Source organism: Ictalurus furcatus, chromosome 8, assembly GCF_023375685.1.
Source record: "Ictalurus furcatus strain D&B chromosome 8, Billie_1.0, whole genome shotgun sequence".
Lineage (NCBI taxonomy): Eukaryota > Metazoa > Chordata > Actinopteri > Siluriformes > Ictaluridae > Ictalurus > Ictalurus furcatus.
This window is the reverse complement of record NC_071262.1, coordinates 2,715,125-2,776,072: the sequence shown is the minus strand read 5'-3', so window position 1 is coordinate 2,776,072 and position 60,948 is coordinate 2,715,125. Positions and strand designations below refer to the sequence as shown.

The 60,948-nt window shown below is 39.5% G+C and overlaps 3 protein-coding genes across 3 annotated transcripts in view; 2 read left to right on the top strand and 1 right to left on the bottom strand.

The window, feature by feature from the left end:
* The first annotated feature begins 6,559 nt into the window (after positions 1–6,559).
* tbx22 (T-box transcription factor 22) lies at positions 6,560–11,747 on the top strand. The gene is made up of 8 exons (XM_053630621.1): positions 6,560–6,865; positions 7,187–7,340; positions 7,672–7,773; positions 8,432–8,606; positions 9,277–9,441; positions 10,268–10,332; positions 10,451–10,536; positions 10,998–11,747. Exons 1-8 carry the CDS (start codon positions 6,595–6,597, stop codon positions 11,630–11,632), a joined length of 1,653 nt encoding a protein of 550 aa, XP_053486596.1. The 5' UTR covers positions 6,560–6,594; the 3' UTR covers positions 11,633–11,747.
* A 17,470-nt stretch (positions 11,748–29,217) lies between these two features.
* On the top strand, positions 29,218–35,793 carry LOC128611822 (terminal nucleotidyltransferase 5C). Its single transcript, XM_053631632.1, has 3 exons — positions 29,218–29,487; positions 32,539–33,179; positions 35,133–35,793. The coding sequence occupies exons 2-3, from the start codon at positions 32,550–32,552 to the stop codon at positions 35,709–35,711; spliced, it is 1,209 nt and encodes a 402-aa protein (XP_053487607.1). The 5' UTR covers positions 29,218–29,487; positions 32,539–32,549; the 3' UTR covers positions 35,712–35,793.
* A 22,954-nt stretch (positions 35,794–58,747) lies between these two features.
* Positions 58,748–60,948, bottom strand: part of hmgn6 (high mobility group nucleosome binding domain 6) — a 6,360-nt gene continuing 4,159 nt past the window's right edge. Inside the window, exon 6 of the mRNA XM_053631567.1 lies at positions 58,748–59,610. Coding sequence (XP_053487542.1) covers positions 59,563–59,610 — 48 coding nt within the window. The 3' untranslated portion in view covers positions 58,748–59,562. The remainder of the gene's footprint in view (positions 59,611–60,948) is intronic.

Genomic DNA, 60,948 nt, shown 5'->3' with positions numbered 1-60,948 from the left:
ACTGAATTGTAGGCTGATTGGCATGTCCAAAAAGTGTCCGGAGTGTATGAATGGGTGTGTGAAAAAATTGGATGGATGGATCTCTGTGAGTAAAAAAAGAACAGGCTGTATTTGGTGTCAATGTGGCTATTAGGAAGCACTCCATCTAAGTGAAAATTAGATGTCTATACCATCCATCCATCCATCCAGTTTCTGTACAACTGATCTATCTGACACAGGGTCATGGGGAGCCTGGAGACTATCACATGGAATTCAGGACAGGGTGCCAACCCATGACGCACACACATCCATTCACACACTACGGACAATTTAGAGATACCAATCAGCCTGCAACACATGTCTTTGGACTGGGAGAAGAAGCTGGAGTGCCTGGAGGAGGCACCCGAGGCACGAGAAAATATACAAGCTCCACACACACAGGGTGGAGGAAGGTATTGAACCCCCAACCCTGGAAGGGCGAAGCAAACATGCTAACCACTACGCCACCATCGCCCATCACTCACAGAGATCTTCCATATCTATTTAAGAATATTATACAACAGCTCCCAAAGTTGAAACCCATACCAAATCCTCTGGGCATTGGTCTGTTTGCAACTGGCTAGTGATGTACTGCAGGGTAATGCACCATAAACCATACAGTATCAATAGACTGTAATTATTCGACTCCTATATTCAGTGCTGAGATGTTGAAAAACAGATAAACAGAGAAAGCTCAAAAGAGGTATTACAGCTTGTCATCTCAACGCTTGGTGAAAGTTTCTGTGTACATTTACTTAAGCCAGAGGTTTTGAGCTAACGACCATGTAATGGGAATTTCCTCTCTTGATGGCTTTTTGATGGTCTCCATTTGAAGTCTGAAATTCATTATCAATTTGGGTTTGTTTTTGTTTCTCCAACCACAGTCATTAACTACACAATCACTAGTGGCCAAGCACACACATGGAGTCAAAGAGAGATAAGATGGTGGATGGTGAATGGTGGATAATATCCTACATGTAAAGGGGGGGGAAAAAAGGTGCACTGTAGCAGAATGACAACCAACTCACATCCAAACAACAGAAAGAGTCCATGACCTGCAACAGAAGCACCAATCAGTTATAATTCCCAGCACACTGCCTGGCAGACAGCTACTAAAAGATGCAATTAATGATTGATGCTGTATTTTGATCCATTAAATTCTCAAGCCACACTTGTACTGGCTTCAACAAATGCCATGCGCACCATATCTGCACTGCCTCAGCTGTCTCAGTGGCCACCCGAGTCTCCAGGAAATACACACATCCTATATATTTTAGAAGACATGTTACCTATGCTACAGTAACCATTTTTCTCAAACATATTGTGGTTTGTTTTTTTATTTAGAATATATATTTATATATCACGTTAACACCAGAATCGGCATCTAACTACAGCTCCCATAACACCACGTGGTCTACACATATGGCCACCACACGCTGCGCACTGTCATTCCCAGTGTCTCCAAGTTCTGTCTGTCTGCATAGCCTCTATGACCATAGAAACCCCAGAAACCAAGTCCTAAGTAGTATTCCCACAAGATTTCCCTCAAAATCTTCATGAAACGATCTGCAGAGTGCATAGAACTTAGTGCGTATCTGTGAAGGGGATGAGTGGAAAACAGCCTTTAGCACCACCTCTGGCCACTTTAAATACTGCATCATGCCATAGAGGCTGTCTTGAGTGCCAGCAGGGTTCCAGTGCTTTATTAATGATGTTTTATGGGATATGCTGGTGAAATTCATGAATTCATATTCTTATATCAACAACATCCTGATTTATTCCCCTAGCAAGTTAACACACCAAAATCCAGGCTTCTTGAGCAGAAACTCGAGGGGAAAATGTGAGTTTCTCATACATTTTTCATACGTCATTGGCCAAGAGGGGGGTGATTTATGGACCAAGACAAAGTCACCGCTGTCACCGATTGTTCCATTCCCACAACAATCCCGGAACTGCAACGTATTCTAGGATTTGTGAACTTTTATTGGCGATTCATACGAAGCTTCAACATCGTAGCATCACCCCTAACAATCCTGCTGAAAAAAAAGGGATCCGAAAGGTTGAATCCCCCAGCAAATCAATCATCTGAATGCCTCAAAGAAGCATCCCCCTCAGCCCCCATCCTAAAACATCGTGATCCCTCCAAGCCCTTCACATTGGAGGTAGATGCCTCTGAGACAGCGCTGAGGTCTGTCCTCTCACAGCGAATTTGGAGAAAAACCCAAGCTCCGCCCAGTGACCTTCTTCTCCAGGAAGCGTAAATACAACATCAGCAACAGGGAACTCCTCACTGTAAAGCTGGCATTGGAAGAATCATCCATTCATAAATTTCATAGGCCATAAGTACCTTGATTATATTAGGTTATTAAGTTATACCAAGGCCATTAAATAATTGGGACACAGTGAAACTAAATTGAATTCAAAACAGACCTGCACATTATTGTTCCGGATGAGTTACTATATAAATGACTATAGACAACTAGAGACAAATTACTCCTTTTCCTTACATACTAATCATACGGTTAATGTTACATAAAGCTCTAAGCCGCAAGGGAAGTGTTAAACAATCATTGTTACTCAGCCAATAGTGGCTATGTTGAGTAAATTGCACATCTTTTGTTATATTAATAACGATACAGCACATTTCATTCTCCTTCCATTTCACCTTTTGAACTAGTTTATGCTCAGCTTTCATTGACTTAAATGTTCGGATGCCCAGTAGGGCCATACGTGATGGAGATGGAATGCACTAAATGGAAGACAGTTAATATAAATGGAGCATACACAGAAGAGTACTTTGGATCAGACTCAATGAACAATCAAAGAAGCGTAAGCAATTGTCCGTGGGCTCAAGTTGGATGCCACGGTCAATTAAGTCTCAGGCAGAGCCGCAATCCTTAACATTCAGCCTCTCTGAGGTAGCCTTTAAAAATGAGCAAAGTCTTTTTAATTATCATTTTGTTGCTCACTATAGTACTATAAAAGAGGCAGTATTTAACGTTAATGTCTCGATAACATCATTTCGGAGAGGGCTCTGATGACGAGCAGATGTGGCCTTCATTGACGATTCGCTTGGTGAAATGATGCCATAGACCAGGTCATAAGAATTTGTCACCCCTTAACTGCTAAATCCTAAATTCATCTTCCATGGTGAGCTTGTTTTTTCTTTTTATTATTTTATTATTTTTTTTATTGCTTTCTCCTTTATGTTTTCGGCCCATTCGGATTTTTGTCATCCCTTCTGTTCTTTCCGTCCGTCCTTTCATCTGATCTGATGTCACCCACGAGAAACACATTTACCCAGAATGCATGAGGAGATGTTTAAAACCCAGGCCTGTTGCATTATTAAAATCACATGGACAGTATGGAGTAGGTGCCAGTGTGCACGTCAAATACAGACAAGCTCAAGACAACAGGCGCATAATATGAGTCAGCCAGTGGCGACTTACTGCAGGAATGCTACCTCTAAATGCTGGACATTTAGAAAGAAAACATACACAGGAAAACACAGCTTCTGAGAACCTAGCCTGTGCCAGAAATTCCCATGCACGCCTGTGCTTGAGGCGAATGGAGTACGACACAAGAATGTTGTGTGGCAAATACCACAACCTGTGGGCAGCCCTGTTGGAAATCGATAAGTCGAAATCTATGCCAGGATAGATTTTCTGACACCCTTTGCTTATCCTGCCAGCTTGCTCCTCAGGGTCATGGCTATCCACACCACACACAAGGTGTCTCAGAAAAGCCATGTGCATTCTGCTCTGTGTCAGTTTCAAGCTCTAAAGTAAACTAGCAAAGGAGAAGTCGTTCCCAATTAGTGGCAACTTCAACTGGCCTGCTTAGCACTGCTGTCTACAATTACTCTCCTGGTTAGGGCACCATGCTTGTCCTCTACAGTGCTTGCCAATGTTTACAGAGAGAAACTTCATGCAGAAGCTCCGATTTCCCGCCATTCTGCCAGACCTCATGGCTGACATGGAAGCAAACTAATAAAAAAGCAATTAGTCCAAAATGACACGAGGTGTCTGAATGAACTGATGGACTGATCTTCTGTATCAATACTCTATGACTTTTTTTTTTTTTTTTTTTTTTAAAAGGCAGCAACAGCTTAATACTCGTTTAAGCAAACCAGCCAGCGTCTTCACCGACATCTGATTCGATTTCAGCTTGTGCACTGTGATCTCCATACTCCTCAGAGAAGCAAAGGACTGTGTTTATCATTATTTTCAAACACAGTTTAGGGAATTTTATTTTATGCCTTTCATTTAACTAGCAATCAGTCATCCGTGGTGTATTTCCCTTAAATGTTTACTTTGTCCCTCTGACTGATTGTCTGAAGTTCTGCACCTCAGCATATATGTAACTTAACACAGATCAGCTCAGGATGGCCAAGTTTCCATCAAGACTTTGGGAATTGAGGTAGTCCGGCTTCATAACAGTTCACCTCCCAGAAGACTGGAAGACATCAGGATATTATTGGCTTAATTCATCTACAGCTTGTCCATAGGATACTCAATGTAGACTCTATTCAGTAGACTTGAAGCTCAGTTTGACCACTATATATATTATATATTATTTTATATTATACACACACACACACACGCGCGCGCGCGCGCACACACGCAGGAGTCTAACTAAGGTGAATGAAACCAGTCAAGAAGTTTATAATGTATAATATTTACCCCGAATGGAAAACAAAACCTTCTAATTTGCGTGGTATATTTTTCCTTGAAGAAATTTGGACTTCCTAGCTATTTTCAGATGTAAAAATTCTCTGTGCCGTGACTATTGTAATAACCTTTCGGCTGATTTGATTCAATTACACCGAATAATAAACACGCGTAACGTCACACGCTTTGGGAAAATAAAAAATAATAAATAAAAAAAAAACGCAGAGATGAAATAAGTGATTTGGGATATTTTATTCAGGTGGTTTTCACAATAACAGCTTATGAAACAGCCCTGTCGCAGTTACCACTGCGGTATAAATGAGGGCAGAATAGATGGAGAAACCTCACTGAGGTGACAAGAAAGGAACAAATTACCTGAGCTGATTATTTTGGTTATGGCCAACCAAACCAACGCGTAAACACAGCTGTCTGTTCCCGTCTGCAGGGCAATTAGTTTCTATGATGAAAACATTTTAATAAGTTGGCCTTTAATTGTGTTTACTATTATTTGTGTATACAACGGATACATTTCACGTCACGCGGTAATTTAATAATCCTAACCTGTCATTACGACCGGTTTCGCAATGTTTCCAAACTCAGTATGATAGTTTTGGTAGGCCTGTTATGGGAACCAGGCAGAACTCGCCTCAGAAGTCTTTATTTTACGGAAAGCCCCAAATTGTTATAGGAAATGTTAGCTTTAACCGAAGCAGTGAGTTTCACGGAGATGTTTCAAATGCGCGCCTCCAGATGGTAATATTTAGTAAGACTAAAACATTTCTTGCTGGATTTTTTTCCCTCCCCTTCTTCCTTTGAATAAATTAGCCTATGTTTTGTTCCTTTAGGATAATATGCAAAGACAATAAGTAAAAGGTAGAGAGGTAACTTCATCAGCTGAAAAATAAAAAGAGGGGTTTGGGGGAAGGGATTGTTAGGTTATTTTACTAGAATTTTTTTAATTTAAAAAAAAAATAAAAATTACCATATATTTATTTACGGATAACCATCATCCGATTTCGTTCATTGACTCATTTGTAGCAAATATAGTTTTAGGGAAATGTAAAGAAAATCATATAAGCGGGCATGAATGATTGTAAATAAAAAATTAAACATGCAGCAAAGTAAAAAATAATAATAATAATAATAATTCTGCAGAAAGAATTGTATGCAATCATAATAATATGATTAATGTAACGGGCTACAGAACAAGGCTGTTAATTTACTACTAGCCTACTACTACTCCTAATAATAATAATAATAATAATAATAATAATAATAATAATAATAATAATAATAATGGTAATAATAATAATAATAATAATAATAATAATAATAATAATAATAATAATATATTAGAAGAAGTAGAAGAAGAAGAACGAGTTTATTTAATTTTTTTTCCTAGATAAAAGATTTATTTGGTCCAAGATACTTTTAAGTCATCCATCACGATGCACGCATTACACGCATGCTGTAAAACTGCACGCGCGGGATGAAATCGCCCGTTTAACATTCTTTGCGCAAATCAATGACAAGAGGCCGGAAGACATTCTCTTCGGTGCATAAATCATAAGTTTGTGCAGACCATCCTGTGACCGGCTTCGCGTAAAGAAATTCGGTAGCTGTCACTTGTTCTTTCTGGGAAGTCGTCGTTATTCTGCCCTTCCTCTGCGCCCCTCTGGGTGCCTCCCAGTTTAGGAGCTGCATGTAAAGTGGGTGGGGAAGTGTGCGTGGAAGTGGACGCGACTAAAAACTGCAAAATGATTTAAACTCAAGCGCGCACGGGACAGACGTTTGGAAGCCTGGTGGAAAAGCCTGATTAAAAAATAATAATAATAATAATATAAATAAATAAATAAATAAAACAGCAAGGGAAGTCGATTAAAGCTGCTACATTTCGTCGATCTGGATGGCCATGCAAGGTCTGAGTGAAGCCGGGGAGAGAGTTTCGGTCGCCTGCCCGCGGGCGCAGGGCTTGAGCCGGAGAGCGCACGCTTTCTCTGTGGAGGCTTTAGTGGGGAAAAGCTGCAAAAGGTTGAAAGTAGAAAAAGCGAAGGATGAGAAGAGGGAGGAAAGTGACTGCGGCTTGGATACATCGACTGGGACTGTCGTGGATGAAGGAGAGGACAGCGGTGAGCGTGCTCTCATCTTCACTGTGTCTATTTGCGCACTGACTTTATCACCATGACCACTGATGCTGGCTAACTGCGATATCCCATCCAATCCCTCAGAGTGCCAGCACAAATCTAGACTTAATAAGTAAATGACATATACTAGCCTACATGTACTACAGTGTCAGTTCTGCGCATTATATTTTAATCACAGTGCGCATTTGGTGTGTGTGTGTGTGTGTGTGTGTGTGTGTAAGAGCCCTCAGTAGGCCAACGCACGTTTAAATCACCTATAAAACCTTTCATATTTATCTCTGTAAGTTGATCTCTTCTTTTTTTTCTTTCCTGCCATACTAAACATGCTGTTAATGTACTGATTTTGTTCTGCAGCGAATCAAATCGAGGAAGCTGTTGAGACCACGAGCAAACCCGCTGGGGACAAAACCGATCCGGACACACAGATCCAAGTGGAACTGCAAGGGTCCGATCTGTGGAGCAGATTTCACGAGATCGGAACAGAGATGATCATCACCAAAGCGGGCAGGTGGGCTCGTCATTTGCTTTTTACTGTTGAATAGACTCCACCTTCAGTGAGTCTAAGAGAATAAATAATTGAAATAAAGTAGACGACTTTTAAATCAAGTGGATTATTTCTATAGGCCTATACGGATTATAATTCAGATGAACATATGTTTAGATTGGGATTGGATTTCTCTCTGGACATAATGCACCGCAAAAAGGATTGCAGTGGAAATGATGTGACATCCAGTTCCGACACACAATGCTGCAAATTGTATGGTTACTCTAAAGCTGAAAAATATATGAAAAACATAATAATAATTATATATATATATATATATATAATCCTTCATTAGGCGAATGTTTCCATCTATTCGAGTGAAAGTGAGGAACCTGGACCCGTTCAAACAATACTACATCGCCATGGACATCAAACTCGTGGATTCAAAGAGATACAGGTACGAGGCTGAGACTAAGATACTACTGTTTGAGTCATACAGTTTAATAATAATAATAATAATAATAATAATAATAATAATAATAATAATAATAATAATAGGGCAAATTTTGGAACAGGAGCGCAAATAAGGTTTGGAGTTTGAAGAGGCAACAAGGGGCATCTTAAAAACGCACCCGAAATAAACAAATGTTTAATTCATTTCCAATATATCAGTTGGGAAATTGTGAATTTTCTACACAGCAAAATATAAATGAGGAACAAACAACATGATGGCCGGAATTAAGTTAGATATAACCTAAGCAGCATACAACAGATTATGAATACTCGTACGCGTAAACAGGAGATTTTTAACAAATAAATAAATAAATAAATGTTTAAAAAAAAAAAACACGTTTATTTTACATTTCTATATAAACCAAGGTTTGCAAATGGGGCTCGAGTTTCAGTTTAGAAATCATTTTAATAACAGGGGAAACAATTCAATTCAACAGGAGTCTGTCATTGAATTTGCGTACTTGCTTGTTGTATTGGGTTAAAACACTGTTGGAATGTCTAAAAGAAATGGAGTGTAGCTGTAGGCCTAACTAAAATCTTTAAATATAATCCTAATATGTTGAGAAGTTACTCCCTTTTTTTTTTTTTTTTGAATCCGAAAGGTATGTGTACCACAGTTCCCAGTGGATGGTGGCTGGAAACACGGATCACTCGTGCATCACCCCGCGGCTTTACATACACCCGGACTCGCCATGCTCAGGAGAGACGTGGATGCGTCAAGTGATCAGCTTCGACCGGGTGAAATTAACAAACAACGAGATGGACGACAAGGGCCATGTGAGATGCGCGGACAAATTCCTACATCCCACATAATCTAATGCATGTGTACTACTTTTTTTTTTTTTTTTTTTTTTTTTTTAAGTCTAGTCTATCAAGATAACTAATAGGCTAGGACCAAATGGTGTAGAGGCTAATCTGGCAAACAACATAAACATAGCCTTTTTGTGGAGGTGTACACTGTGAGAGAACAGCAGCTGCGTAATGTTTAGATCTTTTTAGAAACCACTTCCATTATAAAAAAATGATCCTATGCGCCACTCATTCACACTGTATCCTAAGTGTCTTGCTTATGGATGGCAGGAGAACAGCAACTACGCATTGTAATTAAGGCCCTGTTTGTCTACAGTTCAGTTCCAGCATCTGGCAAGATCAGAGGCAGTGATTGACAGTTGGTCAGTTTTCTTCCATAAAATGCCTCACAGTGTGGCCGAGTAGCTTAAACAGAGGCTCCATAAGTGTACACGTTTGTATCTTCATGTGTTTTCTTTGGAGCGTAACACAACAAGCTCTACAACAAGTGGCAAACCTTCACGCTCCAGCTGAACCCTTGCGCGCTTTTACGCATTTTAACCGCTTGGCGTCTCCGCGTCGGATGCTCGCTTTAAACACGGAATGTCTGTTGTAACGACTTATTCTAAATTCCACACGTGTCCATTTTCACATCCAGATCATCCTGCAGTCCATGCACAAGTACAAGCCGCGCGTGCACGTAGTCGTACACGAGCCATGTCTGGACGTGTCGCAAATCGCTGCGCTCCCGACTGAAGGCGTGTGCACCTTCTCCTTCCCCGAGACGCAGTTCACAACCGTGACCGCCTACCAAAACCAACAGGTAAAAGCACCACTTTTAAACCCTCAACTCATTCTCAAAACACAACTGATGTTTCGAATTAAAACGTCCCAGTGGACACAGCTTGCTTCAGTCCGAGTTCTGTTGAAATATCGAGCTCTAGAACCTCAAGGTGACATTTCCATTTGCACGCTGTACGCAGTATTAGGCCTAAGTAAGCTTTTACATTAGTCTTGTCAAAACATATTAGTGTACAACATGGAGAAGAGGAATAAAAGTCCTTGGTTTCCATTCCATCCTTGTTTATACATTTTACGGGCATTATGGTCAGCTGCAGAATTCTCCACTATCGCCTTTTCATTGGAAGCATATCATATTCACATGAACACACATCTCGCCGGTTTTGCCCGAACCTGACTGCATAAATCACACTGTTTAGCTTCTAGGGAGTAGCAGAACCGCGTCGGATTTCAGTATTTACACATGTTGTTCCAGAAACAGGAAGCCACAGAAATGCTGCCAACTCCTGTCACCAGGGTCCAGTTCTACTGCAAAGAAAAAAAAAAAAAAAAAAAAAACCCCAACAACTTTATTTGAAATTTTGGGGCTGTGCCTGGAGGCTTTTGGAGTGCAACCCATTTCACATACTAGTCTATATAAAATAAAAAAGGGTATCCTGCTTATAACTCCTCAGTTATCAAAGTGTGTTGTCTGACCTCACATCTCGCCCTGTGTGGCCACGAGAAAAGGACCGACCCCTCTCCCTTGCACAAGGAATACTGGGCTTGTGGTCTGTTTTTGAGTATTATTAGGTTTATGAACTAAATAACATGCAAGTAATGTTGTATTCAATTTTTCTGTCTTTAAGATAACAAAACTGAAGATTGACAGGAACCCCTTTGCCAAGGGCTTCAGAGACCCAGGAAGAAACAGGTGAAGGAATACATTTACAAATTTAGTTCCTGAAAGTACATTTCATAACTCAGATTAGTATTTGTTTTGGGGTTTTTTTTCTACTACATTCATTCTAAAGGAAGCTTGTCTCCCATAGGGGCGTACTAGATGGCGTTCTGGACTCTTACCCCTGGCGAAATACATTTGGTCTCAGTTTGAAACCATTTACTCTGGAGCTGCAAGGTACAGATCACTAGATTATTCATTGACTTATTATTATTATTATTATTATTATTATTATTATTATTATGTGAATTATGGTGAATGGAGGAAATGTTTATTTTCATGAAAATATACAAATCATTAGAACCAGAAAGATTTAAAAAAAAAAAAAAAAAAAAAAAAAGTATAATATGTTTGTATGTAAAATTACAAATATTATTAAGATGATCTACTAGAAAGTCTTGAATGAAAAGGTGTTTAATAATAATAATAAAAGAAATGCAAAATTGCTTAACTGATAAAGCATGGTGGGGGGGGGGGGCGGTACCAGTGAGTACCATGTACTGTTCATTACAGGTTTATTTATTTTAAATGTTTTTAAAGCACGATAGTTGCGTCTGACCAGTGCCAATCAAACATACCTCATACATGATGTTTTTCTATTTAAAAAAAAAAATCTTTTCTCAAGCTCAGGGGCTGAGAAAATTCCATAATGAAATCACTGAATGTTCCTTTCTGTGATGGTAAATTTGCTAGAATGTCATGTATCATTTTAATACGTTATGCAGGTGAAAACTGCGGGTCGTCCGAGAGCTGTGGTGACGTTTCCTCTCTGAAAAGCCTCTTGCCACACTCCAGTTCCTTGCTCTCCTACCCGTTCAACCTCTCTGGCCCCGACAGTGATCTTCACAACCTCAGTGTCCCCCTCTGCTCTAAAGTGACCTCTTCAAACCCCTCCTTCACAAGCCGACCCTACTGCAGCCTCATACCAGACCGACTCAGAGGTTACTCAGGCTTGCGAACCTTGATAGACTACCCCATGCTGTCTCCTCTCCATGGCAAAAAAATAGGTGGTTGCAAGGGCCAGTGCCTCCATAGCCACTGCTTGATTTCCATCCAGAACCTTCAGTCGAGCCGAACCTCTGGAGCTCACCCGGATACCGCAACATCTTCTCTCATGTCTCCGTATGGCCTGTATAGCTACAGTTTACCTTTCAGACCTCACATCTCCAGCATCACCGGCTCATCAAAACCAGCTGACAGCATAATCCTGGCATCATCTGAAAGCCTTCTGCGCCAAACAGCCTGGCATTCGACTGTCAATCATTGCTTCTGACCTTGGCAGATGCTGGAACTGAACTCTAGGTAAACATGTCCTTAATGCCGATACATAGCTGCTGTTCCTCCTGTTATTCATATGGCTCAACGCAGTATAGCTAGGATGCAGTTTGAATGAGTGGAGCATGAGACTGTTACTATTCTGGAACACTACAGTGCTAAAACTTCATTCTTCCTCGTGGAAGACAGGACTGACAGAACGGTTTCTGTTAAGAGATTAAGAGATTTCTACCTGTGATTTCCAGTGGCAATTTTGTTATTTTAAGTCAGAACCTTCCCGATTCACTGAGAAAATATTGTATTATGGCATATTTTGGTATATTTTTCCAACCACCTGTTACATCATTTTTATGATAATTTTTTTTAAATATACCATAAAGGCTTATATACATATATGTTTTATTATTTTATATGTTGGTGTCATAAAACTTGAACCAACGTTACATAGTAAAGTAAAAAAATTAATAAAACATATCACAGTTTCAGTTGCAAAGCCGGATAAAGAATTTTGACCTTAACCAATGCATATCTGTTTAACAGTAAAAAAAAAAAAAAAGAAGAAAAAGAAGAAACCCCAAACTGAATGACACATATTAATGTTTATGATCAACAGGTGGTTATCAGTGGTGCAACAGATGTATTTTATTATTCATTTGGAGGCTGATTTTTTTCTCCCCAAAAAAACTTCTTTCATCAACATGTTTGTTTATTTTCACTTTATTTGAATTTAGGTTTCCTACATTACCAACAATGCCATTCAAATGCTCGCTGATAGTGGAACCAGTGAGAATGACTCTCTACATACAGAAAGTGAGGCAGCAACGCTTTAGTCCTTTAGCCTGTCCAGAGCGTTCTCCTCCTCATCTGTACACTCTGCTCAAACACAAAGTTTTCCAAATCTTCAACTTTCACGCTAACTCCACTGTAAACACCATTGTGCTTGTCATCTAGTAGATCTCTACCTAGACAATTTGGGTCTCTGTCATAATCCAGCGCAATTGCGTTGTATAGCTGCATTGCATTCTGGAGCTCTGAGACCAGCGTTTACCGTTTCCACAACTTCTACATTGGGTTTCTCGTTAATGAGATAATGAATGTTGCTAGAAAATGGCGAGTGAGAAAAGCAGCTTTTGTTCTTTTGGTTTTAGGAGCTAACAGCAAAATCGGAAATCTCTTATGTTTGATATAGCTGATTTATTTTTTTTTCTTCTTCTTCTACAAAGCAACATTGTAACTGTGCTAGCAATGTGTCCCTGTGATGCCAGAGTGGCAGACAACCACTGACATCTCATGGGAATAATGAAAATACAGCACCAACAAATGAGCTAAAAAGTGCTAAGAACATCAAAAATGTATCAATATAAACATATTTAATGTACTTCAGACTGGACTATTCTTTAAAAGCATTTACATGAATTTGTTTCATGGAGCAAATACTTCTCATGTACAGCGGTTCTTGAAAATTTCTATATAATTAAAGAATTTTTTAGAATATAACTATAGGATTTTCTATATTCCTGCATAAATATGACCTAAAACATCATCCATGTCCTTAAAGAAGACAACAAGAATCTAACTAAGACATGAGACAAAAATATTATGCGTGGTCATTTATTTATTGAGGAAAATGATGCAAGATTACATATCTGTGAGTGGCAAAAGTATGTGAAACTTTGCTTTCAGTATCTGGTGTGACCCTTTTGTGCTGTAATACCTGTAACTAAAAGTTTCCGGTAACTGTTGATCATCTGCACATCGGCTCGGAGGAATTTTAGCCCGTTCCTCCGTACAGAACGGCTTCGACTCTGGGATGTTGGTGTGTTTCCTCACGTGAACTGCTCGCTTCAGGTCCTTCCACAACATTTCTATTGGTTTAAGGTCAGCACCTTGACTTGGCCGTTCCTAAACATTAACTTTACTCTTCTTTAACCGTTCTTTGGTAAAAACGACTCGTGTATTTGTGGTCTTGGGTGCTTTATCTACTTTTAGGACTTGTGTTAAAATCTGACGAAGGTTTAGGTCATATTTATGCAGAAGTATAGAAAATTCTACAGCGTTCACGAACTTTCAAGCACCACTGTATCTAATCCAGTATATGCAGCCTATAATCACAAAACAGTGTTATGTTCATGTTCAAAAAGCAGAATGTTAATCATATGTGTCATTCTCTAGTTTAAGACTGGTTTATACTGCCTACTAAGTGGTTTGGTAACTTAGCAGGAACTCTCCTTGCATTCTGATGTGATAATTTCCCCACAGCTCAGAGCAACTTGGGCATAATTTCCACAGCTAGCCTAGCCGCTTTTCAGGGCTCAGCAAAAAGGGATTATCCAAAGTTGTGGAAATGGTCTGTTTCCCCCAATTTTCTTGTCAGAGTCATTCAGTTCCCCCACACACCATCCAAGAAAGGAAAGATTAATTAGACTTTGTGCAGCTCATCTCATTTGTAAACACTGTGTAAAAAACCAGCGGTTTCCACACAGTTGTTTGAAAGAGATCGCTCTCAGTCCAGACGTCATGTGTAAATAGGTTGCACCTGTTAATCAATTAAATCCTAAACCAGCCAAAAGGAAGAGAATTGGATTTAAATCAAATTACCCCTACCTGTCAATCAAAGCAGCCATGCTTCAATTCCTGGACTGTGTTTCCTCACAAAAACGCTAAATAAATTGATTAGGAGTGCCTGGTTTCCATTAGGACTTCCTGAGGGTGAAGATCATGAGGAACACTGATGCGTTGAAAGAAAGCTTTTATCTGACTGCAATTTGCATTTTCTTGCCTCATTTTGCACATCTGCAAGACTTGTAGGGTTGGCATGTGGACATTCATTTAAAAAAAATAAATAAATAAAATAAAAATTCTTATGAAGATATTCCTCCAGAATTGTTCCATTTAACCATGACAATGTTATAAGCATGTGATCGGAATATGATATAATTCCATGCTGTTTATATAATGTAAAACTGTAGGACTGTCATTTTAACCTCATAACAGGAAGCCACAAATGATCCCAAAAGAAAAGAAAAGAAAAGAAAAGAAAAAAGCAAGTCTGTTTGGGAAAAATTTTTTAAAAATGTATTTGCATTTCCAAACACTACAGTTGACATTACAAAAGAAATCATGAGGCTGCCTCATAGCCTTTATTTTTTACATTATTTTTTTTAAACAAAACCCAGCACATTGGGCCAAATCCTACAAATCCAAAGACAATGGTAGTGACTGACAGCTTATATAAAAATGGAGAATGAATATCTATACCCAGCCTATCAATGGAAATTTCCATAACGGTCCGAGTGTAAACATCTTATACCAAGTACACAATGGCACTCTATGAAACAAAAATGTGTTCAATTTGTCTGTTAATGAAGTGGGTGTTGAAATTCCTTTACAGAGCTCTGGAAACACAGGAGGTAGTCACTGTTTCAGTCTGACTCTGGTACGAGTATATACCCTGCAGCTCTCTCAGCGTCTGGGTCCGTCCTGTGAGTTATACATTGGATGCTATTTGCTCTGCAAACTCAATAAAAGGAGGTTATTTATCAGAGCAGCTTATGGGATATGACTAAACTGTGTTGTAAAGTTTCAAGTGAAACCAGCTGCCGCTGAAATTGAATTACCTCCAGGCAATAATGTGAAAAGCAAAGGCAGTTTAACAGCTTATTAAGTGGTACTCTTCTCTTCAAATAGCAAATCTGCCGCCTGCCACACTGAGGTATATTTAGCTCTTTTGGCTCGAAATGCTGACTTCTTGAATTTACAACCATCGTTTTACAGTTTCACCACTGAATAACCTGAAGATGCACGGTTTCTTCTCTTCTGGAATGGTGAAAAGACCCCAGCGTTGTATCTGATTCTAGTTGAAGTCTAGGAAGCAATCCTGAATAGGATTTACAACTACGAAAATGCAGCGGGACTGATCAATGTATGACTGATTAGACATAAGTAGAAAAAAGGTCTTGGGGTTGTGGTGGGAGGGGAGGGGGGTGGGGTGGCGGTATAAGAGTTCCTATTTCTGTGGTATTGGCCATAGTAAAATCGTAAGATGATGTGAATTACTAGCACTTCCACATAACCGCATACCTGCTGGAGAGGTCATCTAAAGGGGTCGTGGTGTCAGTCAGGCATGTGTGCAGTGTGTGCAGTGTTAGCAGGGGGCTGTTGGGGTCAGGAGCATGTGGAAGGAAAAGCTTTAGCTTGAGGCCTCACAGCCAGGCCCAGGGCAGCCAGGAGCTCGGTTTCTGTTTGTGTGGGCTGCCTTCCCTGCTCACGTTCTGATGTCATCCATCACTTCAGCCCCCTCCTGGTAGTGTTAATGACCCTAATAACATTCACATTTGACTGAGCAGTCCAATCTGAGATATGATCAAATGAATCCTGTCACATTTAGCTATCTGGAACAGTGTGTGTGTGTGTGTGTGTGTGTGTGTGTGTGTGTTCTGTACCTACATAATGACTTGTGTAAAGAATTGCCGGTTATTGTTCTGTACATTCCTCTCATTTATAACTGGTCGTTCACTTCAGCATGGTATGATTCGACATAAATAACTTCCGCGGAAGCTTTCTGCATCATGCTCTCCTACTACATCAATTCCCTCTGTAGTATGGTGGCCCACAGCTGCGTAAAGGGGAACTGAACTGTGGAGAGACCTGTCAGCAAGTTTCAGGGAATTCATGCTGGACCAACAAAACACTTTCCACTTTCTGACCCCTGCTGTCCGTCATCCCTTTCGTTGCAATCCCCTGACAAACAACCCCTTTCGCAAGGTCTGATGTCTTCTCCAGATCTCAAGTTCCTGTGGTTCTCCACGCAACAACCTTTAGTCACATGTCAAGCCTGCACTTGCTGAGTAGTCGGCAAATGAATTCTACATTGTTGGGAATTGCATTTTGAGGTAAGGTCGCATTATATGCATTATAACCTGACAGAAATGTTCAAATAAGTTCACTTTCAATGACTATATTATGGATGCTGTTGAGAGAGTTGGAAAGACAGAAGTGAATCAACCATTTAATCGTCTTTCATATATTTCTTCCTCTATTGAGCTTATGTAATATAAACATGATGTGTATTTGCCCTTATCAAGATTCAAGGGTTTATTTGTCACATATGCGTTTGTACCAGGTGCAAATGAGCCTTGAAATGAGATAGACGATACAGACAAGTCAGATATAACATGGATATAAGTGCGCTTCTTCATGATATCAGACGAGACTTCACAGAGGCTGAGGGAAGATTTCCAGGGGCCCTGAGATTGATATGAGATAGGTCCATGCTTCTGAGACCAGATAATAATCCATGATATGATACCCCAACCTTACCAGAATTGATGTTCCTCAGCTCTACCAGTTTCCTGTATATGACAGGGTTTTTTTTTTTCGCTTCCACTGCATGTCAATCATAGCCCCTTCTTTTCTATAACATAAGCAGGGACAGTAGTAGAGCATGGGATGCTCCAGCCATAGGTATCAGGTGGCAAGGGCAAGCAGGTGATTTAGAGCCACAATGTGTCTGCTCCCTGCAAGGACTACTTTCAAGTAGTGCTCTAAGGTCAGTTCAGTTGTATGGCTCCAGATGCTGCTGTCAGTCCCAGAGCTGACCTGCAGGATGTGGCTGATAGGCCACGATCCCCCGGCCCCTCGTGTTGGTAATTGATTTCAGGGCGAATGCCCCAGTCTACTGACACACTCAAACCCGACTGCCGTCTGCTTAGGGTCTACCGCTCAGCCAGTGGTGTGCTGTCAGCGGTAATTCAATTAGAGATGCAGGAGTGTGACTAACTGCAACGCATCAACCACTTTTCCATATGTGTGCAGTTTCCACCCCTTCCCCACTCGCTCTCTCTCTTGTCTGACTTTTAATCTTCGTCACTATATACACACGTGGTGAAGCCCACACACATAAAGTGTTTATCATGATCTTGTACAACATGGTGGCTCATAATACGTTCATATCATTCTGGAAAACAGATGCGTAGGGTTTTTTGGGGGGTTTTATTTCGCGCCAGTTGATCCTATGAAGTCCGTTCACTCTCCACCATGGCTTACCAGACTTCAGCAGCCCATCATCTTATCACCAACCAAGCAAAAGTTTATACCTTATTAACCTTTGACTTCGACATCACTGCACCATAATACAGCGGGCTGTCAATGTGTTGCGACAGCCCTGTATGTCATTCTCCAGCCGTCACTCGCCCTGGCCTCAGTGCACGAGGGCACCACCATAAAACTACTCCTTTAACATTTGAAGTTGGCAGATCAGGCTTACATGACCATGCTATGTGCTGTTGTAATAGATAGCGGAGCCTGAGGTTTGGAGAGGTTGCAGGGGTTGCAGAGAAAGTTACTAGAGTGAGAGAGAGTTCCAGGCCATTTTATGCTTAATGACTCAAATACTTAACAAGTGTGAATGACAGGGCCAGCTGGAGCAGCAAAAGCAATAAAAACATATTAAAAGCAGCATTAACACAACTGTGAGGAAGTGCCATGCATGGCAGCATGATCATAAGCAGATGCCCTGTGTGTGCTTGTCTGTAAAAGAACTGGGGAAAGCCCTTTTCATGAAGTGATTGGACACACATGCCTCATCAGAGCAAGCTGAACCAATGCACACAGTTTTCTGTGTCTGCTTGCTACCTTAGTCTTTCTGACAGCCATGAGGCGCAAGGAGAATCGAATGTTTTAACAAGAGAGGAAAGGATTGAATGCCCGCACCGTAGTCCATCACAGACTTCCATCTAAGAGTATCTTCAGAGAAGAGGTACGGTATCATTTCAGAGCCCAAGTGGAGGCGGGGTGGATCAATCGACGCTCAGTTTTCAGTTCTAGCACTACGGTGGCTAAGAAGATCTTTTTTATTCAAGATACCTTGATAGGAAAAATTTGCTAATAGAACAGACAGAAACAAGGACAGAGAGTCGTAGCAATTTTAGCAATAAATAAATAAATAAATAAAATTGTATATGTAATATTATCACATGTTTTATGTGCTATCATGTGTTTATCATTGCATATTATTGAAATAGTACGTAATATGCTTTGTGATGTATTAATTATTGGTTTAATACACGACAGGTCTCATATCTAAACTGTGGACCTTTATTTATTTATTTATTTATTTATTTATTTATTTACAAAGATGATATGACAGCCATTGAAGACGATTTAAAATCAGTGTTGCATAGTTGCTACGATAATAGTTTCAGGGCAGGCCTTCTCCTCAAAGGCAGCATATCAGACCTCATCCCTGCTTTGAATTAACATCACCATCTGAAAGGATCATAAGTAATGTAATGGCCTAACAACAGGTAATAAAATTGTCTGCACCAATGTGCATAATGAAGGCTTCTGCCCGGCTCTGCCGTCAATCAAAGACTCTTGATTAGAATGAGCTGGGATGGGCTTTCCCTAGGAGCCAGAGGTCATGTGTCCGAGTCCTGGTGGGGTACGTCAGCACACGGGCCACACTCAGTACCTGAAATTGGTTGCAGCTGAGGCAGATAGGGCGCTCCCTTCATTGCTTGGTAATGATGGCTTGGCATGCGAGTCACTGAGCCTCGCTTCCGACCCAGGTGAGACTTTTGACCTTACATCTGTTTCCTGTTGCTGCGCTGGTGCAGAAGGGAAGCCGAGACAGCCAGCCGAGGGGCTGTTATGAAAGCCGACCATTTAAGTCACAAGCTTCCAGTCTTGGCCCTTCTGGTAGTGGATGAGATGATCTCTGCTGTCAAAGCTGCAATAACAAATGATTTGACAGAAAAAGACAGGCAGGCCAACTGGTTAAATAAAGAGATATAAATGCTTTCTGATTCAAGGAAAGTGGGATTTATATTAAAAAACTACAGATCTGAAATCCTGTGAGACAAGATAGCAAGATGCGGCTTTTTTTTTATTATTTTTTTTTTTTTATAAAACAAGCTGTAAGTTACAACTTGTGTGTAATACACAGTCGGGTCCATAAGTATTTGGACAGCTAGCCAATTTTCTTGTCATTTGACCTCTTTACCCCACCACAACGGAATTGAAATGAAGCAATCAAGATCTGACTGAAGTGTAGACTTTTAGACACATCGTGATTGCTGGGTTTCAAATCCATTGCGGTGGGGTACAGAGGCGAAAATGACGAAAATGGTAGCACTGTCCAAATACTTGGACCTGACTGTAATTATTCTACAGGAAGACTAGGAAGACATTTTTAAATTTAAAATAAATCCTGGATTACATTTTTGAACATATATATATATAAAAAAAAAAAAGAGAAAAAAAAAAAACCAAACAAACAAACAAAAAAGGTTCTTTTTCTATGGTTCTATGGCATGCAAATTAGTAGTTTGTTAAGCAGTTTGAACTGAACTGAATTAAGATGCAATAATAAATTAAATCAGCACACAGTAACAGGGCATCAGATCTTATATGTACAAATGCATATAAATAAAAATAACTGAATGCTGATATGACAGTACAAATGAGAAGTTTTATCTACAAAATTGCTTCAATACTGTTTGAGGTGCTTCATATCTATGTACATCAAAGACGGAACCATTCATTAACATAAATAGATTTATTCCTAAGACGGTATTATAGTTTGACATACAGCAATAATTTTCCATTTTCCAAAAGCATTAGACATTTAACCATTTTCAACACATCCAGCATTTTATATATAATGTGTTTGTATATAAAGCAGCATCATCATGGTAAATGTCTACGCTTTCCTCGGTCATATAGTCATGTAGATGAAATTATACATACGTTCTTCTAAACACAGTGGCAGGACAAAACACGGCGCAAAAGTATTTTCCATTGCACATACTTGATATACAAGGAAAAGACATGAGGAATCTCCTCGTCACCACGACCGCGTTCTGTTCATGTTCCTTCTCAATAACGCCATCATGAGGTGAGACAAAGAGGTGTGCACTTATGTGCACAAGTCAGCTTTTAATGCTTTTCATGTGCTAGTACCTTTCTACTGGCTCACAGTCACATATACTCCTTACATCATCTTCACCATGTAGACAAACGTCGATATCATTCTATTTGGTCTCGTAGTCTGGCCAGTCTCTGAGAGAGCTAATCCTACAAGGAAAGGATAGTAAAAAATGAAAATGTTTTTTTTTTTTTTTTTTTTTTAAATAATAATAATAATAATAATAAAGCGATATAAAAACATGAGGAGAGAAAGTGTTGTGATATACAGTGGATATCAAAAGTCTACACACCCCTGTTAAAAGGTTTTTAAAAAAAAAAACAAAAAAAAAAACAACAAAAAAAAAATGAAACCAAGATAAATCATGTCAGAACTTTTTCCATCCTCAATGAGAAATTACAGCATATAAATATTAAGTGAAAAACAATCAGAAACATTTTAGGGGAATAAAGGAAAATTAAAAAAAAAAAAAAAAAAACATACAATGACCTGGTTGCGTAAGTGTGCACACCCATAAACTAATACATTGTTGAAGCACCTTTTGATTATACTACACCTGTTAGAGTGTACGTAATAAAATTTTTCTTTTTCATTAGAGCAGAGTATTTGCCTCATTGCTTACCTGATGAACCCATTTACCTTTTGTTATTCTTTTGATCTGAATATCTACCTCTAGTGTTGCATACCGGTCACTGCACCTAGAAGATACCTGTAGGATCCTGTTTAAACAGATACGGTAGCCTGCAAAGATCAATAAAAAGCAAACAACCAACAGTTTCTGAAATACCCAAACCAGACCATCTAGCACCAACATCTATACCACGGTTAAAGTCACAGAGATGTGAACAATAACTGAAGCTCGTGACCCGTATCGGCATGATTATTTTTTTTGCATTGTGCTGCTGCCGCATCAATGGCTGATTAGATAACTGTACACACACACACACATATATTCAGTGTGTGTGTCAGTCACATATTGGAGAGAGTGGAGAACAGGAGGGTTGGGCCAGACAGGGTGGTAGTGATCAAGCTTGATCAAGATATTGTGGTAAATGGATGGCCAGCCCTGGTGGGAGCTCACATGCTGCAGCCTGTGTCCTCCTCTCTGAGGCTATTCATAGCAGACTAGGTGGGCAATGACTGGGTACGTGAATTGCCTCAAGACCTCTGGCTAACAAAGCTGCCTCTCTGGACCACATACACAGCTTGTTTATAACTAAATTCTGGGAAAAACACCCCAACAACATTCACTTCCCTCATGCTTAAACCCAGTTCTTTCAGGAAACTTGTTTCACTGCAATCTTTATTTTATTTGAGGCAGTTTTGTTAAGTAATGGTACAAGAGAGAAGAGGTATAAAAGGCAGCTTTTATTATTATTATTATTATTATTATTATTATTATTATTATTACTATTATTATTATTTCTGCTGATTAAATGATTGGAAAAGCAAATTTTCCTTGTGGTTTGGTTCAAGAATACCAACTCCATTAACAGGCACTGTTTCAAAGATGATCAAATGTTTGCTTGCCCAAATATGTCAAATAAATAAATAAATAAAGCCGACAATTCGCATAGGGTGTACATAGTTTTTCACATAACTGTATATGACCGTTAAGCCTGGGTATTTCTAGACATATTTACTCATTTCTTGCATGAAATTGTCTTATTCTTATTGGCAGACATTTGAGCTTCTTTCTAGAAATAAATGCTTGAAATAATAAAAATATGCTGCGTCTTAAAACAGAAAATGTTTAAAAAAAAAAAAAAAAGCAAATAAAGAGAAATATTAGTTGGTTTTTAATATACTGCTGCTAATGCTGTGTCACAAGGCAGTGCAACACACTCGGAGGACAGCACTATCTGCCCTCTTCTACATACAGAAGTTCATAGATGCCCACAACTGGATAGCATTGCTGTGATTGACAGTAGACCGTATGCTATCCTTTCCATCCAGAGAACATGCTGAATTTCGCTCTTTTGACTCCTGTCCATGGATGGCTGTGGCATCATCTGAGATTTGTGATCTTCTGAGGCAAAATGTTGGGCCACTCGAGAGACCCCGTTCCCTATTTATATAAGCACTCCTTCATTGCTGTGTATGTAAGTCAGGCCAGTATCTGTATCTGTATGAACAAAGCTTGTAAATGCATCATGCATTGACCCGTATTCATGTTTATTGTCTTTCTTTGTTTTGTAAGCTTGATATATGGCCTCTTGCTCATATCATTTATTTCTGTAAAGCTGCTTTGAGACAATGTCTATTGTAAAAAGCGCTATACAAATAAAATTGAATTGAATTGAATTGAATATCCACAAGCTTCATATCTGACCACTCACTCATATGAAACTGCTTCCTGCTTGCGTATCTTTTTTTATTAGGTCCCCAGTTCCTTCTTGTATACGTCTAATTTCAGCCAAATGCCCAATTAAACTTTCTGCCAAATTGTCTTTAAAAAAAAAATAAAAAATGAATAGTGCAACTACACTGTTTGGCCAGATGTCTAATGGAAAGCCTTCCCAGAAGATTGGAGGTTATTATAACAACAAAGTGAGGTGTTCAACAAGCACATATAGCTTTTGGTACATTTGGTACATTTTGGTACAAATGATACATATATCATTTATCTGTATTTGTATCTATATAGAACATGTTATCTGTTCGTTCAAAATAATGCATTAGTATTCATTTACATCCCTAATGTAAATATACATAGTCATATAAATAATTATTAGTACAGTGACACAATTTATCATTATTTTTGCCTCTGTACACCACCACAATGGATTTGAAATCAAGCAATCAAGATGTGATTTAAGTGTAGACTTTCAGCTTTAATGCAAAGCATTTAATAAAAATGGTGCATTGACTGTTTAGGAATCACAACCATTTTTGGGTTTTTTTGGTTTTTTTTTTTTTTTTTTACATATTTTCACAGGCTCTAAAGTAACTGGACAGTTGACCAAGTGTGGCCTGTTTCCTCATTATTTCATGGCAAATTAAGGAACTAAAAGATCTGAATTTGCATTTGGTAGCCGTTCTTACGCGGTCCAAACAGGTGACGATGCAAGTGAAGGACAAATCAGAGATCTATCAGAGAGATAGTAGAAATTTTAGGAGTGGCCCAATTAACAATTTGGTACATTCTAAAAAAAAGAAGGAATACACAGGCGAGCTCAGCACCACCAAAAGGCCTGGAAGACAACTAAAGTGAACTTTTGAGGCTATATATAAGCTTTGCTTGTTTTGACTGTAAAGCACGAATGCAGCACAGTATTCAGAACAAAATCCTTTAAACAAGGACGGAAAAGAGCTACTACAGTGCTTCCAGAAACTTCTACAATTTTCTCCATTTCTGCATAAATTTGACCTGAAATGTTACCGGATCTTCATCTAAGTCCTAAAACGAGATAAAGAGAACTCAACTAAACAAACGATGCAAAAACATGACAGTCTTTACGTTTGTTTATTAAGCAAAATTATCCTAAATTAAATACCTCTGTTGGAAAAAGTATGTGATCCCCTAGGGATATGAGTTCATTTAAAGGGATTATTAAAGTCAGGTGTTTGAGTCAAGGTGATGGCATTCAGGCTTGAGTTAAACAGGCCCTCCAATGTTTCAAGAACATAAACGTAATCTATGCAAACTTAACATAAATCGTGCGGCTACTTATCCGTTTGAGCAACGTATACAGATGAGGGGATCAGAGAGCTGGGCAGACTACGGAACTAAAGCGCTGCCGCATTGGTCTCTTTATGTAGAGCTGAATTCTCACTGGTGCCACTATCAGAGGGTCGTCAGACAGCATTGTGGGTAATGTAGCAAACCGTTAACCGAAAGTCCATTCAGAATTTCATTACAAAATAAATCTTGGGTACGAATTAAGATCACATGCTAATGATATAAAGATAAATCAAGCAGCAAGTCATTTAGGGTGCCTTTTTTTCTTTGAAGGACTTAATAATCCAAACTAACCAAGCACCTTAACAGGAGGCTTTTTTCCGCCATTACATTGTAACATAGCTTGTCACAGAGAACGTGCAAGACAAGAGGTTAGAACAGATTCATATCCCAGGAACAGATCCATTTATTACCACTTTACCTTTTCCAAGTCCATGCTCTTCAGTGTAGCATCCGTAGACTTAACGACACCTGCCATGGACTTGGTGACCTGAAGAAGAAGAAGAAAAAAAAACATACCGTACATAACAAACGCATTAGTATGGTAACTAACTAACTAACTAACTAACTAACTAACTAAATAAATAAATAAATAAATAACCCATCCATGGTCCTGCCAGTAAAACCAATTTCTCAACCTCACAGGTAGATGTCACTCTCAACAAGGGCATGTTCCAATTTGTGTCCATGTCTAATTGTAGTTCTAATAAACTCGAGGATTAACATTTTTGGAAACGTTTAAAAATGTAGAGATTGCATTTAGAAACTTTTTTTTTTTTTGATACGCTGAATCCTAATACCTTCTGTGATCAATTTTAGCCACCAAAAAAAAAAAGTATGAGCTTATAATCAAATCTAAACTATTAAAGATAAAAACTATTACATTTTTATTTTAAATACAGTTTTTACTTTTAGGTTAAAAACTGCTATTTGACCGGTTCTTACCTTGCTAGTGGTAACAGCAGTTTGGATTCGAGCAGTCACTGCATCCACTCGAAGAAAGTTGATGGACTGATTGTTCTGTCGGACTGAATTTTCAGCATGTATACGTGCCCAAATCCCAAAATTCATGGATCAGGTGTTTTGTGGACGTTTGTAGACAGCTGACCAATCACACATCATATGTGCTTGTTGAGCATACCATTCCAGATTGATTCCAATCCCTTTGCTGTTATAATAACCTCCACTCTTCTAGGAAGGCTTTCCAGTTGATTGTTGATTTTGGAACATGGTTGTGGGGATTTGGTCATTCCCACACAAGAGCGTTAGTGAGGTCAGGCACTGACGTCGGGCGAGAAGGCCTGGTGCTCAGTCTGGCGTTCCAATTCATTGCAATGTTGTTCAGGTCAGGGCTGTCTGTAGGCCACTCGAGTTCTTCTACATCAGTCTTAGCAAACTATGTCTTCATGGACCTCATTTTGTGCACAAAGCATGCTGGAACATGCTTAGGCTGGGCCCCGAGTGAAGTGAAATCTTAATGCTACAGCATACACAGGCATTCTGTTTAGTGAAGTTTAGTGAAGACCCACATATGGGTGTGATGTTCAGGTTCCACATACTTTTGGCTGTATAGTGAATCTTGTTGATAAACCTCGTAGGTGTACAGTTAGAGACTATAGCTTGTATTTGTCCATACACAATTTGTGCTAACTCTCCTCTAGCGTACCACTGGTGTTAGTTTCTGATCCTGAGACTATTGTTGGTTGGATATTTTTGGTTGGCTGACTATTCTTAACTCAGCAGTGACCCTGAAGTGTGTAGAAAAGCGAGCAACAGTGCAACAAACACACTACCATATTACTAGCATGTCGGTTTCACTGTGAAACTGAAAACAGTCCAAATAATATCTTTTCATCAGCGGTCCTACAGTTTCTAATGATGGGGAGAGTAGACTAGGAGATATACAGTAGCTGACAAATTCTGTTTAGAAACAGATGAACTACAATACTTCTGTATTTACAAACTGATAGAGTGAATGAATCTGCAAGTTTGGTGTACCTTAAAACCGACCCACTGGATATGATAGATATAATAAGGTGCTAAAAACATACAGTACGGCAAAAAAAAATTTTTTTAACACAGATTGCGTTTTAATATCCCACAGTCCCTGGTGTAATTTTGGAAATGGAAAACAGTAGCTTACATCTAGCTTACATTTACCCCTTCACTAATATTGGTACTCTTGGTAAATATGAGCAAAGAAGGCTTTGAAAAATTGTCTTTATTGTTTAACCGTTTGTTTATAAAAAAAATGAAAAATAAAAATAAAAAATTCACATAAATACTCTGCTCTCATGGATAGCAAACAATTGCAAACACAACACATGTTTATCAAACAATATACATTTGTTAAAATGCCACTCTTTTAGTCAATACTTTGTGCTACCTCCATTTGCAGAGATAACAGCTCTGAGTCTTCTCCTATAACGCCTGATGAGGTTGGAGAATACATGGCAAGGGATCTGAGACTGTTCCTCCATACAGAATCTCTCCAGATCCTTCACATTTCAAGGCCCACACTGGTGGACTCTCCTCTTCAGTTCACCAACAGGTTTTCTATGGGTTTCAAGTCCATATATAATGTAATATAGGCTATATATATATATATATATATATATATATATATATATATATATATATATATATATATATATATAGACCCTGGGTGCAAGGGAAATGTAGGCAGTTTCAGTTTAATGTTACACTGCAAGAATTCATTTAATTATTCCAGGGAATCATGGGCGTATGTGTAAGGATCTATTTCACAAGGGTTGCCATGTCATTGCAGAATTCCCATCATAGCTAAAGGTTCAAAAATGATCTAACTATATCCGCTGATCTTCTGTAGCTTGCGTTAGGTAACCTCCTTCAGCTCGAGACCCTACTTCCAATAAACATCAATACCATCAGTGACGACAAGTAAATAACTCAAGATGCTCTGAAGGATACTTCCCATAGGCTACATGACATGTTTGAATCTTCAGATATTTCCAACAGCCTTTAACGAACAAGTCTCGTGTGTCAGTGGAGGGGATAAGGTTAACTGCTTTGAAGATGCGCGGCGGTTTCTTCGTGCTTTGATGCTCCCTGACAACAAGGCATGGACCGCTACTTCCGGATACACTGTGACGTCCCTGGCGACGCGCAGCCTTCGCGGTCACGCCTTCGAAGGCGTGCTCCTTTGACGTCACGGGCAATCGGGATGGCATGCTGACATTATTTTTAACACACTCTGTTCCCTGTCCATGGCCGTACAAGTCTAGTGACGTCGCTTTTATTTTTGGAAACGAGTAAATTGACCTTTCATACACCTGGCAATTTTGCTCTTAGCATTCACAGTGCGCAATGGCTACACCAGGATGTTTTTTGTTTTTTTTTTACTCCCCCAGAACAATTTAAACAACTAAAACATTTCAAATATTTCCCTTTGTTCTTAAATGACATCTAGGCTATTTTAATTCACCCATAAATAGTTAGGCAAATTATATATATATATATATATATATATATATATATATATATATATATATATATATATATATATAAGCTTATAGGCTATAAGAGCATGTTTGTCGAGAAAGGAATCTTCAGACCACCAATTACGGTGTTATGTGGCATAAATAATGTTAAGGTTTTGATGTAGAATTATTAAAGGCCATCCTATAATAATTACCCAGACTGAAACGGGCTGCTTTCACTAATCAGACATGTGACACGGGTAATCTTAAGCGTGGGCTGTTATTGTCCATGATGCAGCTGATAAGAAACGTCCAAAAAAAAATAAAATAATAAATGCACGAATCTGAGTAGGAGTATGGAAGAGAGAGAGAGAGAGAGAGAGAGAGAGAGAGAGAGAGAGAGAGAGAGAGAGAGAGAGAAAGGGAGAGAGAGAGAGAGAGAGAGAGCGAGCCGGGAGCAGTGAGCATGACAAGTTTAGTCTGGACTGGCGCTGCGGAGAGCCGTCGGTTGACGTGGGCACGCGGGCGGGGGCGGGTTGATTGATGATTGGGTTTGTGTGTCCCTACATCACGAGAGAGAGAGAGAGAGAGAGAGAGAGAGAGAGAGAGAGAGAGAGAGGATGAGTCACTGATTGCCTGATACAATATTCAGCACTGCCACGGCATTGCGGCGTGTATGAACGTGTGCACAGCATCCTCCACACCGACAAAACCTATTTCGCTTATTGTGAAGCCATAAGCTCAACCACAAGAGATATAAGGCTATGAATGAATCCGCCATGTGCACATTGTACAAAAAGACAACAGAACTGACATTACTGAACGTCAGTATTGAATGGAATCTGTCAGCCACGTGGAAATAAACAATACGCGTCATTCATTATTTCGTGTCTATAAGAGATATCCTGAGTTACATGAGTAGGTCGGTTACATGATTGATTCATCTGATTGATTCGGAAAGAAGTACTTCAGATGCATTTAAAAAAAAAAAAAAAAAAAAACCAACTAGGCCTACATTTTAAATAATCGACTATATTATCTCGATTGTGAATGAATGTGTGAAGGAAATTTAGGATTTGCTCAGCTATAGGATATGCATGTCAGCTGCATGCCACTTTTCCGCGTCAATATACTCATAGTGTCATCTTTCTCAAACACAATACCATACCGTGCATCAATACAATGCTTTCTTCTAGTTTTCATTTTATTGATTTATTTATTTTTTAATGGCGCGCGTTTCGCAACTTTTCGACTTGACTGGCTTTAGGAAATGCTGCGGTGGCTTCTTACTAAACCCTGTAGCCTAGAAAAGTCGTTTCTGCAGGATCAGCCTGGCTGAGTCGGCTCTCGCGTGACAAACGCACAGCACGCAGATCATACACGCCGCCTAGACGCGCGCATCCTCTCGCGCGACAACCTGTTAACGCTCGCGCATCGCGCTTTTGATATGCTGCACCGCCGCGCGATTGCACTACGTGGACCACCTTAAGAGCGTGACGCCAGGTTGCCATGGTAACTGCTTTCCGCTTTCGGGCGCGGAGGGAGAAAAAGCGCGAGATATTTAAGAGTTTCGGTTCAGGAGCAGCGCAGGCTGGACAGCGACCACGCAGCAGCAGCAGCAGCAGCATCTTCCTTTATCTCGTGTCTGCGGAAATACGCCCGAACCGAACCGAACCGAACCGACCCTGACGACACTAGACCCTCCAAAAACTGCTGGATCTTACGCCCCGGAATTCATCTCATACGCGCGCGAGTTTAAGGTTTCATTATCCATACTGTTAACTCAGGTGAGTTGAGGAATCCCCATGCTCGCAGCCTGAGTTTATATATATATATATATATATATATATATATATATATATATATATATATATATATATGTATGTATATATCCTATATGCCTGCATATATAAAGATTATGGTTTCTTATAACAATAATAATCATATATATATATATATATATATATATATATATATATATATATATATATATATATATATATATATATAAACAGTGGTTCGAGTGAAATAGGCTATTAGAAGCATTCCAATGAAATCGATTGGTGTTTGTTTATGGTCGTGACGTAGGCTATACGTTCACGTGCCGAAGTTTTAAAGATATGTACGGCCAAGTAAAGTAGTCATGTCTGTATATGCATCATGTAAATAAAAAAAAGAAAAGAAAAAAAAAAGAAGGGAGGGGAATAATGTTAAACTAGCTCCAAGCAACAGTGGTGCATGATGGATTTTAGACTTTGGTTTGCTTTTGCAATTGTGCACCACCTATAGGAGCCAATTGCAGGTAGTAGAAAGAGTGTGATAAAAGCAAACAACAATAACAACAACAATAACAACAACAACAACAACAACAGCACTAAATATATTAATGATGGTTATAATGCTTATCATATAAAGTCCTCCAAGCCCAGCTTGGACACGACATTAAAAAAAAACACCCAGATGGCTTTATTATTATTATTATTATTTTAATTAATATTTTTATTTATTTTTTTCTTAATGCTTTGCGGAAAGTGGAGGAAGTTTTGAATGGAGCCAGTGGGTCAGCAGTATTTACTGAGGAATTTACAATGGCAAGATAAATGGTTAAAAAAAAAAACCCCACTCACAACTTGGTGTCACAGAAACCAACACGAATCGCTTCTTAAGCCAAAGTAATAGGGAGTAAATGATCTGTTCAAAACAATTTCCTATTTGCTTTTGCAAATGAGGAGAAAATGAAGTCGGGCACAAAAGCGCATCTGGGTGCAGTTTCTTTCTTTCTTTTTTTTTTTTTTTTTTTTTTCTCCCCTCCTCAGCTATGACTCACCCTGGCTTGTTTGCGGGAGGAGAGGGGCGGGGAGTCGAGGGGTGTAGAAGGAAAACAAACGCTACCACTAGCTATTATTATGTCATTTCATATTCCAATAACACGGCGCAGAATCGCCACGGTTGTTTAGAGCATATCGGAGGAATGGGTAAGATGGAAAGAGACTGGTGGTGTCATGTGTAAAGTTGGTGATCAGACTATGGGACCCATAAAGCTCCATCACGACTGTGGGACCTGCTTACGTCACGCCCCCTCCCCCACATCATCCCCATACTTCATCTCTCTTCTTCATGTCTTGTGGTCACCAGATTGACTTCATTATTGCGCGATGGAGCAGAGTGTCTTGTGAAATCAGTTGAAGGAAGCTGGAAATCAAGCCGACCCCACTGTATGCGCCAGGCAACGTGGGCAAGCATGCACTCTTATTTACAGTTAGGAAGGAGTCTGAATTTAATGACTAATTCACATTTTTTTTTAAGCATTACGATGTAACTGAAAACAAATGATTTCTCCTAAAGAAATAAGAATATGCAGATTGGGTTTTTTTTTTTTTTTTTTCATGGTGATTGGGTCGCATTAGATAGATGGTGATTTTAATGCAGATGTGTTTATTTATGGCTTCTGGGCTCTTGGAAAAAAAGTTTTTAAGTTTCTTTAACGGATTCCAGTTGGGAGATTTCTAATAGGAAACACATACTACTACAACCTTTAAGAGTTGAAAAACCCTGAAGTTTTCCCCTTTATTTTTTATTTTTATTTTTTTTTTAATAATACTTTATTGTTTTATAAATGTATTATATATATATATATATATATATATATATATATATATATATATATATATATATATATATATATATATATATATATATGTTTAAAAAAAATAGAAAGAAAGAAATCAAATAAAAGTTCATATAAATCAGTCACATTTCTTATTATCCTCATTGGTGCATCCTGACAAAATAAAATAAAATAAATAAATAACAGGTTGACATTTCAATTATCCTCATGAAAAGTTGTGGAAACTAGGGCTTAATCTATAAAAGCTTGCCTTACTGTGACAGAACTGTTATAGCGGTTACAAATTCAAGTGATGTACCTTCAGTCTGCTTATTTATTTACATACAATGAGTAGTCATCTAATTAAAACAATCTCTGATAAAGTATTTAATCTATTATCCTTTGTCCCCACATATTGACTTAGGGACACTAACATACTGCTTTTTCATTATATATTACTTATTACTTATTGTTTTTTGAGGCATAGCATGTTTTGTTCAGTTTGCCACACGTTGACAGACACAGGCACACACACACACACACACACACAAATGGTTGGATGCATGTGCATGTGCATGTGTTTTTCATCCTCTTCCACATTTTGCTATTCATAATTATACATTTTTAAATTAATGGCACTCAGATGATTAATACATGGCAGTGAGTCACTCGGATTAACCCTGTTAGCTCTGGTAGAGAGAAAATCAATAGTCACTGTCTGGCTTAGACTGAATGAGCCAATGTTGCAAGTTTATTTTTATTTTTTTCTCCATTTTTCCAACATGTAGTAACTTTCATTCATAATTTACAAATCTCTCTTCTTTTAACTAAACACAGTGAAGATTCCCCACCCAAAAGGCTACAAAAAAAAAAAAAAAAATTATACTGTCCTTTACCTCGGAGAATGACTCATCTTTTGGAGATAGCTTGCGACAAAGAGGTGTATATGTTCTTTCCCACACATAGAAGGCAAAAGTAATTTAGGCAAATACCAAAGAAATGACATAAATTAGCAGCATGTAGAGGGAGAGCCTGGACAATGTAAATGTTTACAACAATTCAGTTTGCTGTTTTGAGTCATCGTCAACCAACCAATTACGAGAGAGAGAGAGAGAGAGAGAGAGAGAGAGAGAGAGAGAGAGAGAGACTCTTAGCAATAACTTATTGCACATTGTAATAATCTCAATTTAACTCTATTGTTTTCTATTTCTATTTCTTTCTTTTCCCCCAGTCCTGCAGAGTATGATGGAACTGAAGGATGACCGGCGGTTCCATAATCTAACACAGGAACAAGTGGAGACTCTAGATCAGGTTCTCACAGAGGTCATTCCCATTCATGGCAGGGGCAACTTTCCCACCTTGAAGATTAAGCCCAAGGACATCATTCATGTCGTCAGAGATAGACTGGTTTCTAAGAATATCAAGGTGAGGGACGTCCGTCTCAATGGCTCCACCGCAAGTCATGTCCTAGTCAAGGAAAATGGCACTAGTTATAAAGACTTAGACATTATCTTTGGTGTGGAGCTTCCTAAACAGGAAGACTTTCAGATCATAAAAGAAGTAGTTCTGGGGTGCCTCCTGGACTTTTTGCCACAAGGAGTTAACAAGGACAAAATCACAGCTCTTACTATGAAGGAGGCTTACGTACAGAAAATGGTCAAAGTCTTTACCGAGTATGACCGATGGAGCCTCATCTCACTCTCCAACAACAGTGGTAAGAATGTGGAACTCAAGTTTGTCAGCTCTCTGCGTCGGCAGTTTGAATTCAGCGTCGATTCCTTTCAGATCATCTTGGATACTATGTTGGAGTCCTACCTTGAGGCTGAGAGACGGGAGGCTGCACAACTCAAGGAGAAAGAACAGGAGGCTTCTGTGATTCAGAGCACTGACTCGAAGTCAGGTATATTACATAAGCAGATCACCTCTGCTGGTACAGAGAGCTGCAATGAAACAGATATTAACATGTTAGGTGAAACTAAGGACATGAACGCTTTGCATGATGTGTGCCACAACGAAAGGGTTATGATGGAAGCCCAGTACGAATCTTCCAGAGAAGAAACAACTGTTGAAACGATCCAGGAGGAAAAAAATGAGGAGATGAATGAATCTCTAACAATGACTGAAGATATGGAAGACGTATCAGAACTGTCTGAAACGAGATCAGTGCACATGAATAAACCAGATGAGCTTCATCAAAATCTCTTGATACAGTCAAGACGAGACGTTAACTCGCAGCTAGAAATCGAACGGGTGGTCATTGAGGAAAATAAAAGCATACAGTGTGACACACAGCTGTCAGATTCTCAAGCATGTGTCCATGCAGAGGGGTTTAAAGAGAGTGAAACCATATTAACTGCGTATTCAGACAGTGTTAAATCTGTATCTAAAAAGGAGCGTACAAACACATTAGGTGAGCCGATGCAAACTGCAGAAAAAAACATCGGACAATCTACATTCCAGCTTCCTCCCATCACCCTTCTTACAGAAAACATCCCAGTGGACTCGAACAATGAGTCCTCTTTAGCACCTCCGCCTAAGAAAACTAGTCGGAGTTCACAAATGGTTGTTCTTAAGCATTCCTCACCAAAACCCCCCAGGAAAATGTCTAGGAAGGTCCCATGTGTGCCACACTTAGCAAGCAAATTAGTCTTAAAAGACTCAACAGTTCAATCTTCTCAGCTTGTCAGCCATCCACTCAACGTAAGTGACCCAAAAGAATCAACACATACCCAACTAGAATTAGCAGAGCATACCACTAACTGCTCGGAGTCAGTGTCCAGTTCTTCATATGACAATGACTCAGTGATTAGAATATTAGATATATCCACAACAGCCTTTAGTGTTTCAGCCCAGGAGAATTGTACACACTCAGAGGAGATGCTTTCCATACCTTCATCCCCAGAAAAAAATGTTCAAGCACTTTTAGAGACTTCAGAACCAGAGACTGGTGAAACTACTAATCATTCTGTCCCAAGCCCTAAGCCCGGTCCTGGCCAAAAGGACCAAAACATGAGCATTCAACCTCTTCCTGAGATTCTGACAAAAACATGCTCTCAACCAGTGAGGCCAATTATTCAGATCAATTGTCAGCCTATAGTAGAGGTAGAAGATAGCTTATCTGTCTGTCCAAAGCCTTTACACAAAGAGGATACCCAAACGGATGAGTGCGCTCAAGAATATTCAGAGTTCCAAATAACTGTTATGCATACAGTAGATGCTTCCTCCAAGTTAGGGACACCTCTGTCTACAGATCTTACTTTTGATTCAGGGGAGGTAGAAATCACTGACCAGGGCTCTGGAGTTCCTGTTATTTCATCACCAGTTCCTGAACCCTCCATATCATGTCTACTGCCTCAGGAACCTAATGTACCTGGCACACCGACTCTAGAGTCTTCGATTTTAACATCACACCTTCTAGAACCACCCATACTGATACCCCAACAGGCTCAAGATTCCTTGGTGTTAGGAAAAGACTTTTCCAAATCACCTGAAATATCATCATGTCTTCTAGAAGCTCCAATATCAGTGTCTAAAGATGGCGTGTACTCTGTCTGGCCATCAAACGTTTTGGAACCTTCCACATGTTCTTCAGAGGGATCAAAGTCTTCTGCATCGTCAATTCAAACTCCAGAACCACCAGAAGTATTATCGCAGATTGTGGAACCTTCTGTAGACTCAACACAGCCTGTACACTCTTCCATATCGCAGGCTGGGGTTCTAGAACCTTACATTCATCTAGAGTTAGTGACCCCTGTAGAGACTGCAGAGGATTCAAATCTACCTGACTCGATAGCCACAAAAGCACCCCTGCCTTCTTCCAGAGAGATTCCTTCTGTCACAGTAGTGGCAGAAAGCATGTATGGAGATTTTGAGCAAGCCATGGACCACCTGCGTTACAGGCTAATCGCAACACGCAATCCAGAGGAGATCCGGGGTGGTGGCTTGCTCAAGTACAGCAACCTACTGGTTAGAGATTTCAAACCTGCCAGCGAGACCGAAATTAAAACTCTAGAGCGTTATATGTGTTCGCGGTTCTTTATTGACTTTCCAGATGTTAATGAGCAACAAAGGAAGATTGAGTCCTATCTACGAAACCACTTCATTGGAGAGGAGAAAAGCAAGTACGACTACTTAATGACACTACGACGGGTGGTCAATGAGAGCACTGTGTGCCTGATGGGCCACGAGCGTCGACAGACACTCAATATGATTACCATCCTGGCTCTCAAAGTCCTGGGAGAGCAGAACATCATTCCCAACACCAACAACGTCACCTGCTTTTACCAGCCTGCTCCATATATGGCTGACCACAACTTCAGCAACTACTACATTGCCAATGGCCAGTCCCCAATTATATATCATCCATATCCTCTACATATACACATGCAAACTGGGCTGGTTTAGCAGTGGGCATGATGTATACATGGGAAGCTGTGCAGAAATATAACCTCCTGCAACCTAAAATGGCCACCACAAATAAAATCCTCAGCATGAGAGAAAGTCCTAGCACTTAATTGAATAAAACCCTATTTTGATTGCTTTCAATTTATTTAAACTAAAAATAATTTTTAAAAATAAATAAATAAAAAAAAACGTGTTCTGACTGTAAATCAAGAAGTGACAGTGGTTTGGACCATTGGGCTAACAGTGCAATTTTATGGAGACACATGTGTCCATGGATTCAAAATCACATCCTACTGGAATCAGTACAGTTGATGATCAGAGGAAAATACTACACGAAAACATTAGTAATAAAGGTGATAAAGCAAAGCCTCTAAATACCAGTAATACATGTGTCTGACACATTGAAAGGTGGGTTTTAGAAACACAGTGCTGAGGGTGAGAAAGTCTTTTATGTTACAAGGAATGAATGCTAATGACCTGGCGTATTTTCCTTCTGTTGTGTGTAAAGCCTATAAAATGGCAGGCTTCATTTGCTAAGCTGGTCAAGATACTATAAGGAACATTTTTAGCATCTAGCACTTGCTAGACTTAAACACAAAAACAGTTTTGAAAAAGGAAAACAAGAATTGAATTAAGCTGCACTAAAGTGGTCATTTTGAAGCAGTCAAACTGTTAGATCGAGTTATTTGTGTCCAATGGCCAATTCGATTTGTACATTCGATTGGAAATGCATCAGAAAATTCATGTAAGAAACTCCAGTCTACGTTACGAATCGTTTCCTGTCAACAACCAGTTAGATTACGTGCAGAAATGTAGGGTTTTAGAACGGCGAGGCTTTGATCTTCCAGTGAGTCTGTGGAGATCCTATACAGTACCATGATGTGTTCATGAGGGATTTATGAAGGGTGTATTCAATTTATTCCATACGTTTTTAGAAACAACTCAAAGTAGTCCATGACTCACGGTTCAGTTCGACGCTGATTCCTACCAGCTGCATGATTGATTGCAGATGTAAACCGGTGTGAAATGTAGTCTGAAAGTTAAATGTCTGTATCTCTTCAGCCTTTTATTGTCATTGGCTGTGTTGTCATTGGGTTGTGTATGTCCAGAATGTGTAAATTATGTTTTCGGATTGATGTCAAAAACTGTGTACGGGGACAGTGAAATGTCGTCACTATAATAATGTTACTGCCAGATTTCACCATATGAGGTCTTGAGTTGTCGTGAAATCTAATGATGTACTGACGAAGAGAGAGAAATGTCTTAGTGATGCATGTATGTGTGTGTGTTTTTTGAGCATCTGTGATGCGCAAAGCCAACTTTATGGACTGACGAATACGTTGGTTGGATTTTATTGACCATACGATGCATATTCAGCCTCAAAGGAAGCAACAGTCTCAAGCAGCCGAAGGCATGGGGGAAACGACGGGTTCCTCGTATGGATGCATGTGTGAAAATATCTACTTATCAGGAATTTTTTTACATGTTAGTAAGAAAAACACATCTATTTTTCCAAGAAAAAAAAAACGTATAACAGCATACAGAGTACAAAGAGTTTGTGCCGACCGCATAAACACGTAAATACAAGTAACAGCTATATATAGATTATATGCAAAATATAAGTAGATCTTTTAACGGATTAATATAAACTCGTATCACTGTTCACAACTTGTGGATTTCCCTTTATTTATTTGTTTGTTTATTTATTTATTTATTTTTGGGTGAGGTCCTAGATTCAAACTTGTGAAGTATTACACCTTACTGTACGTTGACTTGAAGTCCCTTACGCTGTCTTGCCCTGATGTTTTTGTGTACTTTCTCAATTCTGGCCTTACTGCCAAAAATCTTTAGTAACACTGTGCTTAGAGATAGGTTTAAATGAACTTTAACTGTTTTCCCAAGCAAGACTTATAACCACAGAACACCATGGGAACCCTAAAGAGCAGTTTATGTGACCAAAGATGGCTTTTGTCGGAAAAAAAAAAAAAAACTTAAGTGCCTAAAAGAAGGTCGGTTTGTACGTGACCTAAGAAAAAGAGAAACAAAAGCAAAAGAAAGACAAAAAAAAAAAAAAAAGGACAGACCAAATGTAGAGAAAGGTAAAAATAGAGAGAGAGGTAGGAGAACGGTTCTCCAGGATGCATATTAAACTGCATCCCTTCATTATTTCTGGTTTATATTTCCTTCTTGCCCTTCTCTAGTGCTGATTGTATTGATGTCAGTTCTGTAGTACTTTATTATGGTTGGTTAATGTACCTTTAATAAATATATATATGAATAAAATCTGTAGGTCCCTTTTACCTACATCTGTTTTTCTTCTCAGCATCCTGTCACAACTACATCAGTGTGAACACCTCACGATTTGAACGAAAGGCTTTCTAACGCATAAACACCACATGTTCATGTTTATATTAATATGTATATGTTATATATTCATATAGGGTAAAGACGACATATTCGGTATTCTTTTCAAATAGATTTGAATTGTTTGACTCCTCGAAACACGCCCTCATGTACTATACATTTGGACGTGTTTTGCAGCCTGATAAGAACATCATTGCAAAATGGTCAGCCGTCACCATTATATGTGATTATGAAACACCTCCAGTAGAGGGAGCACTTTTAAGACAGAGTGACATTAGTAGCCAATAATCCACAACACTTGAAAAAGTCGAGGTGTCATACGTACAGAAAAAAAGAAAAAAAAAATGAATAGCCAAAAAACGCGTTGTTATTAAACTATTCTCGCTGTAGCTTTTGTCGCTCTTATAGCTTGATTGCAAATTAAAGCAAAAGGTGTACACGTAGATGCCATGAAATTGGCGAAACACGTCACAAGCGATGTTATGTCTTGATATGAAGATTTCTCGATGTGAAGTTTGTAGCTCCAGGACTACGGCCGAGCTGAAATTTCAGGAGAAGGAAGCTACTCGTAAATACACTATGGCACTTAGTTGTTCTCAGTATATATGGCTGTCACATATCTGTCCACTGTGTCCATTTAATACTGACAACACAGAGACGGAGACCTGCCAGGTAAATGGCCAAGATGGGCCATACATCATTGTTGGCTAAGAATAGCAGGAGTGATAGGTTTCATGAATACTTTATAGTATCACTACAGCAATAGAGTCATCAGAGAGGAGCTGTTATGCTGCTAGTCTCTATTCTTGAATGTGTGTGTGTGTGTGTGTGTGTGTGTGTGTGTGTGTGTGTGTACAGCTGTATTTGTGTGGAGGGCGAGAGAGAGAGAGAGAGAGAGAGAGAGATGTTCAGCCTTGATGCAATGTGTCATGCTGGAGAAGTGGGTTGGGGCTATGTGGAAGTTCACAAAGCCAGCTGCACATCACAAAGCATCTCTGACGCATTTCATAAAGGTGCATAATTGAGGTTTTGAACCTCTAATCCTAATTATCCTCCTCAGGATACAGCCATGTGAGTGTGAAATGTTTCAATGAGTGTCTATCACTGCCTCCGAGTCTGTGTGAATGTGTGTGTGAGAGAGAGAGCTAGAGAGAGAGAGAGAGAGAGAGAGAGAGAGAGAGAGAGACCTATATGTGAAAATGTACTCATTGTGACTGTGCATATGGGTGGTGTTTATTGTATATAGACCACTGCCTGATTAGTGAATGGTTTCTATATATATATTTGTAGGTGCAGTGGCGCTATATTCTATTCAAACTGTAGGTTCTTAATCTGGAAGAGAACAAGAAATGGCCATAACAGTATTAAACAGTGAGGTGCTCATCAACACAACCAAATTAACGAGGCCTGCAATTAAGCCACTTCAGCAGCGCAAATTTGCAGCAAAGACACTGATTGAGATATAATACCTTCGCTGGTCTGGTATTCGCTTTATGGCCTCAGTGTGTCTGAAAACTATCACTGACATTGTTATTCCACTCAAAGGAGAGCATTTGTTCCCTGTATACAGTTCTGCGAAACACTAGCCACTTAAGGACCTTGTGATTATTATTTTCCTCAAATGTTGATCCAGTGAAGTCTGGAATAAAACAAATTAAGCTCTGCCAATCTGAAATGCGAACGATCACATCACGTCTGACACTCAAGTAATCTGTTATCAGCGATGGGATTAGTCTTCTGTCTTACATGACGAGGGGAGGCAGGAGCTCTACATTGAAAGGAAGAGCTCTTGATTTCTGTAGTCAATGGACAGTCACTAAATTTTGACGTGTGCAGTGAGGGAGGGCTGGGAATAGAGGAAGAGACAGAGAGAAAATGAGACAGAGAGAGCGAGAGCGAGCCTTTGTTTCACTCTAGTAGGATGGTAATGAGCATGATGATCATGCTAATGTCACCATGACCACCTACTCCTAGAGCTTCCCACACACCGTGACTAATACCCCCACCCTCCATACACACACACACACTTACGTACGCAGCACGCTCAGGAACGCACATACACACAGCATCTCACACAAACACCATCAAAGGTTCTCCCCAGCGTCAACATAAAGTGGAGCTGAATTGAGCTTGAAGCTCCCGCACAAAGAAAGAGCGCTATACAAGAGCACACCCACACTTACATTAGTGTAAGATGACCAGCCCACAGTCCGTTGTCCAGCCTTGCTTAAGTTTAAGAAAACATCGGTAATAATAGCTGTAGAAAAAAATGGGATGGTCGAGAAAATCAGCATTCGTGCAAATATTAATATTCCAGGGTGTTGCTATAGTGGACTTTGTTGGTGTGGTGTAGATCTTTTCAAGAGTGTGAGATCACTCTTGTGTGTGATGGAAGAATATGGCAACCGAGAGAGAATTTAGGCTTTGAAGTGCTACCGGTCATTCATATTTAGCCAAAGTAAAAGTAGGCTTAATTAAATGGTTGAGATCCTTCTCGCTCTCTCACTCACAGGCACACACTGTTTTGCCCACATACACAACCACTTCACACCAGGAAGTACAGAAACGAATAAAAGCGGCCTGTGAGGTGGGTGATGAAGTTTGTGAGTACTGGTTGGTCAAGGATCAGATCATCATTAGTCAGCTCAGCTGCCAGTCAATTCCAGCCACCATGCACAGACCAAATGAGTCAAGAGTATGCATTGAAGTCACCAGAGAGAGGAAGGAAGAGAGGTTCGAGCGGATGTGATGATCTGGGGATAGTTTTTGCGTTTAGGTTAGGAGGAAAACTGGATATAGGAGCAGTGGGCAGTAGGGACATGTCCCTCAGGAATATCTGAGATTTATGTTATGGAGAACATAAACAGGGAAAGATGAGAAAGCACCAGGCTGGATGAGTTTGATTACTAGTGCATACTGCCGTGCTCTGTGTTATGTGTTATAAGTCGATTCTCATAAATGGAGTAAGCTCATAGCAGCCATGCTCTCCGTCCACAGCTGACGCTCGACCACGCCCCCCGCTGCCACGATCACATATACTATGCACAGTCCAAAACAGTGCAAAATGAACACCGAAATGATATGACCAGATATTTTTTTTTCCCCCAGTTTGTCCGATAAACTTTATCATATTCCCGGACAGCACGAAAAGTTTGTAGCGGAAAGTCTGATATGCACGTGTGCACGTCTTCACACGTCTGAACATAATGTATTGTATACCTGGACGTGAATATACATTATGTTCATCATCTATCTCTGTACGCTTTGTCTATAACGTGTGTGCTAATGTGTTGCAGTGTCACGGGAACCTGATGTCTTATTCCGCAAGGGGCACAGAATGGGAGAAAGAAATAGGGTGAAAGGGGAGAAGAAAAAGCATTACGTGGGCGGGGGGAGGGGGGGTTGGGGAATGGAAGGGGGGCATAAGAAGGTTCAGGTGACATGCTTGTGTTCTGATCACAGCAGGTAGTGTAATGAAGGCCCAGAGGCTTTACACAACCAGGCCACAAATACAGGAAAAGACACACACACACACACACACACACACACACACACGCACTATTTATTTTCTGGTGATGAATATCTCTGAGTGTTTCTGACTAAACTATAACTGTGATGAAACCCGAACATGTCCATATGGGTTTCCTCTAGGTTCTCCTTTTAATTCCACCTACAAAAACATGCCAGTAGGAGGCTTGCTTAAGATAGATTGCCCCTAGGTGTGAATGAGTGTGTAAATGTGTGTGTGTGGTACCCTGACATCAACTGGCATCCCTTCCAGGGTGTACTCCCACCTCATGCTCAGTGTTCCCAGGATAGCCTCCACCACAACCCTGACCAAGATAACGTGGTTACTGGAGATGAACGAATGTAATTATCTTAATTGCTTTGGCAATGGAGGTCAATAAGTCTTTTAGGGGAAAAAAAAATTAATAAACTATGATCAAATTATAATTCAAATATACTTTAGTAATACTCATCTAGGTTGCTAGTCTGTTCCTTATTTTTTTTACTGGCTATGCAACTGGTTTGCTTCTCAATCAACTTTCCCAAACTACTGCTATGCAATTCATTCTTTATTGATGCAAATAGTTAAATATTATGACATATGGGCGCTCCTTTGCCCCCCAACCCCACCGCCCTCAGTGTTCCAGTGTCTTATAAATGATGTCCTGCAGGACATGCTGGGAAAATTTGTCATTGCCTACGTTGATGACATCCTAATCTACTCTCCCTCCCTCAAAACGCATGTCAAGCATGTCCGCCAAGCGCCTGTTGAGCAACCAGCTGCACGTCAAGGAAGAGAAATGTGAGTTTGAAACTCTAGTTCCTGGGGTACATCACTAGGCCTGAAGGAGTAACCATGGACCAAGCTAAAGTGTCTGCAGTTACCAAGTGGCAAACATCTAAGACAGTCAAGGATCTGCAAAGATTTCTGGGGTTTGCAAACTTTTACAGAAGTTTTATCTGAGGTTTTAGCTCCATTGCTCAGCCACTAATATCGCTCCTCAGGAAAAGGGGCCAATTTAGCTTGGTGAATGAGTCAGCATTCAACAAGCTAAAAACTGCCTTCACCACAGCACTGTTCTTCAAACATCCTGACCCATCAGAATCATCAGTCATTCATTGTGGAGGTAGAAGTCTCAGTGTTGGGCGTTGGCTCTGTCCTTTCCCAAAGATTCGGTGAGAAACCTAAACTGCATCCAGTGGCATTTTTCTCCAGAAAGCTATACCAGGCAGAGCAGAACTATGACACTGGAAACTGAAAGCTACTGTACTTGTCATAAAGCTGGCTTTGGAGGAGTGGCATCACTGGCTGGGTGGGGCCATGATCCGTTCACGATCTTAAGTCTGCTAAATACCTGAATCCATATCAAGCTCGATGGGCTCTGTCCTTAGCTCGATTCTGTTTTACCTTGTCCTACAGACCTGGATCTGAGAACACTAAAGCTGACTCTTTCTCATACCTTCAACCTGCCAGCCCCATGAAGGACACCGATGAACACTTTCTTCCACACCCATGCTTCTTAGGAGCTATCACCTGGGACATCGAGCAAGAAATCTCACATGCTACAACACAGCAGGTTCCAAAAACGAGTTTCGTGCCCACCACCTTACAAGAAAAGTCCAATCACACCAGAAGAGGTTTGCGATGTTGCACCAGTAGCTTAAGAGTTGGGACCAGACGGTGATCAATAAAGATCTATAATTCCTGTAGAGTTCACAGTGTGTATACTGGTGTCTCAACTAGGAAAAACAGCATAGATATCTTCATTAAACTCTTTAAAACTCTTTCTGGAAATGGACATTCAAAGAGACATGCGGAGAACATGAACCAAATGCTAACTGCACCGACTGCATTAAACAATACTATTCCTTTCTTTTTCATCAATAATTTTGCATCCAAGTTTTCTTTTGTTGTACTTTAATTTTCCTTTCTTCCTGTCTTTAGTCAAAAAAAACAAAAGCATTCTTTGAAAAAATTCAAATAGAGTTTTTGGTAATAAACACCAGAGGTGGTTTTGGTGCACACAAAGAGGTAGCCATATGGAAAAGTACCTCATGCCTACGGTTAAATATGGTGGTGGATCTTTAATGTTTTGGGGCTGTTTAAAATGGGCCGTGGTTGGATCTTCCAGCAGGACAATGACCCAAAACATACATTAAAATCAACACAAAAATGGTTTACTGACCACAAAATCAAGGCTCTTCCATGGCCATCCCAGTCCCCTGACCTGAACCCCATAGAAAACCTGCGTGGTGAACTGAAGAGGAGAGTCCACCAGCGTGGACCTCGAAATGTGAAGGATCTGGAGAGATTCTGTATGGAGGAACGGTCTCAGATCCCTTACCATGTGTTCTCCAACCTCATCAGACATTATAGGAGAAGACTTTTAGACAGGTTTGTGAATACTGATCGTAAATTTGTTTTCTTGAAACATAGATAAGAAACATTGAAAAATACCGAGGCAGAGATCACCACAGAGGCAAAGATATTGATACGGATATTGAGCTAAATCAAAGTAAACACACTCGTGTTGTTCGTAGAGCAAATATACTGTATGACACATCATGCAAGAAGTGCATAGATCATAAACTGACCACACGGTGCTCACCGAAAGTTTTATTCAGTACTGGAAACAATGCCACACATGGTCATCCAAGGGAGAGCAAGCACCTCATTCTGTATATGTGTTTGGCACCCTGTATGTGACTGTGTGTGGGAGGGATGAGAATGTCAGCTCAAGTGGTGTAACGTGGATGGTGTCAGAACTTCACAAATCACAGAACCTTGACAAGGTTTGTCCATAGATGGTTTCCATGGAGATGCAATGTCAAGTAAAAGGGAAGAAAGAAAAAAAAGTGTTCAAATAAATAGAGTAGACTGAAGGGATAGTGAGACAGAGCCATAGCAAAAGACAGAGACATAAAGGCTAAGAAAAGAGAGAGGAAAAAAATAGAGTGAGATAGATATGAGAAGCTTTCTAAGGCAGGATAATTATTAGACCTTTCCACCTTTACCAGGCTCTCCTGGGAATCACTCAATCAGCCTTGTGTGACGGCAGCACTGACATCAGAGAGCTGAAAGGCACAGTTGAGATTTTCATCCTTTAATTCATTGTCCTATCCCTGATAACGCTGCATACATACACACCAAATGTTGCCATTTTGTCTATCAGCACGTATACACACACAAATAGACATACGTAATTGAACCAACACAATCGCACGCTCACAAATTAAACCATGCTCACCCGCAAACAGGCCCACTCACACCCCCACAGAAACGAGCTCGCTCTCACTGGTGGACCCACATGCTCGCAAGCTTGTCTGTGCACCATGACAAACTGCATTGGCGGAGTGAATTACATTGCTGCCAGTGTGGGGCAACAGGAGCCTGTGGTGCCAATACCATGCTAATGCAGTCATTTCCAGTAAGATTTTATTAAATCATAGCAGGTGCCTGTAAATCATGGAAAATATGATATTTTTAGGCTAATCATCAAGGCTTAGGCTATTTGTTTCGGCTGATAGTGCTACCATGCACAACATACACAATAGCATTAAAGTTCAGCATGCTAATAACCTGGGGGGTCGGGTGGGGGTGGGGGGGGTGTTTGTTTTACTCTTGCACGTGTCAAATATCACACTCTAAAAAACATTAGGTTACTTTTTTTCTACCCAAACGCTTGGTTGAGCCTTTTGGGTTATTTAATTGGGTTATTTTCTCAGTCTTAGGTAGTTTTTGGGTAGTTTGGTGTAACTCAGCTGCTGGGTGGGTTAGTGGCTGGGTTAGTCATTTTCACTGACAGGTGAATCAATGTACCCCTCCCCCACCCCGACGCCTCAGCCCAGCTCCTTGGGTCAAATCTACCCAGCGCAGACCGTTTGAATTCACCTCAGGTGGAGATAGCGGTTTTCACACGTACAGAGTGCTAGATATATTTGGAGAAACGGTTCATATCCATATATTTATCCATAAAACCATTACTGTACACTAGAAAAAGCAAAAATGTGTGATAACAGTCCAGTTTACACGACATTAAATGCACCGCTATCTTCGTTAGCTTTGGATTACTTGTTTGTAATGCTCACTGGATCGTAAGTTGGTTACGCAGTTTTTTGGATTGTTTAAACGTCTCCTTTGATCAAAATCTGATTTTTTTTTCTGTACACATATACATACATACATACATACATACATACATACATACATATATATATATATATATATATATATATATACAGGCCCTGTGTGTGCGGAGTTTGCATGTTCTCCCCATGCTGTGGGGGTTTCCTCCGGGTACTCCGGTTTCCTCCCCCAGTCCAAAGACATGCATGGTAGGCTGATTGGCGTGTCTAAAGTGTCCGTAGTGTATGAATGGGTGTGTGAATGTGTATGTGATTGTGCCCTGCGATGGATTGGCACGCAGGGTGTACCCCGCCTTGTGCCCGATGCTCCCTGGGATAGGCTCCAGGTTCCCCGTGACCCTGAAAAGGATAAGCGGTACAGAAGATGGAGATATATATATATATATATATATATATATACTTATTTGAGTAATTTACTTTATATAAAGCCTACATATAAACACCACTTTAGCAGCTCTAGCAATACATTTCCGAACACCTTCTTGTGTATAAATAAAGGAGACATATTTAAAAAATAACCCTGAAAATATTAACCCATTTATGAAATAAAAGGAACCCAGCATTTTTGTAAAAAATGAAACCATCTTTTGGGTTGAAAAACAACCCGTTTGCTCGGTTAAAATTAACAACCAAACTTGACGGGTTAGTTTAGCCCAAAATGTGATCTGTCCTATATTTACCCAACCGTTGGGTTAAAAATAACCCAATTTCTGCATTTCCTTTCCAATTTGTCCATGACAGATACTCACATCCCACATTTGTTTTTTCTTCTTCATGGGTGAATTCTCCCATAATGTGCCCAGTGCTCCCTCTACTGTGACACTGAGAAGAATAAAGTAGTTAATAAAGAATCAGGTTCTTTTTATTTATCATGCTGCTAAGGGGAGTGAAAACAGTATTTAGCTTTAGCTCACAGAAACAACAATAAAATGATGAAATACCCCTGACTTGCGCCCTGACTAGATAAGTTCACTGCGTGAAAGTGAGGAGTATTTAATCATTTTATTGTTGCTTCAGTTAGCTAAAGCTAAATAGTGTTTTAACTCCCCTTGGCAGCATGATGAAATGAAGAGACCTCATATTGAAATGCAATTTGAGCTAGTACTTTTGAAATGCATATTAAATGGCTATTGTTACAAAAAAAAATAAAATAAAAAAAATGCTGATTTAACAGAAAACCTTCGTCGAGTTGCTCTGAAATTGGCTAAGCTTATTATTATTATTATTATTATTATTATACCAGACTGCATATGAAGCACAATCAATTATGCGAACCTATTTTGTTTGCAATTTCCAAAACATTAGTTGGACTGCATTCCATTTTGATTCATTATCACTTGAAGCTAATATCCTCAAGTCTTCTGATTCGGTTTCTCATTGTATATTTTATTCAATTTTCTATTATTCTTCCAGTCTTTTTTTCTCTCGGAAGACCTTTCAGCTTTCTTCCTCCTCACCTCTGATCTGTAGCTATGGGTGGGGGGGTTAGGTGGGGGTTACAGATTAAAGGTAATTGCTGATGTCTACTTGCCTCTCTCTGGAAACAGAAAAGAGCTGGGAAGCGATGCCTATGAAAGCACTTTGTGAATGGAATAACAATTTGCCTATTAATACCAGATTACTGCATTCATCACAATAAGCCCAAGTCAGTTTCCAGAGCTGACACCAACACAAAATGCAATATTTTCCTTTTGCGGCCTTTCTTGCCTCTTTACCGTGTATGTCTTTTTGTGTACAGCATCTCTTGTGTATTTCAAGGTTTTTCATTCACATTTGAAATGCTCTGGGAGTACTTTCCCAGATCCTCGTTCACAGATGAGCATTTTGTGAAGCATTGTCAAACTAGTTTGTTTGGCCATTTCATTTAGATGTGCAAAATCTTAAACATATAACCTGTAGAAAAAAAAAAAAAAAAAAAAAAAACTAGTACCCTAATATTAGCTAGCAAGCTCATGTTGAAAGTAAAAAGGTTGTGCCTGATGAAATCTCACAGCATTTGAGATACAGACATATCACACATACAGTATTTTAATTGAGAATACCAACCAGGAGCAGCTCATTACCATAGATTTTGGTAAGACGGGGTAGGACGACATTAACTACATAACCTCGAGCAAAATTTTGTCCAGATACTTGACTTATTCCCTTGGGTGGGCTCTTGACAGGTCGTAATGCAATTCTTTTCATGAGGGACAGTCCATGGAGGTGGATGCACATGCAGGACTTTTTTATTACCGACAGGACACAGGGAAACAGACTCGAGGGACAGGAAACACTAGGGAACCGGGACAACCAGAACTCAGAAAAACTAGAGGGAAAAAAAAAATAGAAAATACTAAATATTAATAAACAGTACATAAACCAAACGATAACAAATGTAATAAAACGAGAACCACAGTCATAACCTGCCTGGAGAAGAAACAGGGAACTCAAATACAACCCCAATTCCAAAAAAGCTGGGACACTCTGTAAAATGTAAATAAAATCAGAATGCAACGATTTGCTAATCTCATAAACCCAAAGGTTATTCACAATAGAACGTAGAAAACATATCAAATGTTTAAACTGAGTAGATGTACCATTTTAAGCAAAACATAAGGCCATTTTGAATTCGATGGCCGCTAGAAATAAACAGCTGGAGGAACACGCTTGCTTGTCCGAATAGGTCAACAAAAAAAAAGCCAACAATTTCCATGGGGTGTACTTATTTTTTCACATGACTGTAAATAAACGCGTGATGATGCGAATGTAAATTTGACAATAGCAATCTCCCCGAATGTTTCATAGCTGACCATTAAAAGATGGCCCTATTACGCATATATTCCTTCCTCTTGTTCTACACAGCAGACAGAGTTAACATCTAGATATACTCTAATGTGTCCTGATGTCTCCCTCTGAGAGAGTTCAGCAGAATGGAAGGGCAGTGGGCAGTGTGATGACAAGCAAACCTCCTCTGTGGAACATCTCTGAGACACCTCCGTTTGAGCTCTTGGAGTGCTCTGCCGTTTCACTTAGCATCACTAGTCCAGTCTCAGAAACTGTTGTTTATGGCTGTGAAACTACTAACATTATTTGTAATGTTAATGTGTTTAATTATGCTATCCAAGAAGCTTCATGGACCCAACCCTGTTGTAAGAATAACTGTCATCACCTGAATGGAATCATCACAGGTTTTTCAAACAAGGTGCTGAAATAAGAAGCCATTTAACATTGACCAAACCAAGAAAGCAATTAATATATATATATATATAAATATAAAAAGCCCACATCACTATACTTAATGCATTCTAAATCCATATTCAGGCCCTCTAAATCCTCTTTGATGTGAATGTAGACTCGCCTCTATTTCCACCCCTTCATTTCCTGTTTTATTCCATTGCTCAAAGGATGGATACCAAAGGAAATAAGGTTCGAACAAAGCCAGCCATAGGTATTACTACACATACGCAGTTATAATCAAGAGATGAATAAGCTAGTGCTCGTTCACAATTCAGATATGATGGCCTATTTCACCATGGCTGAAAATGAACTTTTCCACTTGCATAAAACGAAATGACGTAACCGATGTTTACTGTCTATCATAAAGTAAAAATGTTTTGTCCGGGCTAAAAGCTCTTTTCAAAAACTCAGACGTGGTTGCTACGACAACTTGCTTGATGGGCCCTTGACTTGTACAGCTGTAATACTGTTTTTCATTCAACCTCTCATCTATTCACAATCTGCTTGATTTCTTTTCTGATTTCTTCATCAACACCTCGGCACCTAAAGGGAAATCAGTCGGTAACACCAGTAAACACTTTGTCGTAGACAGTCCGTGTTCATATTATAACTCTGGCTTCATAGCTGCAAGAAATAATAGTGCTAAAATAAATTTTAGCTATAAAATAAAAAGATACCCATACAGGTTTTCTGTAATATGATTACAGCAGTGGGGCAATAAAGGTAGCTGTATAACATACTTGTAAATTATGAGGCACATTGATGCAAAGAAATGAATGATTCTCTCGACTATCGGTGATCTCAGTTGTTTAAATCCAATACTTAATTCAATTCAATTTTATTTGTGTAGCGCCTTTTACAACGGGCATTGTCTCGAAGCAGCTTTACAGAAATATATAAACACATTACGTAGATTTTAAGTGTGTGGATTAATCCCTATTGAGTAAGCCGGTGGCAAAGAAAAACTCCCTAAGATGATATGAGGCTTGTGTTTTAAACTGACAGACCCCTCGGAAAGTATTGGAACGGCAAGGCCAATCTTTTGTTCTTGCTATACACTGAAGACATTTGGGTTTGAGATCAAAACATGACTATAGATCAGACAGATCAGAATTTCAGCGTTCGTTTCTCGATATTTAAAATCGATGATATGTTCAACGACCTAGAACATAGCACCTTTCATTTGAACCCACCCAGTTTTCAAGTGATCAAAAATATTGGAACATTTGACTGACAAGTGAGGTTTTTTTGGGTTGTTTTTTTTAACCCAGCTGTGTCCTGCTGGATTGATTGTTTAAACAGTAAATAGCTATGAACGTCTATTCTCGGTGTCCTAAGTTGTTTAACACATATCAGGAGATGAAAGCTGAAATTCGGATCTATTGTGTCATATTCATGTCTTAATCTCAACCCTGAATGTCTGCAGCATATAGCAAAAACAGCAGAACTGGCCTTGCTGTTCCAATACTTTCAGAAGGGACTGTGTGCTTACAATTACTGTAACTTGGTTAATCTTCAAAGCAGATATGAAGCAGATATGGAAGCACATGCAGTTAATGTTTCAGAGAGGGGGGAAAAAATGACAGCTCCCTCTAGGAATCCCATATTGCTGCTGTCTCTGTAAGAACTCCAGACTCTCTGAGCTGCAAATGAAAAACTGCAGCTCCCTTTATGCGATAATGAGCTTGTTAGACTGGCTTTAAAGACCAGCATTTCACAGACTTACTGTCCCCTTGCCTCCATCTGTGTAAGGTACTTACTCAGAGAAGAGGAGCAAAGTAGTCTTTCCTGACCATTAACAACAGTATACCTGGTCCCCTGAAAGCACTGGAATTTCTTCTGGAAAGTACTGGGATTAGTTGTTTAACACATCTAGATGCAAATATGAGGAAATGAAAGCTGATAAATTCATCTTTTGATCTCAAACCCAAATGTCTTCAATGTATAGTGGAAACAATAGAATTAGCCTTGCTGTTCCGATACTTTTGGACGGGACTATAAGGATGAAGCTCGGACAACAGAGCTGCATAATGGCAAGGCTGGGGCAATAGATTTGCTAGACAGTGAATCTGAAGTAGCAGAACCACACAAGGAGCCAGTATGGTATGCTGGCCAAAATCGGTCACTGGTTGAACAGTGAAACCAAAATGTGTCTGACGCCCTCTAGTGTCTGGTTGCAATACAACTATTTTTACCCTGTCCACATCCATAGAAGTGAAAATAGCAAGATCCAGAGTAACATTTCACACATAATAAATTAATAAATGTGCGTTTTATGGAGGTTAATGAATGACATGTTTGTGCGTGGTTGATGAGACCGATAGGTATGGGTTTAGGTGGATATGTAGGCAGTTTTATGTGCCACCTGCAGGCCACAGCACAGCAAAGCCAGCATGCTTCTTGCCTACATTCATTCATATATACATACATATATATGAATGAATGTAGGCAATGAGTTGTCAGTCATGAGATGGCTGCTGATGATGACACATTAGGGGCTACCAGAGAGACTGCTGATGGACATGACTCACACCTACTCATGTCCATCTCTTGTCTGTGTGCCAGGCATAAAAAGATCCCAACCTGCGATAAGTATGGTGTGCAACCACACACTGCTCGCTCTTCATCAGCGTCCTCTGTTCCCTGACGTAGACACTAATATGCCGCACACAAATAGCTAAACAAGACAGAACAATAAAAAGTCATTCTGCTGAAGCCAAATGTCCTTGACCTCTGCTGCCATGGGGAAATTAGGTGGACTCAATGTCATTTAAAAAAAATAAATAAAAAAAAGGCATTCTCAGTTTTCTTGTGAACATTCACAACAGCATTCAGGCAGACACACGGGCTGCATCCGAACATCCTTACTACCCTACTATTGTGGAAGAATCTTCTTCATTAAAAAGCGCTTTAAGAGTCATTCAAACCACACAGCTGAGCTGGTCTGCAGATCAACTCTTTACCTCATCCTCGATACATGCTTTTATAAAATTCTAAAACACTGATCTCATCAGGCAATCTGATCTGATATCCCCCCCCCCCACCCCTTTTAAATTTATTCCTACTTTGGCCGTGTGCCACCATTAATTCTAAGACCTCCTCCCTACACTCTTGGTACAGCCAGCTCTCTTTTTAAAAGAAAGATTACATTCCAAAGAGCTTACATAGGTTCCCAGTACGAACATTAGCATTCGTTTATACTCTGTAAGCATACGTTTTAGTGGATTAACTCATCTCGTGATTATAACTCTTTCACACCGTATACATTGGTTATACATGAGTGAATTCTATTGTACTTTGACTGATTCAAATATTCCAGTACTATACAGTAGGCCAAAAACAGTGCAGGAGTAGTATGTCCGAAGTATGTCGGTATTCATAAAACGACTGTTGATGAGAAATACCCGGATGACCTACTGCATGGCGGAAAGCAGCTCTTTTTAAGTTGTAGGTCACATGACAAGGCCAACATCGGAGATGTAGTACATCCGGATTGTATTCATACTACACACCTATGCTGATCAGAACGTACTGCATCAATGGATCGAGCGGTATGTACCGTCACAGTACGCAATTTCGAACGCAGCCACAGTTTCTCATTACCATACCGATAAGAAAACTGAGCCCCGTAATCAGCTGCTTTGTGGCAACATGAGCAATTAAAATGCTCTTCCCAAAGGTCAACCTTATTCCTTATAAACCCCAACACCTGCGCCAACGATTCGGATTGAAAGCAAATCAATTTATCATCATCTCTCCGATGCGAGTAGGAAATGTCAGATCGTACAACGTTACTGCATCAATTCCTGATTAATAAAGAAGAACAGACTTTTCCTTCATGACAATGGGATGCAAGATCACAATGGCAGATGAAGACATCAATATAAGCTTTCATTTTTTTGGCACTCACGTCAGATTCTTCGCTGTTAAGAAATGTCTTAAAGGAGACTCATTTGGGCTGTTGAAGAACCACACCCAACATCAACGGTTATACGAAAAACCAGACTGCTATGACGAAATACGACTGGGGTTGATTTCTTTCTAGCCCAGACTGTAGATTCATGCAGCCAATCACTGGGACGGCATTTTATTTTATTTTTTTTGATTTGTTACTAGAGCAGCTTGATTTCTCATTTAAGGAATGCGTAGAAGTTCACACAAGTGCATTAAAATTCTCAAGAGATCGTCGTGTCTGCAGTGAAATTGTATTAGGGCAATTTGCTCATAATAGTAAAGGAACATTTCACTGGAAGCTAACTTGTCGCATGGTTTCAAACCATACTTTGCTGACGTAGAGTTTAAACACAGAATTCATTAATACAGGTTTCTCCTACATGCTTTGAAAACGTTGTCAGGCCAACCTAGTCTACAAACTCCACTTCCCAGCAGACACCTCAGCGTACAAACAGAACCGCTCGGGATTCCACTCCCGAGAACACTCGTTTTCTGACTGCGCCGTCACGAACATGAACATTCGTGACAGTGACCCGTTATCGTTAGCATGTCTCAGTAGTCTCACTGGATAGCATTTCAATTCACTTACCCTACTTCTTCAATTAATAAGACCTTCTGAGTAATCTCGGCTCAAACTAAATGGCCATTGGTGACTGTTTTGCTTTACTCATATTTGTTAATTAAAACGCCGTCTCTTGCCTTAAGTGGCGTAATAAAAATCAACAAAATATTAGTTTAGGGGTGTGCACACTTATACAGCTTGGATATTGTTTAAAAAAAATGAAAATCCCTATCTTTCCCAAAAATGTTTCAGATTGTTTTTCACTTAATTTTTTTTGTCATAATTTCACATTTAGGGTGGAAATAGTACCGGCATGATTTCCCTTACATCACAAAAAGCTGCCATTTTAACAGGGGTGTGTAGGCTTTTTATATCCACTCTAGATTACATGCTTCTATTAGCTGTAAAAAGGGGGCTCTCAGTACAAGATGGCAATAATTCATGAATCATATTTTTCCTTAAATCTTTTTATGGACATCTTGAATTTTCTTCATGTATTTGACGGATGTTGTTGTGTGTATATATACGCCAGCAATCTACAATGCCCAGGGTCACACCATTGCACACTTGATTGACCAGCCCTGGTTAAACCCATCAGATACTTAGCCAATCAAGCTTAATCAAGTGTGTCAGAGCTTAGAAAACCCCTCAGTGCTGTGGGTGAGAAAACAGGATGTAAAGCAGAGAATGCTGATTGATATCTCATGATCTGAGTGAGATTAGATTACAAAAGGGAGTTGACTCCATTCTGTCAAATGCGTTTACACTAACCAATCGAGATGGCTCTTGTGCTCTGAAGGGCCATCTAGAGGAATGAACCTGCAATTACAGCCAGAACTGCCACCTAGAGATAGTTGACAGAATTCAAACGTCTGCAACAGTTTGGGTGAACCATGCCACTAAATGTTTAGGTAGGTGATGTAAGTAATCACACTTGTGTGATTAATCTCTGACAGATTAAAAAAAAAAAAAAAAAGCTAAAGTTATATAAGTTTAAGTTAATAAAATTGGCCTTGTTTCATGCATCAAAGCACTTAATGGTGGGTGTATACTCATGGAGGAAAATGGTGGTGATTGAGAAAGCCTTTTTAGATAGCACAGGTATGGATAGAAGTGATTCATTCATCCAACATTGAGGACACATAAGGTACATTTCCACAGCCATTTACACACCAGATAGCATCGAATAAGCCAGGGGTGTCCAATCGTATCCGGAAAGGGCCGGTATGGGTGCAGGTTTTCATTCCAACCAAGCATGCACCACACCTGATTCCAACTGTTTAATCAGTTGATCTTGGCTTTCAATAGACTCAGGTGTGGATTCTGCTTGGCTGGAATGAAAACCTGCACCCACACCCTGTGGCCCTTTCCGGATAAGATAAGATAAGATAAGATTGGACACCCCTGGACTAAACCAATCACCAGATTGACAGATGGACACTGTGTGGAAAACCCTTGATAATTTTTATCAGCTATTTTATGATAAACATACAAATACAAAACACCTTTCTAGCCATCTTTGTGGTAAAGACAGGTATAAAAGACATAAAATACATATCAAAATATATATGCTTGTTGTGATTATCAGACAAACCACGACCTTGTTATATATAAATATCTGATTTGATGTCCCTCATGTGTGGTTGCAGATCATCGCGATATCTTGTCACTTAAATTCCTCTGAAGCTTTTTGATTCGTGTGTTTGAATTATTATATTTTTACAGCAATGTGCTCCAGTGTATTGTATAATAAAACAGAAACTTTCAAATTTGTTACAAATTTCGGATTATTTTTGATTAATACACTGCAAAATACCATTTATTTAAACATTCAAGGTCATAGTCGTTGTAACCATACAGGCCTCCCCAGTGAATAAGGCTATAGCAAGCTCTACTAGGGAGGCCTGTATGGCCAGGTCAAGAACCACAGCACCGATGGGCCAATCATTGCCGAGGGAAGGCAGATCGGTAAGGAGGAAGACCCTTTAGTGGAGAGAGACCCGTCTTGTGAGCACCAAGGAGATGCACCCACCCATCCTGAAAGAGCAGAGCCAAGAAGAGCAGAACAGGCACCAGCTAGGAAGGACAAGATCAAGTGGTCAAATGCTGTTGAGGCGATTGCATGGCAAAGACTGGATGCATACCTTAGATGAGTACTGGAGAGATCACTGCAAGGGAGCGGCTAGACTCAACCTGTTTGAAGAAATTCTACATCAGGAGTGTAAGGTTTGCATTATTACCACCAAGAAAACCACTGCGCCAAGACAAAAAGAGAGGCACAGATATGCCTACTTCCTGGAGGGTGTTCTCGATCTGGGCAACTGTTCTGCGGTTCGTCTTCACCAGGGAAAGATTTCTTCCGTCATCTACCACAGTTGTTTTCAAGGGTCCACAGCAGCTTTAGCACTGCAGGGCAGTTCTTATAGAGCTTGTAGGGTATCCCATTGGGGCCTGGTGCTGCTGATGATCTGGCCTTTATTATGACTTCTCTGAGCTCGGGGACAAGATGTTGAACTGGGATATAGGTAGGGACTGACAATGCACATGCCCTTGCGAACCTAACGGCTCATTCCTAGCTGGATCACTGTACCTGCTTTCTGATATATTCTTTCAGCTCCTCCCTGGTCGTTTCCAGCTTCTCTCTCTTTGCTTCCTCCAACAGCTGCCTGGCATGCTTGAAGGGATTCTTGTAGATTATTGGCTTGTTCCTTCTCGGTCTTCTTGCGCTCTTGGATGTGCTCAGCCCTCAGCAGGCTGGCTAGCCTCGGCTTGATATCCTTCCACAGTCCTTTGAGACTTTCTTTCCCACCTGGTGTTGCTTTCATCCAGTTCCTGTGGAGGTGTCATCAATGTTGTATCAGTTGCTCAACCTAGCCTTAACACTGTTGAGCCTCAAAAATAGGTTAGATTTGAAAGAGAAAGAAACAAAAAAAACATTAGAGTTTGCCACCAAAAACATCAGTAAAGCCTGATCAGTCCTGGAACAACATTCTATGGACAGATGAGACAAAAACGTATGTACACACACATATATATAAAAATTTTAAATGCTGTAATTCCTACACCATTTACCCAATTTGGCTTTAACTATCCTCAGACCTGACTGTATCTGCATGATAAACTATCCAAGACAGCAAACAGCAAGAGGAGCAAGAAAAGCTATGGATAATATTGCCAACATATGGATCGGAGAAGCAAGCTGAGGAACATTAAAAGGTTTTCATTTATTAAGAGACATCTAAAACATCAGACAGGGTACATGAACACCTGCATACTTCAGTAAAGATTAGAATATCTTTGATCTCAAAGAGTACATTTTTCACAGACCAAATTTTTTCAGATATGAATTCAGATATCAAACATTAAGTCAGAGTGGGTCATGTTCCTCATACCCTCATGCTTAATGGACTTTGAAATGGGAGAGCTGGTTTTGTTCTCAAGCTATCTTTTTTTTTTTTTTTTTTTTTTAAACACAGGGCTGACATGAGTGGCTACACCAAACTGGCCCCATCTTAGACCACCGGTGTTTTGTATGAAAATACCAAGAGATCAGCAGCTTCTGAATTACTCAAATCAGCACATCTGGCACCCAAAACCGTGCCTCAGTCAGTCCCCGAGACCATTTTTCCCCCCACCTGCATGATTTTATGCATTGTGCTGCTGCCACATGATTGGCTGATTGGATAATTACATGAATAAGCAGGGCTACAGGTATTCCTAATAAAGTGAACATGAGTGTACATACCATCAGGTCCATAAATATTTGGATGCTGACAAAATATTATTATTATTATTATTATTTAAGGTCTACCTCAGTTTACTGGAGTTGAAATGAAATATAAATGAATACATTGCAGACTTTCAGCTTTAATTTGAAGGTTGGAACATCCAAATCAGGTGAACTGTGTACAAATTACAGGACATTTTACATGTGCTACTACCCCTTAACACCCACCCTCTTGTTCATTTTTACAGTACCAAAAGTAAATGAACAACTGGCTGCTCAGCTGTTTCACGGCCAGGTTATTTCGCTTACAAAGTGAGCAGCTAAAAGGTCTAGAGTTGATTTGAAGTGTGGCATTTGCTTTTGGACTCCTGCATTTAGAGATAACTGTTGCTGTTAACTCTTAATATAAAGTCCAAAGAGCGGTCACTGCCAGTTACCCATCTTAGACCGCCAATCATTAGTCGTCAAGCCATATTAACCTTTCGAGCTTAACCGATCCAAGTATCTGGCCAAAAATAATTAATTAATTAATGAATAAAACTTAAAAATCGGTCATTTTCTATAGCAGAACGAATCATGAGCTTGCAATTACAATGACCAGCTCAATGATACCAAGCAAATCATTTTTGGTTTAGATAGTAGGCTCGAACTTGGAAAAGAAAGTGCTGCTTTTATTTATTTTTTTAAAAATGTGATTCTGCAAAAATAATAATAATAATAATAATAATAATAATAATAATAATAATAATTTCCCAACTACAAAATATTGATTAGTGGAAAAACAGATGTCAGTTTTGGAGACGTCTATAATGATAAGCAACATGCACGACACGGTCTATTGCAGAAGTGAATGTATGCTCATTACAAGAAAGAAATATTGATTTGAATATTTTTGGGATTACACATCTGTTCAAAATATTAAAACGTACGTCAACATCTAAACAGTTACATTAGCATCAGGTTGGACAGGCTTTGACCCAAAGCAATGAAATTAGACTATTTTCAAAACAAAGCAATAGTCAGTAGGTGTAACGGTCATCCTTTCTCACTCAGGCCATCACACATGCATGAGGTTTTCTCAATTTCTCCATTTATTTGTGCTTATAAGAAAAAGCACAGATGAGGTCATTTGTTTATGTATGTCATGCTTTGGCACTGTCCGGTGTCCTGCAGGGAGGCGTTAAGCCAGCCGATATCAGGAGATTCCCCTGTCAAAGAGCATATTATACTAGGACGAAACACCAAGACGTGGCCAGGAAATATGTTTATCAATGAGGTGTGCAATCCCTGACCCCTTTTTTTTTCTTTCTTCTTTTAAAACTTTCCTTTTATTTTCTTTCTTCATCCCCCCTCCCCCTTTTCTTTTTCCTTTAACACTGACGATAGTGAACAGCTAACATTTTTACACGAGGCCAGACTGGCCTCGGATCGGCAAGAACCGACCACATCAAAAGCAGGAAGTTCCTACAACGCGACGTGATCTTTAAGGCACGATCTCACTCGGATAAATCCGTTGCTGGACCCGACATACGGACAAATTCATGCAGAGAAGCAAGCTGAGGAAAATTCAAAGGTTTTCATTTATTAAGAGACATCCAGAACGTCAGATAGGGTACATGAACACCTGCATACTTCAGTAAAGATTAGAATTTCATCCTAAAAAAATTGTCATCGTTTAAAAAATTTGACATAAACAGCACAGTCTTGGATGAGCTGCTCTTGATAAAATATTGTTTTTGAACTAATGCAGGGTACGTTGAAAAAGATCAGGCCATGTATCTCTGCCCTGGAATGTTTTTTTGTTGTTTTTTTTTTGTTTTTTTTTAGATGTTTTTTTTTTTTCCTGGTATTCCTCCATCCTAAGAATAATACATTGAAGTGAAAAAAAAAAAATCTAAATATAACAGACAAAAGCAAGTAGACTCACTGCACATATATAAGGTTTAAAAAAAAAAAAAAAAAAAGAAAAAAAAATCACTTATGGTAATAGTTCGTATGGGGGGGGACAAAACAAACAGGATAAGCACTCAAAACTGTAAAGTGTTTATGCTCTTACTAGACTAAACAAGCTATCGACACTCATGAAATGACATTTAAAAAAAAAAAAAAAAGATTTTACTGTGTTCATCTTGCAGAAACTAAATTTTACTGCTGCAGATCTGCAAGGTACGCCGCATTCAGCTTTAGTTTGTGCTAAAAATCTGTACTGATACTTATAAAATCATCGATAAAAATATTCCTCTGTTAACAATATGCCTTGAAGAGAGGGGCACCAGCATGAGTGAGAGCGCTCTGAAGGGTGGAAGGGGGGTAAAAATAAAAAAATAAATGGGAACTGGACAGGGAAAGACAGCTGATGTGAGGCAGTGGTGCTACTCAGACTTTGCTTCATCCTTATTTTCTGCTGGAGTCTCCTCGACCTGAGGAAAGGAGATGTTCATGATCACTACGCACATCTTTATTTAAACAGAAATGGTTTGTTCGTCAGGATCATCTTCCCTACCGTTATCTTAATAGAAATCATTGTCCGTGAGTGTCCTTTAGACATTTGTCTTAGAGTGTCCATCTTATATATTTTTTTTTTTATCATTTTTGTGATCTACCTCTGGGATCACTTCTTCTTCTTCTTGTATATTTTATCGAGCATATGAAATGTGCATTAATTATGGCTGACCAAAAAATAAATAAAGTCACTCATCATTTCCAGTAAGTGTAATTGATTATACAAGAAGTTTGAATTACACCATAAGAAAGTGTGGAGGACGTACAGTGCGTGTACGCCACTAATATTGGCACCCTTGATAAATATGAGCAAAGCCGGCTGTGAAAAATTCTTTGTTGTTAAAACCTTTCGATTTTTTTTTTCCAAGAAAATTCACAAAAATACTCTGCTCTCATGGATATCAAACAGTTGCGAAGAAAATTGTTAATTATAGGTGTGCAACGATTATCGGCACCCCTATGAATTCATATGAGAAAAATATATTTGAAGTATATTCCCACTGATATTTTACTTTTTTTTAGTACATCTGGGTGAATAGGAACAGGAAATTGTTCAACCATGACTTCCTGTCACAGGGGAATAAATATGAGGTAACATCCCGGCCAAATTCCCTTAATCATTCATAACAATAAGTAAGAACAAGGAATACAGCTGTGATGTGCAGCAAAAGGACTGGGATTTTTGCGGAATTTTTTTTTTTTTTTTTTAACAAAAAGATCACAATGTTAAACAACAAACACTTTTCCCTTCTTTGCTCATAGTTACAAAGGGTGCCAATATTAATGGAGGGCACTGTATGTTTATTAGAAACTCAAAGCTGGTCAGCTGGTACGTGTCCTAAAGCTATCTCTCAGATTTTTCTACATCACCCTCATATGTCCAAGTTTAAAACTAAAAACAGATGATGTCAGCAATGCAACATCCAAAACAATTAACATACGTTTATATAATCCTTATTACTATTATACGTACTACATAATAGTAACTATTTATTATTATCATCATTAAAAATTATACATAAACATGTATTATATTTACAATTTTTATGTATTATTTGGTCAATAATAGTCTTTTTTTTTTCCAGTTAAAATTAAATTGTGTAACATAACTAGTTATTTTAACTGGTTGAACATTTTTCATGAAACATGCTAAAAGTACCCATAATGCAATAATCTAAGTAACAAGCAAACAACACAACGTGTGTGATATTTGCATAATTTATCACGTTATCATTTTGTCGAATTTCCCATCTCAA

What these genes read in the sequence shown, in the direction of transcription:
- tbx22 (XM_053630621.1), top strand. Translation starts at nt 6,595, where the DNA reads ATGGCCATGCAAGGTCTGAGTGAAGCCGGGGAGAGAGTTTCGGTCGCC. An exon ending in ATCATCACCAAAGCGGGCAG is followed by an intron (nt 7,341 to 7,671) that starts GTGGGCTCGTCA and finishes ATCCTTCATTAG; the next exon opens with GCGAATGTTTCCATCTATTC. An exon ending in GTGGATTCAAAGAGATACAG is followed by an intron (nt 7,774 to 8,431) that starts GTACGAGGCTGA and finishes TGAATCCGAAAG; the next exon opens with GTATGTGTACCACAGTTCCC.
- LOC128611822 (XM_053631632.1), top strand. Translation starts at nt 32,550, where the DNA reads ATGATGGAACTGAAGGATGACCGGCGGTTCCATAATCTAACACAGGAA. An exon ending in AGAAAGAACAGGAGGCTTCT is followed by an intron (nt 33,180 to 35,132) that starts GTGATTCAGAGC and finishes TCTTCCAGAGAG; the next exon opens with ATTCCTTCTGTCACAGTAGT.